Below are 72,089 nucleotides of genomic sequence, written 5' to 3'. Positions count from 1 at the left end.
CCAAACATAAATGTTGACTAACAAAAATTTAAAACTTCTAAAAAAAATTAAAACTTCTTATTGAGACCAAACACTACACATAAGGTTAAAATACAAGAGGCAGTCAGACTGAGAATGTATTTGCAGTATGAATAATTCTCAATGTTTTCAGCATTAAGAATACATCAATATATATAATCCTATAATCAATAAGAAAAATTAAATGGGATAAAAATAAACTTCATAAAATAGGGAAACTTAATGTCTAACAAACATAAACAAAGTTGCTAAATCGCTTTAATTATCAAAAATCCAATGTAAAAATGAGATACTACTTTTCTCAAAATATATTGGCCAACATTTTTAAAGCCTGACAAGATCGATTACTTATTGGGTTGTGTGGTAAAGCAGGAGCTCTCATTTTCTGAAAAGCCATTTGTCTGTATCTAAACTAAATACATGCATACCCATGAATTCTACTTCTAATTGTAAACACCAGAGAAAAGTCTTACATGTTCACCAAAAAAAGATATGTGCAAAGATGTTTGTCATGACATTTTTAATAGTAAAAAATCAGAAATAAGTTAATCTGATGTATACTGATAAGACTGAGCACTATGCAGCAGTTTGAAATGGATAATAACTCTGTGGGTCTCTGTGTACAATCAAGGAAAATTCTCAAACCATAGTGTTGAATGAAACAAGCCAGATGCAAAACACAGGGTGGGGCAAAATAGGTTTATACTTGTTTGTAAAAAATAATACAATAAATAATAATGCAAGGATAAATTCTGTGTTTTGTGTACTTGTAACTGTAAACCTGCTGTTGCCCCATCCTGTATTTTCAATAACATAATATTGAAGATGATACAAGCTAGTAAAGCAAAAGAATTTTGTTGTGTAGAAATCCACATTTTATAAAAGTACTTTTTAAAGTTCTTGGGTAGCACTGAAACCATAATAATAGTTGCCTCCAAAGAGCAAAGGGAAGAAAAGGAACCTGGGATTGGTGCTTCAAAGGGACTTGAGCTATCTCCATAATTTTGTTTTTCTTAGAAGAAATTGGGAAAAAATATGACCCGTGTTACAATACAGATAGTATGACTATTGATTCTTGAGATATTATTATTTAAATATTTTAATATCTCAAAATGAAAACAAAGCAAATAAAACAAACATACTGTGAAACCCTAAGGAAGCAGGTCAACATGGCAAATTTGGCTGTTGGTCACCACTGTGTCCACATGCAAAAGACCTCTTGCAATGAATTGTCCCTTCAAGCCCTGGGAATCTCTAAGACAGTGACCACACATCCTCACCACTAGTCTATCAGAACAAGCTTTCTCTGTTGTTTTTCTTTTTTGTTTTTAACCACTGTCCATGAGGCTATTTGAAGGAACTTCGCGGCTAATGAATGCTCTTCTTGGTCAAGGGTGCCACCTCTGATGTTGAAAAACAACACTGACCCTCAAAGTGCCTCACGGTGCTGGGTTCCTTTTCCACATTGATATTTGTTCCATGAACCCCAAAACAGCATAGCTTGAGTTCAGTCTTACAGCATATTTCAATAAAATTGCTGCTTAGTGGTTGCTAGGTCAGAGTTGCTCAAGAAACCAAATGAATGCAGTGAGCTAAGAAGCAAGGTTTATTAGTGGGGAATAAGAGGGAAAGTGGAGCTGACCAAGTGAGGTTAGGACTCATGGGGGAAAGTGGAGAAAATGCAGCCAACCTAGGGAGGTTGGGGAGCCAACCAAGGGAGGTTAAGCCTCACTTGGTTGTTCTTAGGTCAGGGTTTTTAAGCGCAAAAACCGGTGAAGGGTAACTGGTTGGGGTGTCAGAGTCTGATTGGCTACAGCTGGTTGCTGGGTGCCGTTTTTGCTGACCATTGTTCTTGATACATCTTGTCAGGTTCAAGTTAAAGCTGCATCCCGTTATGCAGGATAGGCTGACCCCAGACCCCAATCTTAGCCGGGCATCTGTTTGTCCTGGGTAGGGGCCTCAGGCAGTTTCCCAGGTAGCCATTTTCCCAGGCTACAGTTTCCCACAGTACAGTTTTCCGACCTGCTGACTTCCCATTTCTCCTAGGCCTACCTAGGTCTGTCAATGGTCTTTGAACAAGAGCACACACGTGTGTGTGTGCTTCCACACTGAATGAACACTTTTCAACATTAGTACAACCCAAATTTATACTTGTAAAACAATAGTTTTCTTCTGCGTAGGTTTTCTCATTCTTACATGAAGCAGTTTGGTTACTCGGAGTCATAGTATATTAATTATCTCCTTTTCATATCTTACTTTTCACGTGATCTCTGCTTTGCTTTTTCATACCTGGCATTTTCCAGTGATTTCCTAACACAAAAGAGCAAGCTGCCCTAAAAGTGTGTTAGTTATTTCACCTCTTGCAAATAGAAAATTATTTATAACTTTGAAATTATTATTCCTAGCCTCAGGTTTTCAAAACTATTTTTTAAAGATTATATTTATTTATTTTTAGAGAGAGAAAGGGAGGGAGAAAGAGTGGGAGAGAAATACCAGTGTGTGGTTGCCTTTCCAGGTTCCCCTACTGGGGACCTGGCGCACAACCTAAGCTCATGCCCTGAATGGGAATCAAATCCTGCGACCATTTGGACCACAGGATGGCACTCAATCCACTGAGCCACACCAGCCAGGTAAAGTTTTCAAAATCTTACAGCTAAAATTCTTCAAGCATTTAGGCACAAAATGCCATATAATCATCCTTCCCCCAACAGCCTCTTTTGCTCCGCCTCATGCACCCTGTGGCAGCGATCACCGCCTGTCTGCACATGCACAGTGTCCATTTCACTTGCAAGGAACAAAATCTTCCTGACTAGTAGGTGCATGAGGAGGACAGAGGGACAGGAGGAGTGATCTGATGTTGGCCACAATATGGGGAATTTCTTCATTAATTCAGTGAACATTTGTTAAGTGCCTGGTCTCACAGAGACCATGCTAAGTATGCAATTAATAAACAGAACATAGAACTTGATCTCAGAGAAGGGAGTGAAACCTGGGCAAATCAAGAGATCTAAAATGTTGGTGAGGGTTGGGAGAGGAAAATGGCAAAGGAGGACAAGAAAGTAGCTCAACTGAAATAGTTGGGGATGTGACATACTTACCAACTTGGAAGATTCAGAGACTGCCGTGGGAAAGGTAAATGTGAGCTCCACCCCTAGCTGTGGGCCCTTCCTTTCACAACAATCCTGAGGCCAAATGGCCCTTCCTTAATCCTTCTTCTATCTGCTGCTATTCAATGTGCAGATGCTCATCCTGGAAATGACATCAGTGACAATGCATTTGTTTCATCAGACAACCACACTAATTTGTTTTTCTTTTTCATACAAAGCAAGACCTGCGACACCTAAGAGTAAGTCCCATGTTTCTCTCAATTCCATTGTTATTGTTGATTTCTGAAGGTATCTAGAGGATATTTCATGCTCTGTTTTTAGTGAATGTACCATGACAAGATTTATATTTCTGTCTCTATGGTTTATTAAGTTTTCATATTTCCTCTTCTTTTAACTTCCTATTTCTCTATTCCTAATTTCGCACCAACTATCAACTATCAATGTCCATTTGGAAATTATAATTGAAACTAATTGGTACTAAATGTGACACTAAAATGATAAATAATATTTATTTAGTCCTTCCAATGTGCCAGGCAGCGCATGTGCATTATATCAGATAAGCATTGTTATTCCTATTATAAAGAGAAGGAAATAGCAAGACTAGGTAACTTGCTCATGATCCCACACTTACGAGTAGCAGGGGTTGGGATTCAGATTCAGGTCTGTTCACCTGAGTCTAAAGATAATCAGTGCCCTCTGACCCTGTCAGGTGATAAGAAATATGGCTACCCAGCCCTCAGATATTTATGCTTACGTGGAAAAGAGAAAAGTTTCTGAAATTAACCTAAAGAACAGTAATTAGCAAACAAGAATCATAATGATCATGATAAATCAACACAATCATTCCAAAGAAGTGATGGGAAAAAGAAGAATAAGAAGGAGACAATGAAATGTAAGTGACATTAAAATCTTACCAGTCAATGATTTTTGAAAGTTTGAACTAATGGAGAGAAAGCAAAAGGAAAGAGTAGCTTGAGTGCAATAATCTGAAGATATTTATGCTCCCAATATATTACGCTTATTCTAAATAGAGTTTCTTGGTCTCTCAAAGTCCTGTTTCTAAGACTTCCAGTATAAAGAGTTTGAGAAATACCTGTGTCCTTCATCCAGAAACCTCTCATTCATTTATTGATTTAATTTGTTTGTCACAGTGAAGTAAGAAGAGCCAAGTTCTGTACCTACCCATCCATTCTGGGGTTGGTTCCTGCATTGACTGTATCTTTTCATTAACTTGTATGATCTTGATATTCAAGTTTTTCAGCCTCTCTTATTTTTATATTGAATAACTTCATCTAAAGTTAACTGATGAATATTTTAGAAAGCAAGAAACCACATGGGTGAGAAATCAAATAATGAGATAGCTAAAGGTGACTGGGAATTAGAAATTATGCTTTTGAACACTTTTTGTAAATTGTCACCTATGGAAAAATAAGGTAGCTGTTAATATTTCTATTATTAGAGTTTATAAATGCTTTTGGTAGAAAATAAAAATGTAGGAGGTAAAAGAATAAAATTAAATCAGCAAAGTTAAATTAATTGAAATCTTATTTTTTAAAATACATTTACTGAGGACCTATCATGTGCCAGACACTGGGAATACAGCAAAGACAAAAACAAGATACTGCCCTGTCAGACTTTGTACATGAATTTAAAAATTCCTGACATGTTTCTCATCCACAGAAGTTGAGAATAGGGAGAAAAAGTAGTTTATTTCTCCCAGTTCTAGAAATGAAGCTGTTGCACCTGAAAAATGTTTAAAAGTACTTGAGAATATATGTCTGTCTTCACTCGCTGAATGATATCAATGAAAGCCACATACTCTGTATCCACTTTAATGACCCCTGTGATTCTAAGAAATTCCTTTCCTATTTGATGCACTCTGTTTTGCACTCACTATGGGTGTTTTCCTAAACATGGCTGTTTGCATTTCATGGGAAAGACTGACATTTATATTTTTACACCCTTTCCACAAAATTCTGCTAGAATATTTATGAATTTATACGAAGTATAGACTACAAAGATTACTGGAAAAAATAAACAATTAATTTTTTCCCTAGTAAAAATAAGTAAAATGTCATACTAAAAACAAGACTTTACATGTTTAAAAGTATTCATAGTAAGAACATAATAGACATTACATTTGCCTGAGAAGGGAGGCAGGCAAAGTGAAGTCTATCCCCATTTCTGATTGTGCTGGAACTGCTCGTGTTCATTGATCTTTGCCCACCTCATCCACATCTCCCCTCTCAGGTTATGAAATAATATCTGAAAAATGAAACTGATAAGCAGAAATAATTCAGAGTGGGATGAAAATCTCTTAGGATTGGCTCAATTGACTTCTCAACAAAAAATACATTATCAACAAAATATACATAAGATAGAGATGACAAAGAAAAGTGGGAAAACTCACAAAAGAGTAAGCAATGAGAGAAGGGAGTAGAATGAAAATGAAAGCAAAATTTAAAGGAAATGAGACTCTTCCAACTCTGTAATGTTTCAATTTCCAAGAGTAACTGGATGACAAAAGAAAAATAATTTACTTCTTTCCCATCCTGTCATAATCACTATGCCACTAGAGAGACTAAAATAACTTGTGTAAAAGGCTTTGGAACTTGTTCTTCCTTTCCATTCCAGAAATTCCTGTCTGGAAACAGTATCAGTGAGAATTCTATTATCAATGGCAATTCTGCTATCAGTGTCAACCCATACTAATAATTTGTGTTTGGATTTTAGCACATGTAGCAGTGCCTATCAGTAAATTCCTTTTCCTTTCATAAAGCCAGTACAAATTGGAAATCTCAAAATGAGGAGAATTTTTTTTCTAATTCTGACCAATTTCATTTAATGCTTTTACTTACACATATTTCCTTTCCCTTTTACTTATCAACCTGATGGGCTATTAATTATTCAATGGGAAGAATGAACATTAGACTAAAACACTAAGTTTAAAAGAAACAATTTTTTTCTAAAAAAATTTTCAAATATTTTTAATAACAAACTTTCCATTCTGCAAAAAAGAAAGATACATATGGCAGGATATAACAAATGTGGAGATACCAACAAGGAATAGAGGGAAAATCAGGAAGATATGTCAGGTGTGGGAAGAGAAAAGAGAATGTCTGCAATCAGCATTCAAATTTGTAATTGTTTAAAAATACTGTGCAGGATGACCTATGCATATATGTACTAGCTCTCTCCACCTTTCTGCTACATTGAAATATACTAAAGCCAACCCCATCAGACTGGGACTATTCCTTTACCACAAAAGAATTGCTAATCCCTCTGGTTCCTCCCTCTATGCAAGTCTTTCTTGGGGAGGCCTGGTGTCCACCAGAGAGCTCTTTGTTAACAATTTTGAAAGAGTAAGAAAGAAAATTATATTCTTTATCCAAAAACTCTGCTAATATGTTTTTATTTCATGCTGTTCTGCCAGTTACTCCAATACCTCTTGATAAGTTGTTATTCATCTAATTCCAGAGTCCTTCAGAATTTTTTCCTAATGAAAGACTTCACGTTTACATTTTCCAACCCCCTTTACTTCCTTATTATCTAGTACCTTAATTACTGAAGAATTTAGAAACCACACTCTGCCCACTGGATGGAAAAAAACAATTTTAAAGACAGAAAATTAAGTTTCTTGGGTAGTATTTTTACCGAATGAGAAAAAAATTTAAATATAATAAGCAATGTTGGCAATGCATTGCTAAAAATTGTACATTCATCCATCACTAGTCCTGCTTAAATTAGTCTAATCATTTAAAGAGCAATTTGCAGTGTGTTGCAAGATACATAAAATATAATATTCTTTAAATGTATAATTCCATTTCCAGAGGTATGCCCTAAAGAACAATTTAAATATAGAATTAAATCATTTGCATCATGTTAATTGGTTAAAAAAAAGATGGAATAGCAATATATTGCAGTGGTTAAGAAAGAAATGAGATAGACATAGGTTCAAATCCCAGCTAAAATACTTACCAGATATGTGGCTTTGTAAATTATTTAGTCTCTGTAAAAATTTCATTTGTGTTAATCTCCATTTGGTAATATCTCTAATCATTTCCCTGCAAATTTCATATTCTCATTCTCTTTATTTCACATTACTGAACCTACATGACCTGTGAGCAAAGAATAACATTTTTTATTTACTAGTGGTCCTGATTTATTCAATGGGACTAAGTTTTAGATAGTTCATGCTTTCAAAGGTTGCAAAATTTCTTTAAACATTTTCTTATGTCATATATTCTTCAAACATATACTAGATCATTTATTTGAGAGGCAACTCTTTTGATTTAACCAATTTATCTCTCAACTCTTATTTGATAGCATCTTTATTGCATTTCTTCCATTACCATTTATCCCGCTCTCCCTATACCAGCTTCTACCTCCATCCACTCCCCTAATCCCACAATCACCACACTGTTGTCCTTGTCCAAGAGTTCTTTCTCTTTCTTTTTCTTTTTTACTCAACCCTTCCACTTCCCCAATCCCCAACTCCAGAACTGTCAGTCTGCTCTCTATATAAGTCTGTCTCTATTTTTCTTGATAGTTCATTTTGTTCATTAGATTCCACATATGAGTGAAATCATATGGTAAGTGTTTTTCTCTGATTGGCTTGTTTCACTTAGCGTAATGTTCTCCAGGTCCATCTATGCTTTCATGAAGGGTAAGATTTTCTTTTTTAGGGCCAAGCAGTATTCCATGGTGTAAATGTACCATAGTTGTTTTATCCACTCATCTACTGATGGACAATTGGGCTGCCTCCAAATCTTGGCTATTGTACATAATGCCATAATGAATATAGGGGTGCATGTATTCTTTCAAATTAGTGTTTTGGGTTTCATAGGATATACTGCCAGAAATGGAATCACTGGATCACAAGCAGCAGCAGGTTGACAAAAGTCTCAAAGCACCCAAAGATCTGTCTTTTCTACGGTCTCCCTGTTAGGCTTAGTCACTGAAACAGCCTCCAGTTTTACTTCTCAGCAAGGCTTAAGCTCCACAGATAGGGTGAGAGGGATTCTTGTGGATGGGGCTATTGCTTTCCCTCCAGGCTGATGCCACATCAAGGGAAGTGGTTTGCCCAAGAAAGATGGCTTCTGCAGTATGAAGGTATGACTGAGCACAGATATCCTGGTGGCTGACCCTTCAGCTCTTTCTCCAGAGCTCAGACTCGCCCCTCATGAGGCTCTAATCTCCTCTGCCCTTCCTCTGCTGGAGCCCAGGGTTAGAGGCTGCAAACAAAAGTTTGTGCATTGGCCCTTTAAGAAGGTAGGCTGCACCTCTAGCCATCTCTCCCAGTGAACAGAAACCCTGTTGCTTTTTACAGCTAGATGTTATATGACTGCCTTTCCTGGTTCTGGTACTGTATGTTGGGGATACCAGTTTGGGGTTTTGACCCCAAACATTTTTTGGGAAAAGTTTTGTATGTTGGGAACACCATCTTCAGCGAAGATATTCCTCTGGAACTTCATCTGACATCTTTTGGGGCCCAGCCAGCCCTCTCCCGCCTCCACACTTCCTATCAGTTTTAGTGTGGCTTCTGTAAGTGTTTATAAGGCTTCTCTCTAGCTAGTCTTCAGTTGTTTATTCAGGATGTCATTTCTATAATTATGCTGTAATTTTAGTTTGGTCCTAGAGGAGGTCCTGTACTTGAACAATTAAAAAAATAAACTATAAGTCTTGAGTTTTAAAAAATTAAATAAAATAAGTTTTAAAGACTTAAGCTCAGATGCTTTTGAAATAAGGCAGGAATAAGTGAACTAAGTAATGGACCTAGAAAAATGATATAGTGGAAGATGAAGAATAAAACAAAGACATTATAAGATTACAGATTGAAATAGGCAGAAAAATAAGAGCTAATTTTAAATAAACATTATAGCTCTTTGAAGAGTTTTAATTGTCATAAAAGTTGAAAAGGAAGAGGGACTACAGGCAACTCCATTTTGCTGACTCTAAAAATATCTACCATGAAAGACTTAGGACTAGAAAAGAGGGTCAGGAAATTGAAAACTTAGAATTTCTCATTTGTCAATAATTGATCCCTGCTCTTCCCTATTCTACACTCCTGAAAGATGTGAAAGTAAGAACCCTTGTCTTACACAGGTTACATGTTTATACCTCATGTTTTTTAAACCAAATTTAGAATTCTGGTTAAATCCCAGAGATTATCAGAAAGAAAAAAATGTAGAAAATTATGAAAAAAGTTTTCAAACTTTTTATAATAATTATAAATAAACTTTCTGCACTAAAAAGAAAGAAAGCTGGCATGGTGTTAGAGTTTTGAAAGGGAGAGCACATGTTGAAAAACAGAAAAGAATGAACTGAATGAACCTTTAATTGGGAACCAGTCTCCTGAAAGTTTGTGACCCTTCCCCTGACTAAGAATGTTTAGAAAAAAAATTTTCATTAGAAAAAGTTAATTTTATTCATATACCTAATCACACAGACCTTCCAAAATGCCCTAGATATACAGGTTATTAAGGTAGAGTTAATGTTGAATTAATAAGGAATAGCATATTTTTATAAGATCTAATGGTTCCCAAAAGTCCTTTTTCTGATGTTTCAAGTGGATTTTCAATGAGAACTGAGTACATAATTCAGAAAAATTATAATATGTTTTCTTTTCTTATTTAGCGATTGGTCCAGCAGCAGCTGGTAAGTTTCAAATGTGATTTTCCGTTTCCTCTAGTCCTCTGTTTCACCTGGATTCCTTTGTTGGCACTGACACTTTTGACATCTGACAACACTAAACCTGGAAAGTCAAATTATTTTACATCTCTTTTCCTTCATGTTTTCCTGAATTTTTTTTAAGTTCAATCATTTGAAATCTCAGGGAGTGGGGAAACAGGTGGGTTAATTTTGGTTTTGGTTTTGGTTTTGGTTTTGGTTTAAATCAAAGGACCACAGAAAGAGGAATCAACACAGCAAGGACAGAGAAAAAAAAGTTGTTCATTTGTTTAGAGAATTAGGTTATGGACAAAAAAGCAATGGGAAACAATGATGGCAATATATGTTGGGGTCAGATCACAAGAAAGTCCATGGAAATAACATAGTAGGACATAAGTAGGAAATTTATATTTCAATCTGAAGTTATGGGGACACAAAATACAGTTTCAAAAGATAAAAGGGGGAAAAATAAAATTATAAGATATGAGTATAAGTTAGAGTATAAGGAGGGACAGACTGCACACTGCAAACAAGGAAAAAACTAACTAAAATAGAGTGGAAGATAAAAGAGTTGATTCTTGTCCTCTCCTTCATAAAGTTTATCATATCCAAACCTGGACCACCACTGTTTCTCAAACAAATAGGATTAACAGCAGTACTTTGGAAGACTTTTCAGACATCTTCTTCCTGAATGACTTGAATTGGGACTTGCCTTTAATAAATTTAGGCAAACAACAAAAATTTGTTTGTGTTTTCATTTTTTAAAAAACTATTGGTCTAAATGCACCAATCAAAAACCAAGAATTAGCAAAACTCTGATTAACAAAATCAAAGAACTAAATAAATGGAAAGATATTCCATGTTCATGGATAGGAAGACTCAATACTGTCATGATATCATTTCTTCCAAATTTAATATAGAGAGTCAATGCAATCTCAACAAAACTACAACAAAGTACCTTAAGGATATTGATACTGATTCTGGAATGCATGTAAAATGGCACAAGAGCCAGAATAGCCAGTACATATTGAAGAAGAGCAAAGTTGGAGGACTGATGTGGCCCAACTTCAAAACATACCTATAAAACTCCAGTAATCTTGACAGTGTAGTATTGGTGAAAGAATAGACAAGTAGATCACTGGAACAGAATAGATAGCCCAGAAATAGTCCCACATAAATACAGTCAACTGTTCTTCGACAAAGGAACAAAGACAATACAATGGAGCAAAGATAATATTTTCAACAAATGGTGCTGAAACAACTGGACATCCACTTGCAAAAAAATGAATCTAGACACAGACCTTACAGCCTTCACAAAAAAAAAAAAAATAACTCAAAATAGATCACAGACCTAAATATGACACCCACGATTATAACACCTCTAAAAGACAATATGAGAGAAAATCTGAAGAACTTGAGTATGACAATGACTTTTTAGATACAACATCAAGGACATGATTCATGAAAGAAATGATTGAAAAACTGGACTTGATTAAAATTAAAAACTTTGGCCAGCCAAGATGATGGCATAAGCAGACATGGCTTGCTTCTTCACACAACCACATCAAAATTACAACTAAAATATAGAACAACCATCACTCAGAACCATCAGAAATTGAATTGAATGTAAGTCTGACAACTACAGAGTTAAAGAAACCACATCCATCCAGACTGGTAGGAGGGGCACAGAGGTGAACTGTGCTGGTCTCTCACCCACATGTGGTGGATAAAAATTTGGGAGGGATATCTCAGAAGTTAGGAGTCCCAGCCCCATACCAAGCCCCACAGCCCAGGTTTCCAGTGCCAGGAAAATAAGTCCCCACAACTTCTGGTGGCAAAAACCAGTGGATATTCAGTTGGTGTAAGATACTTCTGGAGCCCCAAGAATATCTTCTTTAAAAACCCACATATGGACTCACCTACTCAGACTCACTCCTTTTGAGCTCTAGCACTGGAGTGGCAGCTTAAGGGCACCAGTGGCATACTGAGAGAGGCTGAAGTATCTGGCATCAAAGCAAGAAGAGACTATTGTCCCTTTTCTAAGCCACACCCCCTCAGAGCCACAGAGCCAGCAGGCTGGTGCCATATTTGAGACTCTATCAACCTGGTTAATGCTGTTTGAGCCGCCTTGGAGATCCCTAGAAACTCTACCCCACCCAACATATAGGCCCACCCAAGCTGCTTTTCCATATGAATGCCTGGTCTTGGCTCATGTTTCACACTTTCTAAATCCTATCAAACAAGCAACAGCTGGCCTCTGTGGGTTCCAGCCAGGCACTAGCAGCAGCCAGGCTAGTTTCACAGCATGTGCTTGCCTGGGTATCTCCAAGCCCAGCACAAGTAGCAGCCTTCTCAGATTGCTTTATAGCTCAGGGAGGGCAGCCCCAGGAAAAACACAAGTGGGGGCTGCCCTTGGCCTGCACTGTTGGAAGAAACCTCAGGGCCAGTGTATTCAGTGGACAACTACAAACCATGTTGGAGAATCACCACCCTGCCTCTGCACAACTGATCCTCCACAGAAGGCAGACGTTGGTGGTAAGTGGTCATAGCCAATCCTCCCAGCTGACTGGGCTAGGTAAATTCCTCTCATAAATCTTCCAAAAGAAACAAAGACTCAACTACAAAAGGAGGGTGTACTCAGCCCACACAAAGGGCGCACCTCGAGTACCCAGCTTGGGTGATAGGGGAGGTTGTGCCACTGGACCCCACAAGACACCTACTGCATTAGGCTATACTACCAAGACAAGGAGTCAAAACAGCTCTACCTGATACATAGAAAAAAAACACAAGGAGGCTGCCAAAATGAGGAGACAAAGAAACATGGCCTAAATGAGAGAACAGATCAAAACTCCAGAAAAAGGGCTAAATGAAATGGAGATAAGCAATCTATCAGATGCAGAATTCAAACACTGTATATAAGGATGGTCAAGGAAATTAGTGAGGACCTAAACAGCATAAAAAAGATCCAGTCAGAAATGAATTATATACTAATTGAAATAAAGAACAATTCACAGGGAAACAACAGTAGAGTGGATTAAGCCAAGAATCAAATCAATGATTTGGAACATAAGGAACCAAATAACAGCCAATCAGAACAAGAAGAAAATAGAATCCAAAAAAATGAGTATAGTGTAAGAAGCCTCTGGGACAACTTCAAGCATCCAACATTCACATCATAGGGGTGCCAGAAATAGAAGAGAAAGATCAAGAAATTGGAAATCGATTTGAAAAAAACAATGAAAGAAAAATTCCCTAATTTGGTGAGGGAAATAGACATGCAACTCCAGTAAGCACAGAGAATCCCAAACAAGATGGATGCAAAAAGGCCCACTCCAAGACACATCATAACTAAAATGCCAAAGGTTAAAAATAAGAAGAGAATCCTAAAAGCATGAGAAAAGCAGAGAGTTACCTACAAAGGAGTTCCCATAAGATTGTCAGCTGATTTCTCAAAAGAAACTTTGCAAGCAAGAAAGGGCTGGCAAGAAGTAGTCAAAGTGATGAAAAGCAAGGACCTAAATGAAGATTACTTTATCCAAATAAAACTGATTATGCTGTTACAGTTGTCCCAATATATTTTCTCCATAACCCCCTCTGCCCTGTACACCCCCTCCTGCATTACCGCCCCCCTTAGTTCATATCCATAGGTCATATAAGTTCTTCGGCTTCTCCATTTTTCCTATACTATTCTTAGCCTCCTCTTGTCTATTTTGTGCCTACCATTTATGCTTCTTATTCCTTGTACCTTTTCCTCCATTCTGCCCTTCCCCCTCCCCACTAATAACTCTCCACATGATCTCCATTTCTGTGATTCTGTTCCTGTTCTACTTGTTTGCTCACTTTTTGTTTTCGTTTTTTAGGTACAGTTGTTGATAGTTGTGAGTTTGCTGTCATTTTACTGGGCATATTTTTTATCTTCTTTTTCTTAAATAAGCATATAATAAGGGCTTGGTGATGATGAACTCCTTTAATTTGACCTTATCTGGGAAGCACTTTATCTGCCCTTCCATTCTAAATGATAGCTTTTCTGGATAGAGTAATCTTGGGTGTAGGTCCTTGCCTTTCATGACTTCAAATATTTCTTTCCAGCCCCTTCTTGCCTGTAAGTTTTCTTTTGAGAAATCAGCTGATAGTCTTATGGGCACTCCTTTGTAGATGACTCTCTCCTTTTCTCCTGCTGCTTTTAAGATTCTCTCCTGTGGGTTCCGGCCAAGATGGAGGCATAGGTAGAAACCCTTCGCTTCCTGGTACAACCAAAAGGAGGATAACAACCAATCTAAAAACAATAAACAACCAGAAGTGCCAGAAAATCAAACTGCATGGAACTCCAACAAGGAAGGAATTAAAGAAATATTCAACCAGACCTGTAGGAAAGAGAAAGGCAGCAGGGTGGGTGGAAGAGACCCACAGCAAGGAGGCAGACCATGCAGGTGGGATGGCTGAGAGGTCCCGCAGCAAGGTGGCAGACTGTATGAGTCAGGCAGGACTGGCTGAACAGGAAACTAAGACTCAAATCTAGCCATACACTACAGCAGGGGTTGGCACTATAGGAGAAACTCCCAGTCTCACACAAGAGTTTGTTGGAAAGTGGGGCTAGAGCAGAGCAAGCAAGCAGCATTGTTGTCTTTCTGACCCCTCCCCCAAAGACAGTACCACAACACAGCAAAGAGGGTTGCCCTGTCCTGGAGAATACCTAAGGCCCTACCCCCTTATAACAAGTGCACCAAGACAAAAAATATGGCCCAAATAAAATAACAGATCAAAGCTCCAGAAAAAGAACTGAGGGACAAGGAGATAGGCAACCTCTCAGATGCGGAGATCAAAACACTGGTAATCAGGATGCCCACAGAACTGATTGAGTTTGGTCGCAAAATGAAGGCTACCCAAAGTGAAATAAAAAAAAATATTCAGGGAACCAACAGTGATGGGAAGGCAACAGGGACTCAAATCAATGATTTGGAACAAAAGTAAGAAATAAACATCCAACTGGAACAGAATGAAGAAACAAGAATTCAAAAAATGAGGAGAGGATGAGGAAGGAACCTCTGGAACAATTTTAAACATTCCAATATCAAAATCATAGGGGTGCCAGAAGAAAAAGAACAAGAGCAAGAAGTTGAAAACTTACTTGAGCAAATAATGAAGGAAATTTTCCCCAATCTGATGAAGGAAATAGACTTCCAGGAGGTTCAGGAAGCCCAGAGAGTCCCAAAGAAATTGAACCCAAAGAAGAACACACTAAGGCACATCATGATTAAGTTACCCAAGATTAAAGATTAAGAAGGAATCTTAAAAGCAGCAAGAGGAAAGAAGAGAATTACCTACAAAGGAGTTCCCATAAGACTATCGGTTGGTTTCTCAAAAGAAACATTGCAGGCAAGAAGGGGCTGGAAAGAAATATTTGAAGTCATGAAAGGCAAGGACCTACACCCATGATTACTCTGTCCAGCAAAGCTTTCATTTAGAATGGATAGGCAGATAAGATAAAGCTAAAGGGGTTCATCATCACCAAGTCCTTATTATATGAAATGTTAAAGGGACTTATCTAAGAAATAGAAAAGGATCAGACCTCCAGACTTCTCTGAGGCCAACAGCCACCCAACCTGGGACCTGGGGCAACCAGCTTAGCGGACTACCATGGGCTCTGTGTCAAACCAGCAGTTTTCAGGTGGCTGTGCCAAGGCACCAGAGGAGGTGCCAGCAGATGCCTTCCCAGTATCAGAGGAGCAGTAGCTGCTGCACAGTGCCAGCATCTGTAAGTGGTTCTACGTGCTCATGGGGTTCAGCTTCCTGTCCATGATTTCCTGCACCAGGTTCTCACTTGACCCACCAGTGGATGTCTTTGTGCACCAGAGTAAGATGTACATGGAGGCTGGAATGGGAGTAAAAGGGAGAAAACTGTACTTGAACAATGATTAAAATAAACATAAATTAAAAAATGCACATGGAGGGCTTCTGAAGCCTGAAGGAGGATGAGGCAGTAGAGTTTACCTTTAAGAATTCCACCAAGGGCCTGTAATCTATTCGAGTTACCAGCCCTGGTGGGGTGTTCTGTATTGGACATGAGAGGCGGCCAAAAGGAAAGAACATGCAGAAGTGTAGATCAAAAGGAAACAGGTGCTACAACTGTGAAGATCTACACCATCATGCCAAGAAATGCAAGCTGCCACCCCAGCCCAAGAAGTGCCAATTCTGCCAGAATATCAGCCATATGGTGTCCTCATGTCCATTGAAGGCCCAGCAGGCCCCCAGCTCACAGGGAAAGCCAGCCTAGTTTCTGGATGAAGAAGAAATCCATGGCCCTGCCCTGCTCCCTGATGCCCAGAATTGAGCTACAATGGGTCAGAGGCTATCCTTTTGTGATCAGGAAGTTTCAAGGAGCAAGTATCAATCTGCAGAATGGAAAAAGTGGGGACAGGGTGGGTAAGGGGCAGCTGGCACTGCCATGTATCTCCAGCTGAGTTCCATAGGTTTACCCCCTCTTCTTTCTTGGTCAGAAGGCAAGGAAACTCCAACCAGGGGGAGGCAAAGGAACTATTTGCATGTGAGAGCTTTGGGGGAAATCCCCCATGCATACTTTATTGTAGTCTCCAGCTTCTGAAAGTAACCTGGATAGGGAAGTTGTTTTCATTTTAAAGAAGGATATGTAATAATATTTCTCCTGCTGAAGTGAAAAGATTAGCATGAGACCAGACTGATGAACCCAGCCCACAAATGACTGCATTCTGTGAGAGGGAATCTCTCAGGGGTACAGCAGAGTTTTTCCTTATCCCCTCCCCACTCTTGGAAGAGGGTGCTGAGAATTGCCCCAAGCAATGAGTTGTGACTATAGGCAAAAGGGATGGTTGGGGAACAGCTGCAGACCTGCTGCTCCTAAGTTCCCTCCCACCCCATTTCTGAGCCAATACAATTTTATTTGGTTCTTTGTACAATGTGCCTTGGGGCCCATTTTCTTCAGAATGGCAACTGCATTAGCTGTGTGCAAATGATGTATGTTGTGCATTTTAACTTTTTTTCATAATATAAATATGCTGGTTTTGTATTTTTGTGTATTTTAATCTAGGGCCCTCATTCCTACACTGTGTTCTCAGACACATGAGCAATCTCAGGGATAAGTGTTCAGTAGCTCTGGGTCTGCACAGCAGGAATACTTTTTGTTTTTATCATCAGGGAGGACAACTATTTGGAGTGAATAGCCTATTGAACTACCTCATTTTTGCCAGTTAGAGCCGGGTTCTCTGCCATAGTGTCCTCTTGAAACCCCTCCATCTTCAATGTTTTGTGGAAGACTAGATTTTAACTGAGTGGCCCCATTGGTTGATCTCCTTCTACTGGAAGATTGCAAAATGGTCTGAACAGAAATAAGTGATTGGTACAGAGGCTAGGAGAGGTGGGGCTAGGTGAAAGGCACAGAAGGGAAGCCAAGATTAGGTGAGGGTTGTCTATATATGTGTGACCAAGGATTCCTGTTCCAAACCTCTAACTCCAGGGTTTGGGACTCTCATTATACACCAGATCTATCCCTCACTAGATTGGGCTAGGCTTACCATGCACAGCAAGAGGGGTGTGTGTGTGTGTGTGTGTGTGTGTGTGTGTGTGTGTGTGTGTTTTAAAAACAAAAAACGAGTTGATAAAGATAGGTTTTAAAAACAATACCTCTCTACCCATTTTGAGCTGTCCAAGGATAGGTAAATGGAGCAGTGACTAAATTCTTCAACCTTTAAAAATTCTTTGCTTTTCCATTTGGCCTTCAGAGAGACCACAAGTGATGATTTCTTTGTGGCACCCAGAGCCAGTGCCCTGCTCTGCTGCAGCAATGACTAGTGTCATAGTAGCTGAAGGAGAAAAGCGGGTTTCATTTACATACTGTGAGGTCACTAAAACCTACCACACTGTGTTGAAATGGGGCAAATGCAATATAGGATGCATTGGGTTATGTGTGTCTGATCCTGGGTTCTTGCCTCCCTCAGTTGCTGCCTCCTCTAGTTATTGTATGTGTCTGGGCTTTGTAGGACTTCACAATAGCTGATTTGGTGATTGCTAGGTGGCCTAGTTTGTGCAAATGTGTTGACTGTTCTTTTGGGGTTTTATTGTTTATAAACTTCTTTTTGTATTGAGAAAAACAGCTAAAGTGTCTGACAAAAGGTTCTGCACGAGGCAACAAGGATCTGAAACATAAGCTTGGGGACCCCTTTTGAAGTGGCAGTCTTGAATCATCCTTTCTTTTGTTTCCTCTTCCCCTCTTTTCTATTTTGGACCAAATCCTCTGTCCTAAAAACTTGACTCCTACCCTGTCTCCTTTTTTATCTGTATCCCACCACAAAAGCCCACATACCCACACATATACATTCAATGTATGGAGTGTCACCCCATCTCTTATATAATTTGTGAAAAAATTCTGAAGAAGCTAAAAATATTTCATCCCTTTTTCCCAATACCCTGAGTCCAGACCATTCCTTGATATGTGATTCATGCCAAACACTTAGATTGCTGTATTTCAATCTCTAATCCTATGGTAGAGAAGCAATGAGGGGGCCTTTCATTTTGAATGTGGGGTTGGGAGACCAAGAAAGGGAAGAGGAATGTATTTACAAGTTGCTCAGGAACTTTTATGCAGGTGCAAAAAAACTTATGTCAAAGTAGCCATAAGATTGTTTAATAGGAGACAGATAAATGTAACTCATATTTACTGCTAGAAACCAAAGCTTTTGTGAAATTTTGAATTGATGGGGAAAGAGGGAGGGAGAGTAGGAAAGCATGTACCTGTCTGTTCTTTCCTCGATTCCTTCCCATTTCTGAGCTACAGGAGACTGAGCCCCCTTGGGCTTTGGTGACCTCCATTACTGGGGACTATTTATTTGATGGTTGGTTTTGCTGTGCTGGGTACTTCCACTTGCTATCTATCATTTTGTAAAACACATGCTGCTTCTCCTAATTTCCCTGGGAAAATAAAATGGAAAAATAAAGGCTTATTCACACTGAAAAAAAATCTATGAACAGTAAAATGACAACAAACCCATAACTATCAACAACTGAATCTTAAAAAAAGAAAAACAATGAAAACAAGAACTAAGCAAACAACTAGAACAGGAATAGAATCAGACAAATGCACATCACTTGGAGGGTTTTCAGTGGGGAAGGGGAGGGGAAGAATAGTGGGGAAAGGTACAGAGAATAAGAAGTATAATTGATAGGCATAAAATGGACAGGGAGAGGTTAAGAATGGCATCAGAAACAGAATTCAAAGAACATATACGTACAACCTATGGATATGAACTAAGGCAGGGGGAATGCTGGAGGGTTGGGAGTACAGGGCAAAAGGGAAATAAAGAGGGAAAATTGGGAAAACTGTAATAGCATAATCAATAAAATATACTTTAAAAAGATTCTCTCCTTATCTTCAATCTTGGGTAACTTAATTGTGATATGTCTTGGTGTGTTTCTTCTTGGATCCAGTTTCTTTGGGACTCTCTGGGCTTCCTGGACTTCCTGGAAGTCTATTTCCTTTGCCAGACTGGGAAAGTTTTCCTTCATTATTTTTTCAAATAAGTTTTCAATTTCTTGGTCCTCCTCTTGTCCTTCTGGCACGCCTATGATTCGGATGTTGAAACATTTAAAGTTGTCACAGAGGTTCCTCATCCTCTCCTCATTTTTTTGAATTCTTATTTCTTCATTCTGTTCCCATTGAACATTTATTTCTTACTTTTGATCCAAATCATTTATTTGAGTCTCAGTATCCTTCTTTTCACTGTTGGTTCCTTGTATATTTTCCTTTATTTCACTTTGTATAGCCTTCATTTGTTTCTTCATTTTGCAACCAAACTCAATAATTCTGTGAGCATCCTGATTACCAGTGTTTTGAACTCTGCATCTGAAAGGTTGCCTATCTCCTTGTCTCTCCGTTCTTTTTCTGGGGCTTTGATCTGTTCTTTAATTTGGGCCATATTTCTTTGTCTCAGTGGACCTGTTACATTGTAAGGGGCAGAGCCTTAGGTATTTCCCAAGGTGGGGCTGCATTGTGGCACTGTCTGTAGGGGAGGGGTCAGAGAGGGAACAATGATGCTTGCTTGGCTCCTGCCCTAATTTCTGTCACTTCCCTCGCTTCCCACAAGCAGATTGTGTCCTTTCAGGTGCTGTTTCCCAGGTGGGTGGGCTTGGGTATGTTCGAGGATTTCATGGGTTTCTCCAATGGACTCTCCTGTGAGGGTGGGAGTTTCTCTCACCACCACCACCCTCACAGATTTTTACAGCCAGAGGTTTTGAGTCTTTATTTTTCCTCACTAAAACCCTGGGTTGCACTGTTTGTCTCACTCCCCAGTTGTTCCTCCCAGCTTATCTGCATGTGAATGTGGGAAATCTCTTCTGCCAGGCACCACCTCGCCTGCCCCAGTCCACTATCTGCTGCCTTGCCGCTGATCCTCTCCACCCTGGCTTCCCATCTCTGCCCTTCCTACCATTCTGGGTGAAATGTTTCTCCTTTAACTCCTTGGTTGTCAGACTTCCATGATGCAGTTTGATTTTCTGGCAATTCTAGTTGCTTTTTGTTTTTAAATTGGTTGTTATCCTTTTGGTTCTGTGAGGAAGTGAAGTGTTTATACCTACACCACCAGCTTGGTTGGAACTCTCCCAATAAAATATATTTTTAAAAAATTAAAAACTTTTGCTCTGCAAAAGACACTGTGAAGCAAGTCAGAAGATAAGCCACAGACTGGGAGAAAATATTCGCCAAATACACATCTGCTAAAGGACTGTAATTCAAAACATACCGATAACTCTTATAATTCAACAATAAGAAAACAAATAACAAAAAAATGGACTGAAGACCTTAACAGAAGCCTCACCAAATAAGATATATGGATGGCAAAGAAGCATGTTAAAAGATGTTCTATATTATATATTTGTATCATCAAGGAAATACAAAATAAAATAAAAATTATATACTACCACACACCCACAGTATGGCTAAAACCCAGAACACTGACAATACCAAATGCTATTGAGAATGGGGAGCAACAGGAACTCTCATTTATTACTGGTGGGAATGAAAAATGGTACTGCTAGATGGTTTCTTACAAAACTAAACATACTCTTACCATGCAATCTAGTAATCATGTCCCTTGCTATTTACCCAAAGTCACTGAAAATGTATGTCCACACAAAACCTGCACAGAGATGTTTATAGCAGCTTTACTTATAACTGCCAAAACTCAGAAGCAACCAGAATGCCTTCAGTAGCTAAACGGATAAATAAACTGTGGTACATCCAGACAATGGAATATTATTCAGAACAAAAAAATATAAGTTCTCAAGTCATGAAAAGACAGGAATGAAGCCTAAACGCATACATGGTGAGGCAAAAGTAGGTTTACCCTGGTGAATACATGAAACACAGAGCTAATTAAGCTACTGTATTATAGTAATTGTAAACTGCATGTCTTTTTCCATACAGACAACTGTAAACCTACTTTTGGCCCACCCTAAATTACTAAGTAAAAGAAGCCAATCTGAAAAGCCTGCATACTGTATGACTCTAACTATGTGACATTCTCAAAAGGCAAAACGATGGAGATAGTAAAAAGAACAGTGGTTGCAGGGATGGGGTGGGATGGGGGTGAGGAGGAATGAATAGTCAGACCACAGATGCTTTTTAAGCCAGTGAAAATATTCTATATGATACTATAATGATGAATACATGACATTATATATTTGTCCAAACCCATGGAATGTACAACACCAAGAGTGAAGGATAATATAAAACTATGAACTTCAGATGATTTGGATGTGTCGATGTAGATTCATCAATGGTAACAAATGTACCACTCTGATGAGGGATGTTGATAATTGGAGAGGCTATGCTCATGTATGGGGGCAGGGAAATCTCTGTACCTGCCCCTTAATGTTACTATGAACCTAAAGTTGCTCTAAAAATAATGCCTTTTAAAAAAAATTAACAGAGCAGATTTTAAAATCTTGACCCAACTATAGGCTATCTATAAGGAACCCACTTCAAATTTAAAAATAAAAGTAAAAATATATAAAATAAAAACCATGAAAACATTAACTTAAAAAAAACATCAGTGGTTACATTAATACCATACAAACTATACCTCAGAGCAAAAAAATTCCCAGGGACATCACATAATGATTCAAAGAATGATCAATACAGCAAGGAGACACAGAAATCTCAAATGTGTATATCTCAAACAGAGCTTCAAAATTCATGAAAGAGAAAACTTACAGAACTAAAAAGAGAAACAGAAAAACTCACAATTATTGTTGGGAAATATAACATCCCATTCTCAACAATTGATAGAACTACTAGACAGAACATGAAAGAGATGAAATAATTAGCCATGCAAATATATGAAGGGAGAACATTTTAAGCAAAAAAAAAAGACAATAAGCAAACCACTCTGGGGTAGGAATATTTTCAGACTGCTTGAGGGAAAGTAAGGAAGCAAGTGAGGCTGAAGCAAAAAGAAAAATAAGATGAAGAGAAGCTATCAAAGAGTTATGAGGTGGGGGACATACCTTCTAGGGTCTTCCTTTGAAAGGTGCTGTGATGACTTTGACTTAAGCAAGGTATGGGGAGTCATTGGTGGATTTTAAACAGGGGAGTGACCTGATCTGACTACTGGATTAGGGTTGGTTAAAAGGCAAGGGTGAAAACAGAGAGATAACAGTAATTTGGATCACAGGAAGAGTCACAAAGGTGGTGAGAAGTGTTGGGTTCTTATAATGTACTGAAGGGTCTGCTATCCCACTCTTGCATTACCTCCTGCTACGGGTCTTGATAGTACCTTAGAAGAAAGAATTTGGGAAACAGAAGTAGGAAAGTAGTTACAAGTAAATTCCTAATTTATTTCTAGTACTTTAAGTTTCTCTAGGGCAGAGGTAGTCAATGGTTTCTGTAGCAGGCCAGATGATAATTATTTTAAGTTTTTCAAGTCATAAGGTCTTTGTCACATCTCTGCTGTTTCAGTACAAAAGCAGTCATAGACAATATGGAAAAAAAGAAAGAGCATGGATGTGTCCTTAAATAAGACATTATTTATAGATACTGAAATTTGAATTTCATATAATTCTCATGTATAACAAAATGTTATTCTTATTTCTTCAATCATTTAAAAGTGTAATATTCCTCCTTACCTCACAGGACATTCAAAAATAGGTTGGCAGTTTGGACTTGTCCCATGGTGTGTGTTTTGCCAACCCTGCTCTAGATTTTAAATACCCATTTTCATCCCTGGTAAACAGAATCCTGGATATTACATTTCTCACAATATTATGCTTTCTTATTACCTTGTTCTTTTTAACAGTAGGTGTACCAAGTAACATCAACATAGGAGATATATCCACATTTCAGCACCTGGCAACAAATGTACCTTAAGTATTTCATAAAACATAGTCAATTTCATCACACACTTAGTTATCACACAACTAAGAAGGACCATTATACATCCCCATCTTCTAAATTGTAATCTTGAAACTCTAGACAAAACTGCTGATGATTAGTGAAACATAAAGATAATTTAAAGTCACTAATCACAGTGACATCAGCATCATGACAGGGTAAGTTGTTTCTTTTTCCTCTCTCCTTTGATTTACAACGAATTAGACATCATAACCAAATTTAGGTGATTCTGCACATTATAACAGGACACCTGGGAGTTTCTACCCACTTGTATATCTGAAATGGAGCAGATAGGACCTCTGTGGGGGCAGAAAATTTCAAGGAAGTCCTTGAGCCTGCCCAATCCCCACTCCCTGCGAACAAGAAAAATGGAGCCCAAAGAGTGCAAAACTGGGCAGATACCCACAGCCAAGAGTTTGTGGAGGTCCAGGCTGCTTGACAAGGGGATCCAGCATTCCAGTGGAGTGGGATAGAGATTTGTTTTGAAGCAGAGCAGATAGAGGAACTAACTCACTTAGTGGACCCCACTTCATCAGAACCACAGTGCAAGGCACTGGGCTTTTGGCAGTGCAGAGGAGTTGGAAAGTGGTGGGTGAGCAACTGGCTGCCCCAGTTGTGGAGGTTGCAGCTGGAGATTTCTCTATAGCCGTACCTGGATATCTGAAGAGAAACCTCCATGAATTGGGGGAATGAGAAGAAAAGGAAAGAGGCAGACCAAAATACAAAGAATACTAAAGGAGCACATTTACTGTTGCCTGCTTCAGATTTCAGCAGACCACTGAGAGTACCCCAGTCAAGGATCTCTACCAACCTATGGACACTCCCCAGAGCCACAGAGGCACTGTGTCACACCTCCCCCAACTCTGCCTGGAGGAGAAAACACACATGAGTTATAGTGTCATCTTCTAGAATACAGAAAACAAGGGGTTTTAATTATCAGCCTAAATTCTAAAAAACAAAGTAAATATAAATTCTTAACTATAGATGTGTCTGCTACTTCAAGTGCTAAAGAAGAAGAACATATCATTAAAGACTATGTAAAATAAAGTAAATAAGTATCAGAAAAATAATAATTTTCCAGCAACCAAACTCTAAGGCACAGAATATTATGATCTAACTCATAAAGAATTTAAATACCTATTATGAAGAAATTCAATGAACTACAAGAAAACTGAAAAAAAATTCCATGAACTCAGAAATAAACTCAAGGAACAGAAGAAGTTATTTATCTAAGAAACTAAAATTATAAAAAAGAATCAAAGAAATTCTAGAGTTGAGAAATTCATAAATGAGATACAGGATGCAATAGAGTACATACATAACAGAGCAGACCAGATGGAAGAAAGAATAAATTACTTGGAGGACAGGAATATAGAAATAATTCAGTTACAAAAGGATAGCAAGCTTACATTTTTTTTTAAAGTGAAGAAATTCCACCAAAGCTATCAGATTCTATCAGAAAGGCAAATATAAGAATAATTGGTATACCAGAAGAAGACAGGGAGAAAGGGCAGAGAGCTTAAAGAAATAAGAACTGAGAACTACCCAAACATTGGGGAGGAAATGGACATACAAGTCCATGTTGGAAAAACATGTTTCCAAGACACGTTATAATTAAGCTGTTAAAAAATCAATAATAAAGGAATAATCTCGAAGACAGCAAGGGGGAAAAAAAGAAAGTAACTTACAAAGTAACCGCCATTAAACTATCAGCAGATTTCTCAGCAGAAACTCTACAAACCAGAGAATATTATTATACTAAATGAAATAAGCCAGTCAGTGAAAGACAACTACCATATGATTTCACTTTTAAATGGAATCTAATGAACAAAATAAACTAACAAAATAGAAACAGAGGCATAGATACATGGAACAGACTGACAGCTGTCGGGGGTGGGGGTGGGGAGCCTGGATGAAAGAAGATGAAGGGATCAGCCAAAGAACATATAAGCATAACCCATAGACACAGATGATGGTATGGAAATTGCCTGAGGGTGGGGCTGGGCAAAGGGGCAAAAGTAGGGACAACTGTAATAGCATAAACAATAAAGTACAATAAAAATAGAAACTCTATAAACCAGGAGAAATGATATACTCAAAGGGTTAAAAGATAAAGGTTGCCAGCCAAGAATACCTTCCAGCAGTTATCCTTCAAATATGAATGAAAAATAAAAGCTTTCTCAGAAAAGCAAAAGCTGAAGGAGTTTACCATCACTAAACCTGCCTTACAAGAAGTGCTGAGAGGAGCTCTTCAAGCTGAAATGAAAATAAGCTAATCAGCAACATAAAAACATATGAAAATATGCAATGCTTTGATAAAAATGAAAAACAAACAGACATAATTAGAAAACAGGAACTCTATATTAGAATGGTGGGTTAACCATTTAACTATAGTGTAAAAGTTAAAAGAACATTAAAATAACTACAGTATAATTTGTGAACAAATTCACAGTATAAAAAGAAATAAACTATAATATCAACAATATAAAAAAGGAGGAGTAATAAGTGTAGTTTTTATAAGTGAGTGAAAATAAGTTGCTATCAGCATAAAACGAACTGCTTTGTGTATGATATATGATTTATGTAAGCCTCATGGTAACCACAAGATAAACATCTAGAGTAGATTGACAGAAACAACAAGAGGAAAACTGAAAAATCTACAAATACGTGGACCCTAAACAATAACTCTGCTGAACAACCAGTAAGTCAAACAATAAATCAATAGAAAACAGAAAAAAGAAGACACGGACATTATCACCATGGTAAACCACCAACTAACAAAGATAGGCAGGAAGACATAGAAAGAGAAATAATAGTGATATGGAAAAATCTGAAGGCAAACAAAAAGATGGCAGTAATAAGTCCTTACAAATCAATAATCATTGTACATGTAAATGGATTTTAAAAAGCAATACTCAACTTCCTGCTAAGATGGAGGCATAGGTAGACACACTGAGCCTCCTTGCACAACCAAGATAGAGACAATAACAATTTAGAAACAGAATAACAACCAAAACTGATCTGAATGGAAGTCAGACAACCAAGAAAATAGAAACATTCATCCAGACCGGTAGGAGGGGCAGAGTCAGGCAGCTGGGCATGGGTCACAGCACAGAGAGCAGAGAGTGTTAGGACCAGGTGTGTGAGGCATCCGGAGCACGCAAGAGCAGTAGGTGGACCCTGAATGCGCAAGTGGCAGCTGGCAGACCCTGGCCAAGGGGTGGCAACTGGCAGACTCAGCAAGGCAGCGATTGTGAAGCAAGGCACTGTGAGAAACCCAGGATCATAGAGCTGGGAAATAGAGCCTTGGGGCACTGATTGAGGACACTTGTGGGGACTGAGAAGCAGAGAGGGACACCAAGCCTCTCAGGAGAGGTCCTTGGAGGGTCCCACAGCAGACACAAGCCCACCCACATAGGAATTGGCACCAGAGGGACCCAGTTTGCTCAGGGGAAGCAGTGGAAGGGACTGAAGTCCCATGGAGAGTGGAGCAAACACCATTGTTCCCTCTCAGACCCTGCCCCCACATACAACATCACATCCCAGTGACTGGGGTACCCTGCCCTGGTGAACACATAAGGCTCCGCCCCTCATACGTAACAGGTACAACCAGACCAAAGGGAAGAAAAACAAAAAAGATGGCTCAAACAGAATTGAAAGCCCCAGAGCCAATTTTTTTAAGTGATCAAGAGATAGCCAACCTATCAGATGCACAGTTCAAAGCACTGGTGATCAGGATGCTCACAGAATTGGTCGATTTTGGTCGCAAATTAGATGAAAAAATGAAGGCTACAATAAGTGAAATGAAGAAAAATGCACAGGGAACCAATAGTGATGGAATGAAAGCTGGGTCTCACATCAATGGAGTGGACCAGAATGAAGAAAAAAACAAACAACCAGAAAAGAATAAAGAAATAAGAATTCAAAAAAATGAGGAGAAGCTTAGGAACCTCCAGGACATCTTTAAACAATCCAACATCCGAATTATAGGGGTACCAGAGGGAGAAGAGGAAGAACAACCAGTGGAAAACTTATTTGAACAAATAATAAAGGAGAACTTCCCCATTCTGGCAAAGGAAATAGACCTCTAGGAAGTCCAGGAAGCTCAGAGAGTCAGTCCCAAAGAAGTTGGATCCAAGGAGGAACACACCAAGGTACATCATAATTACATTAACTGAGGTAAAAATGAAGGAGAGAATCCTAGAAGCAGCAAGAGACAAAGAGACAGTAACCTACAAAGGAGTTCCCATCAGACTGACAGCTGATTTCTCAAAAGAGACCTTACAGGCAAGAAGGGGCTGGGAAGAAGTGTTCCAAGTCATGAAAGGCAAGGGCCTACATCCCAGATTGCTCTATCCAGCAAAGCTTTTATTTAGCATGGAAGGGCAGATAAAGTGCTTCTCAGATAAGGTCAAGTTAAAGGAGTTCATCATCACCAAGCCCTTATTATATGAAATGTTAAAGGGACTTATCTAAGAAAAAAAAGATAAAAAAACATGTACAGTAAAATGACAGCAAACTCACAATTATTAACAACCACACCTAAAACAAAAACCAAAAAACAAACTAAGCAAACAACTAGAACAGGAGCAGAACCACAGAAATGGAGATCACATGGAGGGTTAGCAACAGGGGGGTGGGAGGAGGAGAGAGGGGGAAAAGGTATGCAGAATAAGTAGCATAGATGGTAGGTAGAAAATAGACAGGGGGAGGACAAGAATAGTATGGGAAATGTAGAAGCTAAAGAACTTATGACACATGGACATGAACTAAAGTGGGGAATGTGGGTGGGAGAGGGTGTGCAGGGTGGAGGGGAATGAAGGGGGGAAATGGGACAACTGTAATAGCATAATCAATAAAATATATTTTTTAAAAAAGCAATACTCAACTATATGCTGCACTCATTTCAGCTCTCTAAAAACACTAGTGGCTCAAAGTGAAGGGTTGGAAGAAGATATCCAACTCAAGTAGAAACCAAAAGAAAGTGGAGATAACCATACTATGTCACATAAAATAGACTTTAAGCCTAAAACAATAACAAGAGACAAAGAAGGTCATTATCTTGATAAAAGGGTCAATGCACCAAGAAAATATAACATTCATAAAATTTATGCACTCACTAACATCTGGAAGGAAAAATAGACAGGACAATAATATTAGGGGCCTTCAGTACTACACTGTCAGTAATGGATAGAATATCTAGACACAAATCAACAATGAAAAATGGAAATTGAATCAAATGGACTTAACAGACATTTTAAAACATTTCTTCAAACAGTAGCAGAATACACATTCTTCTCAAGTGTACGCAGAAAATTCTCCAGGAAAGATTATATGTTAAGACATAAACAAATTTTAGCAAATTTAAGAAATTTAAAATATACCAAATATCTTTTTTGACATTAATAGTATGAAACTAGATATTAACAAGAGGAAAGCTGAAAAATCTACAAATATGTGGACCCTAAACAATATACTGCTGAACAACCAATAAGTCAAACAACAAATCAATAGAAAAATAATTATCTTGAAACAAATGAAAGTAGAATACAACACAACAAAACTTGTGGGAGCAGGGGAATTCCAGCCAAAATGGAGGTGTCGGTGGATACACTTTGCCTCCTCGCACAATTGAAAGAAGGACAACAACAAATTTTTTTAAAAATAACCAGAACTGCCAGAAAATCAAACTGTATGGAAGCCCAACAACAAAGGAGTTGAAGAAACATTCACCCAGACTAGTAGGAGAAGACTCGTGGCAAGGCAGTGACTGGCTGAGTGGTCAGTCCCACATTTGCATGCAGATAAACCAGGAGGAACAACTGGGGAGCAAGACAGACTGCACAACCCACGGTTCCAGTGTGGGGAAATAAGCCTCAAAACCTCAGACTGAAAAAACCTGTGGGGGTTGAAGTGGCGGGAGAAACTCCCAGCCTCACAGGATAGTTCACTGGAGAGACTCACAGGGTCCTAGAATGTACACAAACCCACCCACCTGGGAATCAGCACCAGAAAGGCCCAATTTGCTTGTGAGTAGCAGGGGAAGTGACTGAAAGCTGGCCAAGTGCCGAGCAAGAGGCATTGTTCCCTCTTTGACCCCTCCCCCACATACAGCACCACAACAGAGTGACAGTGTATTGCCCCATCCTGGCAAATACCTAAGGCTCCACCCCTTTGTCAGGTGCACCTGACAGAGAAATACCACCCAAATGAAAGAAAATATCAAAGGTCCAAAAATAGAACTAAGTGATGAGGAGATAGCCAACCTATCAGATGTAGAGTTCAAAACACTGGTAATCAGGATGCTCAGACAAATGGTTGAGTATGGTTGCAAAGCAGAGGAAAAAAGTGAAGGATATGCAAAGTGAAATAAAAGAAAATGCACAGGGAACCAACAGTGAATGGAAAGAAACCAAGGTGCAAATCAACAATTTGGAACAAAAATAAGAAATAAATGTTAAATGAGAACAGAATGAAGAAACAAGAATTCAAAAAAAAAAAGTGGAGAGACTGAGGAACCTGCAGAACAACTTTAAACATTTCAACATCTGAACCATAGGCATGCTACAATGAGAAGAGGAAGAGCAAGAAATTGAAAACTTACTTGAAAAAATAAAGAAGGAAAACTTCCCTAATCTGGCAAAGGAAATAGACTTCTAGGAAGTACAAGAAGCTCAGAGAGTCCCAAAGAAGTTGGATCCAAGGAAGAACACCAAGGCACATCATAATTACATTAGCCAAGATTAAAGATAAGGAGAGAATCTTAAAAGCAGCAAGAGAAAAGGAGAGAATCACCTACAAAGGAGTTCCCATAAGACTCTCAGCCAATTTCTTAAAGGGGACCTTACAGGCAAGAAGAGGCTGAAAATAACTATTCAAAGTAAGGCACAGACCTACATCTAAGAATGCTCTATCCAGCAAAGCTGTCATTTAGAATGGAAGGGCAGATAAAGTCAAGTTAAAGGTCAAGGCTCAGCTAAGGTCAAGTTAAAGGAGTTAATCATCACCAAGCCCTTATATGAAATGTTAGAGGGATTTATCTAAGAAAAAGAAGATGATCAAAAAAATGAACAATAAAATGACACCAAACTCACAACTATCAACAACTGAACCTAAAAAAACAAAAGCAAACTAAGCAAACAACTAGAACAGGAAAAGAATCACAAAAATGGAGATTGCATGGAGGGTTATCAGTGGCGAGGGGGAGGGGGAAGAATGGGGGGAAAAGTACAGGGAATAAGAAGCATAAATGGTAGGTACAAAATAGACAGGGGGAAATTAAGAATAGTATAGGAAGTGGAGAAGCCAAAGAACTTATATGTATGACCCATGGACATGAACTAAGGTGAGGGAATGCTGGTGGGAGGGGAGTGCAGGGCAGAGGGGAATAAAGGGGCAGGAAAAAATGGGACAACTGTAATAGCATAACCAATAAAATATATTTAAAAAACTTGTGGGAGCAACTCTGAGAGGAAAATTTATGGTGGAAAATGCACATATGGAAAAATTTTAAAAACCTCAAGTAAACAATGTAACTACACCACTAGAAAGTAGGGGAAAAAACAAGTTACCATATTTTTCGGACTATAAAATGCACTTTTTCCCCAAAACTTGGGGAGAAATGGGGGTGCGTCTTATAGTCTGAATGTATCTTACCTGGCTTGATGAGGGGGCAGCGGGGGAGCCAGGTCACAGGAGGCAGGAGGAGGGTCGCCACTGCAGGGAGCCGGCAGTGGCAGGAGTGGGGTGATGCTGTGGGCCCTGGGCTGAGAGGAGCAGGTGTCCCAGCAGTGTGAAACAAGGGAGGCAGGAACAGAGCCCCCACTGTGGCATACTATACTGCTAGGAAAGAGGGTACAGGTGGTGCAGGCACATTAGGGGAAGAAAGTCTGTGGCGCCCATACGTGCCTCCATCACGTAACTGGTGTGCCCTATTAACATTAACATAGGCAAATTCCACTGCAGGGCCACCTGTCAATGTGGCCTGCAGCTGTTGCAAAACTACAACTCCCATCATGCTTGGACAGGTTGGGATGATGGGAGCTGTAATTTGGCAACAGCTGCAGAGCCACACAGGTTGTGCAAAACTGCTGTCCCCATACAAGAGTATTGCACAACCTGTGGTCCTCCAGCAGCAGATCTCCCCATAACAGTGTATCATCTACTGATGTTCTCAGCTACAGTGCCCCCATAACTATGAAGGACACAGTGCTGATAGTTCTGTCATTACTCTATTTGGTTGTAGAAAGATACCATAGTGTACCATAGTCTCCTGCCGAATCTACCATAATTGTGGAAAAATGTCAAAGCAGAAAAGGATTTCATATAAACTCCCTTTTAAACAGGAGGTGGTGAAGTATGCCAAAGAACATGGGAACAGAGCAGCAGAGAGACATTATAGGCCACCTCCAAATGAAAAAATGATACAGGAATGGAGGAAACAGGAGGATCAACTGCAAAAACATGGACAAAACAAAACAGTGTTTTCGTGGGCATGCTACAAAATGGCCACAGTTAGAAGTGGCTATGACAGAGTGGATCACACATCACAGGAACAATGGCTTTTCAGTGTCTACAGAAATGATCATATATGAGGCCAAACGTCTTGCTGCCGAGAAAGGCATTGAGGACTTCACTGGATCACTATCATGGTGTCACAGATTTATGAAGAGATGTGGCCTTGCTATGCACACCAAAACTAGGATTACACACACACAAAAAAATGCCTATAGAATATGAATCCAAGATTGTGTCTTTTCACAAATTTGTACTGGATGCAAGAAAGAAAAATGGATTTGAAATAAGCCAGATCGGGACATGGATGAAATTCCATTAACCTTTGATGTTCCATCAAACAAGACTGTTGATGTGAAAGGTGCCAAGACCATAAATGTGAAAACCTCAGGGAATGACAAAACCTATTACATGGTTGTGTTGTCCTGCTGTGCAGATGGCACCAAACTGCCACCTATGCTGATTTTCAAGAGAAAAAAAAAAAACATGCCAAAAGAGGCAATCCCAAGAGGAGTTATTGTTCATGTTCATGACAAAGGATGAATGGATGAAGATGGCATGAAGATATGAATGGAAAAAGTGTGGTCCAAATGTCCTGGAGGGCTTCTGAAAAAACCTGCAATGTGCTTGACCAGTTTAGGACACATATCACTGAAGCCACAAAAAAAGAGATTTAAAGAAGAAAAAACCCATCTAGCCATAATTCCTGGGGGGCTTACAGCCAGTTGCAACCTTTGGGCATTTCCATCAATAAGCCATTTTAAGTTTTCATGAGAGAAGAGTGGAACAAATGGATGGCTGCTGAAAATCATGATCTGACACCAGCTGGATGAATGAAAAGGCCCACCATTACCCCAGTTTGTGACTGGGTGAAAATTTCATGGCAGTCAGTTAAGGATGAAACAGTTGTGAGGTCCTTCAAAAAATGTGGCATCATCAATGCCCTAGATGACTCTGAAGATGACATCCTCTATGAACAGAGTGAAGACAGTGATACTAGTGATTCTGAGGAACTGAGCTTCATAAATGTGGACAGTAGTGACAAGGAATTCTTGGGGTTCCCTGATGATTAGAGGAGTTTCCATACTTAAAGCTTAAGGTCAATAATAATGGTTGTTAATGCTGCTGTTGAGTTCTGTTTATATTTACATTGGTGAAATGTTATGTTATTTATGTTATTAAATATTTTACCACATTTTTTGCTTTAAATTTTTTTTCCTATTTTCCTCTAAAAGCTAGGTGCGTCTTATGGTCTGAAAAAAGGGGAAGTCCAAAGTTAGGATTATAAAGGATCCTCTATTTGAAAGAGAGACAAAAAAAACAAAACAGATTGGATCAACAAAACTAAGAGCTGTGTTTTAAAAAATTAACAAACCTTCATCTACATTAAATAAAGAGAGAAGACAAAACTAGAAAAGAAGAGACATTACAACTCATACTACAGAAATACATAGGACAATTAAACACGCCCCCCTCCAAAAAAATTAGATAACCCTGAAAACATTTCCAGAAACATAAAATCTACCAAGACTAAATCAGGAAAAAATCTGAACAGATGAAAAATGAGTAAAAGTATTGAATCAGTAATCTAAAATCCCCAGTACAGAGAACTTCAGGACTAGATCGCTTCACTTGTAAATTCTACCCAACGTTGAAAGAATTAATGCCAGTCCCTCACAGCTCTTCCAAAAATTTGAAGAGTAAACACTTTCAAATTCATTTTGTGAAGTCAGACTTACCCTGACAACAAAGCCAAACCAGGACACTATAAGAACAGAAAACTATAGGCTAATATCCCTGATGAATAAGATGTTAAAATTTTAAGTAAAATATTAGCATACTGCATACAAGAACACATTAAAATAATTATACAACATGATCAAGTGGAATTTATCCCTTGGATGCAAGTTTGGTTTGACATACACAGTTCAATAAATGTAATACATAATTTTATAGGATAAAAATCATATGGTCATCTCAATAAATGCAGAAAAAGCATTTGACAAAATACAACATCATTTAATGAGTTTTTAAAAAACCTAAACAGTTTAGTTATACAAAAAATATACCTGACCATAGTAAAGGTTATATACGACATACCCCACAGCTAAGATTATATGCAACACAAAGTATTAGAGCTTTTCCTCTATGATCAGGAACAAGACAATGTTACCCACTCTCACCACTCTAATTCAATAGTACTGAAAGTCCTAGCTAGAGCAATTATGCAAGACAAAGAAGTAAAAGTCACCCATATCAGAAAGGAAGAAGTAAAACTGTTGCTATATACAGATAGCATGATTTTGTGCATAGAAAATCCTAAAGAGTCAACCAAAAAAAAAATACTATTGGAACTAAGCAACAATTTCAATAAATTACAGAATATAAAATCAACATATGAAAATCATTTGCATTTTGATATATTAATAACAAAATATCTGAAAAAGAAATAGAAAAATTATCCCATTCACAATAGCAACAAAAAACAGTAAAACACCTAGCAATGAATTTAATTAAGTATGTGAAAGATCTATACAATGAAAACTACAAGACTTTGCTAAAAGAAATCAAAGAAGACACAATGAAAAGACATCCCATGTCAATAGATTGGAAGAATTTGTATTGTTAAAATGTCCATACTCCCCAAAGCCATCTATGTATTTTACACAATAACATAAAAATACCAGTTAGAATGGCATTTCAAAGAAATAGAAAAAAAACAGTCCTAAAATTTGTATGGAATCACCAAAGAACCTGAATAATCAAAGTAATCGAGAGGAAAAAGAGCAAAGCCAAAAAGATATCACACTTCCTGATTTCAAACTAAACTACAAGCTATAAGAATCAACATAGTATTGTACTGACATGAAATCAGACACACAGAGAGAGTAGAGTAGAGAGCCCAGAATTAAACCTCCACATATATGGTCAATTAATATTGGAGAAGGGAGTCAAAAACACCCAATGAGAAAAGGATAGTCTCTTCAACAAAAAGGTGCTGGGAAAACTGGATAAATACATGCAGTTTTCAATACATAAAATTGAAACCTATCTTAAACCACTCACAAAAGTTAACTCAAAATGGATCAAAGACCAGATAGCAAAAAGATCCTAGAAGAAAATGTAGGGGAGAAGCTCCTCAGCATTGATCTTGGCATTGATTTTCTGGATACGATATCAAAAGCAAAAATAAATAAGTGGGACTACATCAAACTTGAGCTTCTACACAGCAAAAGAAACAATTAAGAAACTGAAAAGGCAACCTTCAGAATGAGAAAATTTTTTTACAAACTAACTTCAGGTAAGGGGTTAATATCCAAAACATATAAATAACTCATACAACTCAATAAGAAAAAAACAATTCAATTAGAAAATGGGCAGAGGACCTGAAGAAAAATTTCCCCAAAGATATCCAAGTGGACAACAGGTACATGAAAAGATGCTCAACATCACTATCAGGACAAGGCATATCAAACCACAATGAGAGATCACATCACACCAATTAGAATGGCTATTGTCAAGAGCACAGAGATAACATGTGTTGGAGAGGACATGCAGAAATAGGGAACCCTTGTGCACTGTTGGTTCAGCCACTATGGAAAACAATACTGAGGTACCTTAAAAATTAAAAATAGAACTACTGGAATCTTTACAACCTGGACCCAGCAAAATGGCTGCCATCAAGAAGGGTGCTGAGAAGAAGGGTCATTCTGCCATCAGGAGGTCATGACCAGAGAATACATCATTAACATTCACAAGCACATTCATGGAGTGGGTTTCAAGAAGTGTGACACTTGGGCACTTAAAGAGATCCAGAAATTTCCTATGAAGGATATAGGAACCGCTGGTGTGTGCATTGATACCAGGTTCAATAAACAGTCTCCATCAAAGAAATAAAAAATATCCCTTATTTATCTGGGTGCAGTTGTCCAGAAAATGTAATGAGGATGAAGATTCACCAAACAAGCTACATACATTGGTTACCTAAGCACAAATCTGCCACCACTTTCAAAAATTTACAAACAGGCAACATGAATGAGAACTAAGAGCTGATTGCCAAATAAACTTACAAAACTGCAAAAAAAAAAAAAAAAAACCTACTACACGAACCAAAGCATCGCGGGTTCGATTCCCAGTCAGGGCACATGCCTGGGTTGCAGGCCATGGCCCCCAGCAACTGCACATTGATGTTTCTCTCTCTCTCTCTCCCTCTGTTCCCTCTCTAAAAATAAATAAATAAAATCTTAAAAAAAAAAACCTATACTACAGCAATTTAATTCTGAGTATATACCAAAAGAAATGAAAACAGGATATCAAAGAGATGTGTGCACTCCCTTGCTTCTTACAGCATTATTCACAATAGTGAAAATGGAAACAACCTAAATGTCAATATTAGCTGATGAATTATTCAATCATTGGTGGCATAGATAAACAATGAATATTATTCAGCCATCAGAAAGGAGGACACCCGCAATTTGTGACAACATAAGTGGATCTTAAGAATATTATACTAAGTGAACAAGTCAGACAGAGGAAGACAAGTACTGTATGGTATCACTTATATGTGGATCTAAAAAGTCAGACTTGTAAAAACAGAAAGTAAAATGGTAATTCCAAGGGCTTGGGGGTGTGAGATAGGACAGACGTTGTTCAAGGGTAGAAACTTGCAGTGAGTCATAAATAAGCCCTAGATGTTTATTTTAATGCACAGTACAGAAAATATAGACAACAATATTCTACTTTCTAAGGGACTAGAACATATGATTCCAATCACAAAAAAAGGATTATTATGTAACATGATATAGGCGCCGATTATCCCTACAACATGTAAATGTATCAAGTTAACATTTTATACACCTTAAATTTGCAACTATATTTCAATAAAAAATATAAATAAAGCAGCTAATCACAAATTCTTTTTAAATTACAACAGGCTAAGAAAAGGGGGAAGAGAAGTGGGAGTTTGCCACATTTAAGGAAATGGAACTTAGTTGTTCATGACACAGGAATATTCCACCCAGTGCAGAGGCTTGGGGGTTGGAAAAGAAAGGAAAGTCTGATACCTACTTACATGTATGTCTTTGTCTATTTCAGTTGACACTTCTGGAAAAATCGGTAAGTTGGGATCATTTCCTACCTTACCTCTATCTGTATCTAGGACCTTTCAGTATTTGTACCCATTTTTTTTTTGTATTCCACATTCTTCTAACTTCTTAGTCAATTATTTCTTAAATATTTCTTAAATGATATTCTCATACTTTGACTCTCACTTACTTTCCTTTTATAACAAAATATAATGGTCTTGTATTCGATTCTCATTTTTCACTACCAAAGAAGACTGGTGGTGTATACTTCCAGGAAGTCTGCCACAAGACAGCCTGTTTTCCTGGGGCTATATAATCTAGCAATGGATAATTTTTACTAAAAAAAAGGAAAATCTCCTAAAACTGATATAAAGAATAGGTGTCACACAAGGTAATGACTTTGATAACTGACCAAAAATACACATTTTCAAACAGATCTGAAGGACAGGGGGTTAAAAAAAACTGACTTGTGAAAAAACAGTGAAAGTAGGAAATTGCAATGGGAAAGTAGGAAATTGGTAAAGCAGGTTATTTATTCAAGGATTCAATCCCACACATTTATTAAATGGCATCCTAAAGACCAGTTTCTCTGTGGAGCTAGATGTAGAGTTTGGGCCAGACCAGCACTACTGAGGCTGAAATAGAGGATTTTTTATTCCCTGGTAGTCCTGTTTCTGCATTCACCTACCAAGAGTATTGCTGGCTGGGTTCTCCTTGAGTTAAAAAATTTCCACTGATCTTTCTTTTGTTTTTTATCTTTAGCATTATCTCCTATGGGTGAGTTCCTTATCTGTTCTCTACTGTGATATTGTTGATCGTTATTTTCTGGCCTGTTTCTTCTCCCAAAATAGATACTTGTACTTCTAAGGTCATATTAAAAGTCCCTATTCTCCAGAATCAAGCAATGCTTTAAGTAACTATTTTTGGAAAGATTGCTGCAGAGGAGGTGGAGTTCATACAAAAGAGTGCCATAATCCTTGGCTGGCGTAGCTCAGTGGATTGAGCGCGGGCTGCGAACCAAAGTGCAGCAGGTTCGATTCCCAGTCAGGGTACATGCCTGGGTTGCAGGCTATGACCCCCAGCAACCGCACATTGATGTTTCTCTCTCTCTCTATCTCCCTCCCTTCCCTCTCTAAAAATAAATAAATAAAATCTTTAAAAAAAAAAAGAGTGCCATAATCTCTGGCCTTCTGGACTCTGAAAGAGTCTCCTCACTGCAAAATGTAATGAAAAAAGGAAATATTGGTTTCTAAATTCCATTAGTTCCTTGTTGGTAATTTAGAAATTTTTTTGTTTTAAGTAAGGGCCTACTGTAACATATTAATAGAAAAAAAACTAATTAAGAACAAAATCTTATCTATTGTGTTTTAAATAACTTGACCTTTGAGGGATAGTAGGTATTGAACACCTACTATATACTGTGCATTGTGCTAGTTATTTTCAAAAACAATTATCTCTTATTCTTACAATAGCCCAGCCTGGATTATTATCCTCTACTTCATGGATTATGAAACTGGCTCAGACCTTTACCCCAAGTTAAAGAGTAGGTAAACAGCAGTGTCAGGATGTAAACAAAGGGCTTCCTGCCTCTGGAGTAAACACAACTTCCACCCCAATATATTATAACCTATACTGGACCACAAATGCCTTTTTTGTGATTACTCCTGAAATCTTATCTATAAATCTAATATTTGTGAATGTAAATATGCATCTACTAGTGAAGCTGTAAATTAAATGTACACAAAAGTTTCAAAATAAAAGACATTCCATTTAAATTGATGTTTGGCTTTTAACTGTTTCCTAAATTCAAATTTCTCTCTTGAATATTATTTAATGCATTATACAGCTCTTCAGGAAAATTATATGAAAAAATAGAATAGTAGTTTTTAAAACTCTGCATATAATCATAAGAAGGAAAAAGGACTTAAATGTAATGAGATACACTTCAAACATCTCCAATATTCTAACCATTGACAAACACAAAATATGTTCTATATTTTGTGTTTTTTTATTGTTGTTTGACTACAGTTGTCCCACATTTTTTCCCTGTTGCTCTCCTCTGCCCCACTCATAAGACAAATAAATACCTTATGATCTCACCAATAAGTGAAACTGAGTCAACAAAACAAACAAGTAAAATAGAACCAGAAACATGGAAATACATTCTATATTTAATCACCTTTAAGCTGCACTCTTCTTTCTCAATTTCCACTAGAATGGGGTGGGTTTGTGATTGGGGGATAGGAGGTGAAGTTGGAAAAGAATTATTTTCTTTTGATTTACAGAACAAGAAACAACATGCATTCAGAGCAGTCGTGATATGTTTGCTCCCTCACATGCTCCCTACACTTTCCTTAAAGAGAAAGAGGGCAATGAGAAGGGCTTGCCAGCCAAGTCCCTTCCTGGAGGGGATTACTTCTTAATAAATACGGTTTTTCATAATTACAAAAAAAATCAGTTTAACCTTTTAATTTTTTGTTTTGAAAGATATATTTTGATTGACAATATTCCAAACATATTCTTCCCAGTTAATATTTTTAGTAAAGGAAGGTTAAGGTTTAATTCATTGTTCAAAGAAAGATTTAAAACAAATCAGCCCATCGGGCTTCATCATCTCTAGGTTGGGTCCCTTATTTTCTCATCTCCATATTCAGCTAATAAGTATATGATCTTTTTAAATGTTGATTCGTGGCCTGAGAGCTATCATGATTCATCACTCGAATGCTTAACAGATCTTGTACAATCTAGATTTGATTGTACTCTCCATGACAGTCACTAGATTAAGAATATAATATGATTAGTCTCCTAATAAAGCTCATGATCTATTTTCTACATTAGTTAAATATTATATAATTAGAATTATTAAACATGATAGTTCTTTCTTGATATTTTTCAGCTTTAACAAAACTTACCCAATTAAAAAATATCTCTTCAATTTTAACTTTTTAATCAGCCTGAATACATTATGACAATCACCAAGGTCTTGATTAAACCTTTCAATTTTATTAGAATTTTGTTCTATAAGCTACCACCTGCAATAAATGTACATGTAGCCAAAGTTTACAAATATATATATATTAGTGAGTACATGAGGTCCAAGAGAAAGACAAGGTTTATGCACCATCTAGAAATCTAGAAGAAGGAAATCTAGAAGAAGGAAAAGAGGAACTTAGAATTTGGTAGAATAATGATTTGTGCCTCACTTCCGTAATGCAAAGTTGAAATAAAAGTGAATCTCACTTTATCAGATAGCTAGATTCCTGAAAAATAAATCCCAGAAAATCTAATTTTTGTCGATTAAGTTAAAGGTAGAAAATATAGGGCAAAATACTAAAACAATTAGGACATGACAATACTATTAGAAGTGACTAGATATATTTTTTTTTAGTGTGGTGAGGAAAAGAATAAAATTCTTTTAAAATTCTATAGCATTAGAAAACGTGTAGCTAACATAAACTGTTTCATCAAATCCTAGAATATTTAATTTTGATTGACAAAATCTATACTATTTAGGAGGTAAATTAAGGTTAAAATGGATCATGTAGTAGTATACACAGTAGTAAAGATTAAACAAATTACCTCATGAGATGGTGAAACTAAAAATTATTCATATATTAAGAAAAATCAGTTTGTTTAGAAGTACATTTCATAGAGTTCATAAAGTTAGAAGCTTCAGTGGAAAAACATACTTCTCTACTGTATGCCACACCTCAAACAAAATAAGAGTCCACTGTTAGTGCGGACAGATATCAAGATATTCTGGGTTGTTTTTCTCAATACAGAAGTGGTTGGGATATATTATCACTGATTGTTATTAGAAAAATGGAAATGACTTTGCCTAGAATAAAATGTCAGTACCCTTATCTTACTGGACAAGACTAATGAGGAAAATACACAAAAAGCTTCAAAAAGCATTAATGCAGGGTTTCTAATGTAATTTGTATTTTGGTGTCAAAAGTTTAAAATACCAAAGAGAAAACACTGAACTAGGACATCCATTTAGATCTATAGTTACCTTCAGATCTATTACAGGTGTGTCCTACTTTTTACAACTGATAAAATATAGTTATGTGTATAACAATTTTTCAAACAAACTCTGAATGTACCAAAAAGTTTTTAATATTAAAAAGTCAAGTAATTAATTATTATGCAAGAAGTCTTTCTGTAATACAAATTAATCATTCCTCTAAATTATTTGTTTGAAACAGAATAATTTGTCTTACATTCACAGAGGGATTTTGCCTGTACTACTTCATTTGGTTGCAGTAATAGCCAATATTCATTGACAGCTTACTATGTTCCATGTGCTGTACTGAGTGCTTTACTTACATGATATTATTTAACCCTCATAACACTTCTGTGAAGTAGCTACTACTATTGCTCCCATGTTACAAATAACAAAGTAAAGTTTGCCCAGGGGCACCCAGCTAGTTAAGTGTGGAGCCAAGGTTTGAACCGGTCTCTCTCTAGAGGCCATCCTCCTTAAACTATCTGTCCAGAATACATAAATAACTCTAAAAAGTGGGCATAGCAGACTATGTATAAGGAGCATTTGGAGATTAACTAATTTACCCAAATAAACCCTGTTAACAGAAATACTAAATCCAGGTGTTCTTATTCAGCTTTTAAATTTAGGATTCTTTCTACTATATTAATATTAAATGTTATATTTTTAAAATTTTTTTAACTATTGTTCAATTACAGTTGTCCCCATTTTTCTACCATTGCTCTCTCTTGCCCTACCCACCCCACACTTCCCACATTCAATCCTCCCACCCTCCCCATGCATTGTCTTTGTACAGGTGTCCTTTATACATGTTCTTTGACTTGATCCTTCTCCTTCTTTCCCCTGTTATCCCCCTCCCCTCCAGTCACTGTCAGTTTGTTTTTCACTCCATGTTTCTGGTTCTATTTTGCTTGCTTATTTGTTTTGTTGATTAGGTTCCATTTATATATATATATATATATATATATATTTTTTTTTTTTTAAAGCAAGACATAACTTGGCTCCATAGTACAAATCCACACAATTCTCCTTGGTAGCACAGATATTCTTTTTTTTTTCTTAATTCAAAGAATCAGATCACTAAAAAGTAATAATGATAAAATAAAAATTTGGAAATAGCAGAAGCTAGCCCTGGATTGTGTGGCTCAGTGGTTTGAGCACCGGTCTTCGAATTAAAGTGTCGGTCGGTTCCTGGTCAGGGCAGTTGCCTGGGTTGCAGGCCAGGTCCGCAGTTGGAGGCATGAAAGAGGCAACCAGTCAATGTTTCTCTGCACATAGATGTTTCTCTCCCTCTCTTTCTCCTTTCTTTCCCCTCTCTCTAAAATTATGAATAAAATCTTTTTAAAAATAAAAATAGGAGAAGCTAGCTAACAAATTCAAATTTATTAGGTAACACAGAAATAAGACATAGCAGAACAGATGTACCTATACAAGACAAAAGGGACCTGAAATTTTTATAAAGTAAGTTAGCAGATATTGCAAGAAACAGTCTGGTAGTGGTTAAAGCTGAACTCTGGAGTCTATCAGGTTCAAATCCAAGTTTCACCACCTGCTATTATGACCATATTCACATTTATTTAAACTTTCTGTGCCTCAGTTTTTTCATCTGTAAAATGGGGAGGAAAACAGTACTTACCCTATATGGTCATTATGAGGATTAAACGAGTTAATACATGTAAATTGCTCAGAATAGCGAGTACCTGATGTGTGGTAAGCACTTAATAAATATCAGCTAGAACTATTACTTCTTCTGTATAATGAGATGTGCTTTTATTCAATATGAAAAATATATTTTGAGCTTTCTTTTTCTATTTTAAGAAACAATATTTCTTCTTTCCACAATTTTTTCTAAAAATAAGTTTTATTTCCTTTCAGAATACATCCTTCTCTAGCTATTAAGCATTATTCATTAGCTATAACATACTGAACAAATGTCACCTCATTTATACTACATTTTACCTTTTCTTTCATTAATCATCCAATTTATTGAAAAAAATCTGGAATGTTATCAATACTTAATATAATTTTATGTGTAGTGTTCCACCATTTTATATTTTCAGCAAAAACTAAAGTCTATAAATTTTAAGGCAAAAAAAAAAAAGAAACCAGTATCTGGGGGAAAGTAGAAATAAAGAGAAAGTACTTATCTGAATTGTGCACTTCTGCTGTGTGTTCAGTTATATTTCCAGGTTACATGGATGGAGAACTTGCAAAAATATCAGGTCCCAGAGCCCCGATTCTAAAACGTGGAGGCACTTCAAAGCCTAAGGGTAGCCAAGAAGAAAACAAGGAAGCACTAAAGAAGGAAATCTTATTCACAGATTCTGATAAGTCATTGATGCATGCAGCAAAAGGCATTGAGTTGGAGAAAGACAAGATGGGAATGAAGGCCAAGGTAAAGGAGAGTGACATGGAAATGCCAAAAAGACAGGAAGCTCAAGTAGAAGAGAGTGAGTCCAAAATACCACAAGGACAAGAACCTCAAGTAAAGGACAGTGAGGCTGGAAAACCACAAGGACAAGAATCTCAAGTAAAAGAGAGTGAGTCCAAAATACCACAAGGACAAGAACCTCAAGTAAAGGACAGTGAGGCTGGAAAACCACAAGGACAAGAATCTCAAGTAAAAGAGAGTGAGCCCAAAATACCACAAGGACAAGAACCTCAAGTAAAGGACAGTGAGGCTGGAAAACCACAAGGACAAGAATCTCAAGTAAAAGAGGGTGAATCCAAAATACCACAAGGACAGGAACCTCAAGTAAAGGACAGTGAGGCTGGAAAACCACAAGGACAAGAATCTCAAGTAGAAAACAAGAATTCTGAAGATAAAGGAAACCAGGACAAAGAAAAGGGAGATGCAGGAAAGAATGAAGATGCAAAAGAAAATGAAGCCAAAAAGAAGACAAGTGGTGGAAAAAAAGTCAAAGCTAAAGGAAAGAAAGAACCACAAGCCAAGGGTAAAAAAACAGAAGCTTCAAAAGAGGGGCAAGGCAAGGAAAAGAAAGAAGTACAACAAAAAGAGAAAGAGTAAAGACAAATAAAAGCCCATAAGACAAATGATTGTTATGGTTCCCATCCTCCAGATACAAGTAATATCCCAAGCACTGCTTAACTGGATTGTAATTATAGAATTCTTTTAATCTCTACATCTGCAGAGTTTCTACTTTTTAGAAGTTTCACCATTTTTAGATCTCTCAGCCACAAACCTCAGTTTCCATCCATCTGTGTTATAAGTTGATATTTATATTACTTAGTCAAAATGACTGGAAACTTTCTAAAATAAAACATTTTGATTAAATAGAAGTATAATAAATTTTTAACAAACATCATATCTCTGTAATATATAACTTTTCATGGTGGGCCAACAACTTTTTCATGATAGGCCTAATGTTCTAGCAATAAGGAGTATACAGAAAAATTATAAATCAGAGTCCCTGGAATCAAATAGTTTGTAACATACAGGGGTCCAGCACAAATAATGTCCTTATTTATTACATAAAAATCTTTTATTACAAAATCATAAGCATGTAATACTGTAACATAACAATATCACACTCACACATACCATATGACATTTTAAGTGAATTGTTCCAATTGCTATCCATCTCATGCGAGACATTCACATAACCTACCAACCATACTCAGTGGTGCTACTTCTGCCAGACCCTGTATATAGTGATATGACAATTTTTGAAAAAATAAAATGTAAGTGTCAAAATGTAGTTTAGATGGACAGAGTATAATAAAAGTTAGCAACCTCTTGGAATAAGAAGGTAAAGGGGTTACCTTCATGGGGAAGGGAATGGTGATATGTGACATGTCTCAAAGATGGATAAGATGTCACTATGCTCATGATGTAGAAAGAGCAGAAGAAAGGCAAAGGGAGTGAGGACTGCTGTGCTGTGCTCTAGGGGAAATGTGGAACTGAATTGTTGCAGCAGGCTCATGAGAAGTATTCTGGGGTATAATTTTGAAAAGGCGGGTTAGAAGAAGATTCTGAAAGGATTTGAAAAACAAACCTGGAATTTGTATTATATTCATCAGGCAACTGGAAGCTTTCTGGGGTATTTGTGAAAGAGAATAAAGTGAATATGGTTGCATTACTAAAAACATTAATTTTGTGATTGTGCAAAATAGATTAAAAAGGAGAAACTTCATAAGTAGTAAATATAGTTAGGAGGTGCTTGGAACAGTAAGTGATGGAAAGAGAATAAATAGAAGGATTAGATAAATTTTTCAATGAAGAATCACTACTACATAATGACTTACTACATAAGATAAGGGAAAGAAAAATTGCTGACTCAACTTTTGAAACTGGGTGACAGAAAATCAATAACAAACTAGGAACTAGTTTGTGGGACAGGGAAGGAACAACAAATTGTTGAGTTTGAAGGGACAAATAATAATACTTATTTGGGAGAGATCTGGAGTCAGTCCAATAGAGGTAACAAATGAAGCCATAAGAGGAAGGAACTCCCCAAAGGAGCAAGTACAGAGCTAGCAGAAGCGGAGATAGTACAGGTGCAAGAACTAAACCTGTGTTATATAATAGGTTGAAGAAAATTAACTAAGATAGGAAGATACAGGGAAAACCTGTATAATGAATGAGTTTCAAAAACAAATGGTGATTAGAGGATAGCCAAGACTTCAAGAAGAATAAGGACTGAAAGAGACCATTATAGTTGCTATTGGAAATAGCTGATTAATTTGTAAAGAGCACTTTTCAAAGATTCGTTGTAGCTAGGACAGACTCCTAGGTAGCTAGAAGGGAAGTTTATGCAGGCAGAAAATAGAAACACAGATAAGCAGTTGCAAAATGTGTTTTCCAATAAAGTCAATTTTAGTATGCTTTAAAAGCATAGAATTTTATTTTTATACTACTCACTCAGTGTTGGATTAGCCCATACTCTGAACATTATATTCGGTTCTGTCATGGGATGTTGATAAACTAGAGTACCTTTAGAACAGGCAGATTATAATGGTAAGGGGACCCAAATCATCCCAAGAGAGCAGGAAGTTCCAATTTCACCTGCAGGAGAAAAACATACAAGGAGACAATAAGAATTATTTTCAAATATATGAAGTTTCATCATGGATTATAATACTTAGTGTGGCCACAAGGAAATAACACCCATGAATGAAATGTTCAAGGTAACGCCTTTTTGTCTCAACATAAGGGGAAGTGGGATGTCTGGGGGAATTGAAGACTGTATGATCTTTGGCCTGGAATGTTGCAAAGGAGATTCTTAGAAATCAACTGAGTAGATGGAATAAATTTTTCTTTTTTTTTATTGTTATTCAATTATAGTTGTCCCTATTTTTCCCCCAATACTCTCCCCTGCCCGGCCCTGCCCTGCCTACCCCGATCTCCTACATTCAACCCTCCACCCTCACTGTTGTCTTTGTCCGTGGGTCCTTTATACATTTTCCTTGACTTGACCCTTCCCTTTCTTTCCCCTGTTACCCTCCCATCTGGTCACTATCAATTTGTTCTTTATTTCCATGTCTCTGCTTCTAATTTACTTGCTTTTTTGTTCTGTTGAGTAGGTTCCACTTATAAGTGAGATAACATGGTATTTGTCTTTCACCTCCTGGCTGATTTCACTTAGCATAATATTTTCCCATTTCATCCATGCTGTCACAAAGGGTATGAGTGCAGGTAGTTTTTGTTTTGGGGTTTTTTAATTGATTTTAAGAGAGAGGGGGAAATGAATTTTTTAAACATTGATTTGTTTTATTTATTTATGCATTCATTGGTTGCTTTTTGTATGTGCCTTGACTGGGGATCAAACCCATAACATTGGTGTATAGGGACAATGCTCTAACCAACTGGGCTACCTGATCACATCCTGGAATAGATTATCTTAATGGTTCCTTCCAAATATGAGTCTATAACTCAGAGTATAAAATTGTTTTGGATTACCTAGATGTCTTCCAAGGAACATTTTCAAACTAATCAAATATGCTAGAGTTGTTTAGAGAGGTTTGACAGAGAGAGAGAGAGAGAGAAAGAGAGACAGAGAGAGACAGCTCATACTCTAGTCCCTGCCCAAAGTGTAAAATCTTTCATAAATGGGTCATTCTACCTAAACTCAAGCTGAATTGAGCAATTCCACAGCTTCTGGCACAATCCAAACCACTGTGTAAATTCCTACCATGTGCTCATAACCCAGCCACAAGTGTAGAAGCCTAACTTAATTTTAGAAGTCACCAAGGCCTCAGGCTTTCTTCTTTTTTGGGTGGGGGGGGGGGGGGCGGAGGATAGGCTTTCAATGAACCACATAGATTTAGAAAAACTAAATTCAAAAAAACCATTTAATCCATTTACATTTAAGGTTATTATTGATAGGTACTTATTCATTGTCATTTTACCCCCTTTGCACCTGTGTTCCTCTCTTTCTCTTTTTCTTCCTCTTCTTTAAGCAGTCCCTTTAGTATATCTTGCAATGCTGGTTTGGTGGAGGTATATTTTTTAGTCTTCTTTTGTCTGAGAAACTTCTTATTTCACCCTCCATTTTAATTAGAGCTTTCCTGGGTAGAGTAGTCTTGGTTTCAAGCCTTTGCTTTTCATTGCTTGGAATATTTCTCCCTATTCCCTTCTGGCTTGTAGTGTTTCTGTTGAGATATCAGCTGCTGGTCTTATCAGGACTCCCTTGCATGTTACTTCCTATTTCTCCCTTGCTGCCTTTAAGATTCTATCTTTGTCTTTGAAATTTGGCATTTTAATTATGCTGTGTCTTGGAATAGTCCTCTTTGAGTTCATCTTGATTAGGACCCTCTGTGCTTCCTGAACTTGCATGGCTTTTTCCCTCTCCAGGTTAGGGAAGCTTTCTGTCATTATTTTTTCTTTTTCTTCTTTTTTTAATATATTTTATTGATTATGCTGTTACAGTTGTCCCATTTCCCCACTTCACCCCCCTCCACCCTGTACACCCTCTCCCACCCACTTCCCCCGCCTTTAGTTCATGTCCATGTGTCACACTTATAAGTTCTTTAGCTTCTACATTTCTCATACTATTCTTGCCCTCCCCCTGTCTATTTTCTACCTACCATCTATGCTACTTATTCTCTGTACCTTTTCCCCCTCTCTCCTCCTCCCACTCCCCTGTTGCCAGCCCTCCATGTGATCTCCATTTCTGTGGTTCTGTTCCTGTTCTAGTTGTTTGCTTAGTTTCTTTTGGTTTTGCTTTAGGTGTGGTCATTAATAATTGTGAGTTTGCTGTCTTACTATACATTTTTTTTATCTTCTTTTCTTAGATAAGTCCCTTTAACATTTCATAAAATAAGGGCTTGGTGATGATGAACTCCTTTAACTTGACCTTATCTGAGAAGCACTTTATCTGCCCTTCCATTCTAAATGAAAGCTTTGCTGGATAGAGTAATCTGGGATATAGGTCCTTGTCTTTCATGACTTGGGATACTTCTTTCCAGCCCCTTCTTGCTTGTAAGGTCTCTTTTGAGAAATCAGCTGACAGTCTGATGGGAACTCCTTTGTAGGTGACTGTCCCCTTATCTCTTGCTGCTTCTAGGATTCTCTCTTCATTTTTACCTTGGATAATGTAATTATGATGTGCCTTGGTGTGTTTCTTCTTGGGTCCAACTTCTTTGGGACTCTGAGTTTCCTGGACTTCCTGGAAATCTATTTCCTTTGCCAGAATGGGGAAGTTCTCCTTTATTATTTGTTCAAATATGTTTTCAATCTGTTGCTCTTCCTCTTACCCTGCTGGTACCCCTATAATTCGGGTGTTGGATTGTTTAAAGATGTCCTGGAGGTTCCTAAGCTTCTCCTCATTGTTGTTGTTGTTGTTGTTTTTGGAATTCTTATTTCTCCATTCTTTCCTGTTTGTTTCTTTTTTCCTTCTGGTCCCCTCTATTGTTTTGAGTCCCAGTTTCCTTCCCATCACTATTGGTTCCCTGCACATTTTCCTTCATTTCTTTTATGGTAACCTGCATTTGTTCATCTAATTTGTGACCAAAATCAGCCAATTCTGTGAGCTTCCTGATCACCAGTGTTTTGAACTGTGCATCTGATAGGTTAGCTATCTCTTGGTTGCTCAGAAGGATGAGTTCTGGGGCACTGATTTGTTCTTCTGTTTGAGCCACCTCTCTCTCTCTTTTTTTTTGGGGGGTGGGGGGGGGGTCTGGTCACTCCTGTTACCGTGAAGGGCAGAGCCTTAGGTGTTCACCAGGGCTGGGCACCCCAGTTGCTAGATTGTGATGTTGTATGTGAGGGTGGGGTCGAGAGGGAATAATGGCAGTAGCTCTGTTCTCCGTGGGACCTCAGTCCCTTCCCTGGGATCCTGGGTTGTGTGCTCTGCCCTGCTCTACACTTGTGCCTCACTGGGTCTGCCAGCTGCCACTTGCATACTCAGGGTCCACCTGCTGCGATCTTGTGCACCCCAGATGCCTTACGCACTCCCAGTTGTCTTACGTGCCCAATTCTCCCTGTTCTCCGCGCCAAGACCCATGCCTGGCTGCTCGTCTCCACCCCTCCTACCGGTCTAGATAAATGGGTCTATTTCAACTTCTTGGCTGTCCGACTTCCATTCAGATAAATTTTCTATCAGTTCTAGGTGTTATTCTACCTCTAAATTGTTGTTGTTCCAATCTTGGTTGTGCATGGAGGTACGGTGTGTCCACCTATGCCTCCATCTTGGCCAGAAGTCTCTCTTTCTGTCATTATTTTTTCAAACAGGCTTTCTATCCCTTGCTCCTTCTCTTCTCCTTCTGGTATTCCTATGATTCAAATGTTGTTGCATATCATGTGTTCCTGAAATTCCCTTAAGTTTTCTTTTTTTTTTTTTTTTTAGTTTTTTTGCTCCATCTAGGTATTTTTTTTTCTGCCTTGTCTTCCAGCTCATTAATTTGGTCCTCTACTTCATCCAGTCAGCTTGTAATTCATTCTAGTGTATTTTTTAATTTTAGATATTATATTCTTTTCTTCCTGGTTCTTGTTTATAGTTTCTGTTTCTTTTTTCATGCTGTTGTAGTTACCATTCAGTTCTCTGTAGTTGACACTGAGTTCCTTGAGCATTCTTATAACCACTCTTTTGAATTCTATATCTGATCATTTTCTTGCCTCCATTTATTTCATTTAGCTCTTTTACTGGGGAATCTTCTATTCCCTTTGCTTGTGGGTTCTTTCTTTGTCTCCCCATTTTAGATGACTCTTTTTGTTTGTTTCTGCCATTCCAGATGCTCTGCTTTTCCAGCTGTCTTTGTAGATGACCTTCTGTGGTAGGGGTTCTGTGGGACTCAGTGGTGCAGTCTCTTTGATCTCCTTGTCTGGATGCTCTAGGGTTTCCCTTTCCTTTGTTTGGGTGGGCTCTCTTATTGTACTTGGGCTTTACCTGTTGGTGGCTCCTTTGTTGGTGGGTTCTCCCCTCTAGCATGTTTACTGGTATTCACAACTCCCAAGTTGTCTTGTGTATTATTGTTCCAGTGTTGGTTAACAAAGCAGTATTACCAGACAACCAAACCTATAACAGCAAAAATAACAACTCTGCCACATCAGCAATCTCAACTGCAATTGAACTAAAAGTAATAAAGGTGAAGAGAGATTGCAGATATTATAAGATCTGACAAATGGAATATGAGATGACTAAAACAAGGGAAAATGGTGTGTGTTAAGAGGGAGGATAATTGATGAGAATTGGGATAGAACTGAGGTGAAGAAATGGAGAGAACAAAATTTACCACTTAAGTAAAACATAAAAAGATGATGGGAACAATGGGGTAAGAAGGAAGCATATGCTATGAGGTTTAAAGTAAAACTGAAAGCGTACTGGACCAATGGGAGCAAAACTGCAGAAAAACCACAACTGGCTCAATAACAATGACCACCAAATGAAGTTTAACCAAAGGTAGAATGAGGATAAAAATGTTGAAGAGAAGTGAAAAGTGATTATGAGATGACTACAGTAAAGAAAAATGATTTTGAGAGAATGGGGAAGCCTACTAATAAAAGTAAAAAGTAAAGCCCAGTTTGAGAGAAAATGAAAAAAGGAGGAGAGAGAAAACAATGAAGTAAAATTCCTCACTCAACTGATCAGGGACAGGGAAAAGGTGAAATGGAGTAAGACAGCAGGAGAGTATTCAATGGGATTTAAAGTACAAATAAGTACTGAACAAGTAGGAGTTCCTTTGGAGAAGTACAGCAATGACTGTGATATTCCATCCAACTGGCCACTGTTTATAAAAGGGGTAAAAGAAATAAGACTCTTATTAGAAGGGAAAAAGAATGTGAGCTGACTTAAGAAAGAAGAGCACTTATACAAGGTTAGATGGAAGAGAAATAGTGAGAGTAAGGGATAGAAACTTGGCATAGTGTGAGAGAAAATAAAGTTAACCACAACAGTAATAAAGCTCAGGAAGATGGTGAGATGGATTAAGACCAGGGGTGAGTGTTGTGTGGGATTTGGAATAACAGCAGTATGATAAGAAATGTATAATCTGAATAAAAAGAATAAAAAGTAAATGACCAAGATTATTTGGAATATGAGTGAAGTGAAAGAAGAAATATTAAAATGCTATATGAAAAGGAGAATTTAAAAAAACAAACCAAACAATAAAAACAAATAAAACAAAATAAACTATTTAGATAGAAATAAGAGAAATTTTTTAAAAGCATGCAAGTTCTGAAGGAGCAAAGTGAAATCTGTCCCAGCTGTTGGTGTTTGCCTTCTGACTTCTTTCTGGATCCACCTCCACTTTTCTCACAGCTCCAGATCTTATTGTCTTACTCTTAAGAAAAGAGAAAAAGAGCCTCCTGCTGACTTTAAACCTAACACGCCAGTTTTGCAGGTCTTCCCAGACCCTGCAGGCAGAGGGGGGCTGGGCTGTTTTTTTTTTCTTTCCTGTGGTTCTGCAAGGATGGGGGCTCAGTCTGGGCTACAATAATCACAGGTGCCAGGTTTCCAGCCCAGGCCCTCAGGGCACTTGTGCTGCCCTCACTCTCAACTCTGTATATTTACACCAGGCCAGTGCCAATAGTCCACCTTGTTTTGTAACCCTTTGATCAGTCCATGAGGTGCACTAAGTAGGAGCAAATTGCACTCACATGCCTCCCACTTTGCTGGCCTGGCCACCACACATGCAGTCCCTACATAGCAGCTCAGTTCTCCTTTTGAGAAAAGTCCCGTTGGGTGCCTTCTGCTACTCCTAACAAGCACCCAGGTTTCCACCCAGTCCAACTCTCTGAGCAGTCCAGAGTCTGGGTCATGGCCAGTCATAGCTTTTCTCTTCTCCCAGCTTCAGGTGTCACCCAGCTCCTCAATTTTTCTGGTTCTGTCGCAGCCAGTGACTGCTGCCCCAGACAGGATGCACCATGGGCTGTGTGTCACTTACTGTCTTTTTATCCCCCCAGCGACTTTTTCATCCAGGTATCTCCTGACACAGTTCTGGGACTTTCCTGCTCTAGGAGGGGAGGGAGCCTCTAGGTTTCTATCACTGGCCTGGCTCTCCTCCAATGCTCCCTCAGCAGCCATGGTCTCCAGTGCAAGGCCCAGGGACCTTCCCCTCTGCCTCTGTAGAAACTCTTTATCCATTCTCTAGTCTTTCTTCCACAACCCATCCCATGGGTTTTTCATTTTCCTTTACTGTTGCTATGTGATTATGCATGTTTCTTTGAAAGAATTGTCTTAATCGAACTTTGAAGGACTTAATGCTCATTTCTTTTCTTTATTCATTATGCTCGTAGGTTATTTATTAATGATGCTTTAAAAACAGTAATTTTCTATAATTAACAAAGAGTGCAAGGAGAGGAAATTTTTCCTTTGGAATGTTTTAATGATTTATTGACAACAAAAGGTCATTCGGTACTGAAATAAAAAGTCAAAACTAGAAACAGCAGCAAGGAACAGGGAAAAGGAAAGAGACATAGGAAAATAAGAAGAAAAAGAGATGGGCTGTATTGTGTAACACAACAATTGATGAGAAAGACTCAATGTGATGGCCTGAGTGGGAGCGTAAAGGCCAGGCATGAGAAAAAGCCTTCCCCAACCTATCTGCAGCCTGCCCACTGGGGATAGAGAATGTGCTTCTCAGAGCTACACTTAACTCAAAGTACTGTATTCTTACCCCAAGACATTTTCTGAATGACTTACAGGGTATGGATAATTCATGTCAGTTTTATTTCTGTTGTTTCCCTGCAAAGATTATATGATTATTAAACTAAAAAAAAGTCCAATGTATTGCTTTTATCCACTTTTCATCCCCCTTTGGTAAGTTCCTTGTCTCCTTTTCAATTTCATTTCTATAAATGTTTCATGTGATCAGCTCTGAATCTTTTCATGTAGAGCTGGGCAAGACCTTGGGATTCATGCATTCATTGTATGTTGCTTCCACACATCTCTTGCTTTATTGCTGTGTATGGCTCCTAGGCTTCTCACCTTAATAGAAAGTTCAAGAAACGGCTTATCCACATATCCCTAACCCACCTATACATGTCCATCTAATTGGTGTCATTTTAAAACCAGACATTCTCAAACCGAAAATGGGTCAGTTATTAGGGTTTCATAGTCAAAGTAGGACATAGCAGCACCCCCTCTGTGCTCCCTTTTCTCTCATTTATCTTTCCAAAGTTGGTATTTTCCCTAGGAAAGAATGTGGGTGAGACTGACATAATACTAGCAATCCCTATAAAAACATGGCTTAACTATTCTGCATCCCCAACTTTGATTGTTTAATCAACAGAGAAAGTCATTAGAGTTGAATAACATTGAATAAACTCCTGTTGACCCAGTTCATTAAAATCCAGGATAGCTCACTCTACCTCAAAGTCATTAGATCAGTAGCAGAGGATCACTTCTCATTGGTTTATTTATTCCTAATTCCCGGGGATGGGGATGATGGTGAGTAGGTAAGGGGAAAAAATTTACTGGACTGTTTGACTAAGGAAACAAAGCACACACTAGGAATCAAAACAAGGTATATGCTAAGAATGCAGTTTTTTATAATCAAGTCTTTTTATTTTTTTTAATTTCAACTATACTTGACATTCAATATTATGTTTGTGTCAGGTGTGCAGTACAGTGGTAGACATTTATTTAACTTGCAAAGTGATTCTCCAATAAGTCTAGTATCTACTTGGCACTATACAATGTTATTAAAATATTATTGACAATATTATCTATGCTATACTTTGCATCCCTGTGACTATTTTTTAGCTGCCAGCTTATACTTCATAATCTCTTCACCTTTCTCATCCATTCCCCTAAACCCCTCCCTTCCAGAACAATTTGTTTTTTTTCTCTGCATCTATGAGCTGGTTTCTATTTTGATTGTTCATTTATTTTGCTTTCTCAGATTGCATACATAAATGAGATCATGTGGTATTTGTCTTTCTCTGTCTGACTTATTTCACTTAGCATAATACCCTCTAGGTCCACCCATATTGTCATAAATGGTAAGATTTCATTCTTTTCATGGCCAAGTAATATTCCATTGTGTATATATACATCTTTATACATTTGTCTATCAATGGGCACTTAGGTTACTTTCATATATTGGCTATTGCAAATAATGCTTCAGTGAACATAGGAATGCATATATCTTTTCATGTTACTGTTTGGATTTCTTTGGCTAAGAAAATGGGGATTGCTGGGTCATATGGTAGTTCTATTTTTAATTTTTTGAATCTCTTGTCTGACATAATTATTAGTATCCAGACTTTTATTTTTCATATTCATTTGCATGAAATATCTTTTTCCATCCCTTTACTTCAGTCTGTGTGTCCTTTGATCTGAAGTAGGTCTCTTGTAGGCAGCATAAGTATGAGTTTTGTTTTCTTATCCATTCAGCCACCTTGTCTTTTGATTGAATCATTTAATCATTTATATTTAAAGTTATTATTGATAGGTATGTTGTTACTGCCATTTTTATTATTCATTTTTTATCTTTATTTTTGTTCCTCTTAAAGTCCATTGAACATATCTTATAATACTGATCTGGTGGTGATGAACTCCTTTAGCTTTTCCTTGTCTGGGAAGCTCTTTATTTCTCTTTCAATTTTAAATGATAGCTTTGCTCATTAGAGTAATCTTGATTGTAGGATTTGCTTTTCCTCACTTTCAATATTTCATGTCAAGCCCTTCTGGCCTGCAAGGTTTCTGTTGAGAAATCAGCTGACACTCTTATGGGAGTTTCTTTGTAGGTAACTCTTTCTCTTGCTGCTTTTAAGATTCTCCCTTTGTCTTTGACTTGTGGAATTTTAAGTATGATGTGTCTTAGTGTGGGTTTCTTTAGGTTCATCTTCCTTGGAATTCTCTGAGCTTCCTGGACTTGTGTGTCTATTTCCTTTGACAGGTTATGAAAGTTTTCTGTCATTATATCTTCAAATAGGTTTTCAACCTCTTGTTCTTTGTCTTCTTCTGGGACCTCTACAATGTGAATTTGTAGTGCTTCATGTTGTCCCAGAGGTCCTTTAAACCATCCTGATTTTTTATGCTATTTTTTTTGTTTTCGCTGCTCCAGTTGGATGTTTTCTGCTAACTTGTCTTCCAAATTGCTGATTCCATCCTCTGCTTCATCTAATCTGATGTTGATTTCCTCTAATTTATTCTTCATCTCAGTTGTTGTATTCCTCATTTATCACTGGTCCTTTTTATGGTTTCTATCTCTTTGTGTAAGTTCTCACTGAATTCATTTATTCTTCCCCTAAGTTCATTGAGCATCTTTATAACCAGTGTTTTGAACTCTGTATCTGAAAGATTGTTTGCCTCTATTTTGTTCAGTTCTTTTTCTGTAGTTTTGTCCCAATGAAGTTTCTTTGTCTCTTCATTTTGATTGTCTTTCTATGTTTGTTTCTATGTATCAAGTATATCTTCTTTGTCCCACAGTCTTGGTAGGGTGACTTTATGTAGTAGGTGTCCTACAGGGCCCAGTGGCACAGAATCCCAGGTCACCTGAGCCAGATGCTCCAGGAGTGTCCCTTTGTGAGGACTGTGTGTGCTCTTTTGTTGTAGTTGAGTCTTGATTGCTGTTTGCATGGTAGTGGGTGGGATTTACCCTCAGGCTGACTGGCAGTGAGGAATGGCAGTGACTACAGCAGATGAGCTGCTATACAGAGGCTGATCACATGAAGCAGGATTTGTTTGGCAGGGCTCCTGTGCCTGCTGAGTCTTCCCTTTGGGTATGTTGTTTATGGAGCTGTTTGGGTGGTTCTCTGGTGTGATCTGAAGCCAGCCACCAGGTGTTTGGTTCTGAAATGTCATGGGAGGGCTCCAGTATCAACCAAGGTCAGCCACTGCCTGTGTCCAGTCAGGGGTCACCTTGTAGGAGCTACAAAGTGATCAATGATTGTAAGCTGACTGTGTTTGGTTTGGGGGTACCTTGAAGAGGCTATGCTAGGAACTAAGGCCAGCTGCCACTAGTCCTGGGCTTGGAGCCACTTGGCAAGAGGTACAGGGCACACCAAAGCTGGCTGATGCACTTTTGGGGGTTGTGACCCTTTGGGAGATTTCAGAAAAGTATGCAACATGGGCAAAATATGGCCATTCATGTGGAAATGCTGCTGAAAGAGGTTCAGGTAGGTGTGCTAGTTGGTCAGGTTCAGAGAATCATCTGGGTAGGGCATGTGGTGTTAGCCATGTTAATGGATTTGATGCCCATTGAGCCTGAAGGCTGGATGAGTGGAGGGCTCAACAAAGAAACAATGGCACCTGCTAGTGCTTTTGCCTGGGAGAGGCCTGCCCCTTCAGCATTCACCCTAAAGCCAGACATTTCAGTTCTTCCTTGTATATCCCTGATACCTTTCAAGCTGCTGTCCCTTTGCTGGAGCTCAGGGCACATGTTTGTGAGCCAGTAAGTCTGTACTCAGGCACTCTAAGAGGATGCCTGGGTCTACAGAAACACTCTCTCTCACCCAGGCAGAATCCCTACTGGTTGTCATAGTGATTCATATCACATGTACTCTGACAACAAAGCCACATGTTGTGGAGACTCCTCTCCATGGTACTGGTGCTCCAGGCTGATGAGCCTGGTTTGAGGCTGGCATTCCTTGCTCCTCAGATGGGACCTCCACAACCATGATGTCCCTCCCAATTCTTAACCACCACACATAGGTACAGGATCAACCTGTTTTGCACTTCTGCCCCTCCTACCAGTCTCAATGTAGATTAATCTTTTTTTTTAGATTTTATTTATTTATTTTTTAGAGAGGGAAGGAAGGGAGGGGAGAGAGAGAGAGAGAGAGAGAGAGAGAGAGAGAGAAAGAGAGACATCAATGTGCAGTTGCTGGGGGTTCTGGCCTGCAACCCAGGAATATACCCTGGCTGGGAATCAAACCTGGGACACTTTGGTTCCCAGCCCACACTCAATCCACTGAGCTATGCCAGCCAGGGCTTGGATTAATCTTTATATTTTTAGTTTGGAAGTTTTTTTCAGCTTGTCTTCAGGTGGTTTGAAAAGAGTGATCATTCTATAACTTGGTTGTAACTTTGATGTGGTCATGGGAAGAGGTGAGTGCAGTGTTTATTTACTCAACTATCTTGACCAGAAGTTCCCAGGCCCTGTAACCAAGTTTTATTAACTAATTTATTACAAATGAAACAAAGTTATCCCAGTTAGTAAGCTAGTCCTTGCCTATAAACATTTCTCATTTTTTCCAAGTGATATATCAAAATTGTAACTTTAGAAAATCCCATAGGATTACTGACAAACATTTCAAAAAATAAGAGTTACAGACAGCTAAATAAAAGATATAAGTCCTGGAATTGATTATAAGTCAAAACCCTTCTTACCTTATCATGGTTGCTTTTTTATTCATCTGTTTTCCCAGCAGACATTACACAGGAACCACATCCACTTTATTCACCATTGAATTCCCCACATCCAGGAAGCTGCCTGATTCATATCACATGTCCTCTAACAACAAAGATAGTAGCCTCCATTAACTGATAACCTACTAGGTGTCAAGCATTCTATTTATCATATCTTTCTTAAAATGATTCTTTGGTATAAGTAATGTTATTATCTCTAAATTTCAGATAAGGAAACTGAGCACATATACATAGGTTTAAATTGTTCATTGTAGTTTTTCTTATAATAATAAAAATTTTATAAGCAATCAAATTTCCAATAATATGGGAATGAGTAAATAAGTTACAATGAGTCCATACCATGGAATTTTGTATATTCAGCAACAAGTTATGTATTTGAAATTTTTTTAATTATAGGGGGAAATGTCCACAATGACAATGTGACCTTGGGAAATTTACTTAATCTTTCTAAGATTCAAATGATCTGAAGACTCTCAAAGGTTAAAATTAGTCCATTTGGGGATAGGGATTTGTGAGATAAAATGAAATTAGTATAAAACAGAAATATAAATAGGTTTACTTTTTTTTTTGAAGTCCTATTATATTCTAGTCACTCTACTGGGTTCTGGGAAACAACTTCTGAGTCTCATAGAAACCCTGTAACGGACAGTGATGCATACATCATATAACACAGCTCTGAGTGAGAGGTGCTTTCACAGCAGACATGCACTTACATTACTAGAGTACAGAAACTAAGCCAGTTTATTGAGATAGAGGAGGGTATGGGCACAGAGAAGAACAGGTAAAGAATACATAGGGGTGGCATTTGAGTTGAGCCTCACATAAAAACTTCATGTGAAAAAGAATGGGGTAAAACTCTTTCAAGCACAGAAAACTTTCCGTATAAAAACAGCAAGGTGTATGGTGGTTTCTAAAAACATAAGCAATTCCAAGCATCCATCCTAAAAATAGAGAATAATACTGTTATGGTCAGTTAATAATGTACTTTCTAAGTCATGCACAAGCCTAATTCTGCATATAATGTCTATATATAATGTCTGCATGCAGACGTATATAATTCTAAAGACAATAGTTTACATCAGCAAAATAGTGGAATAAGAGGTTCCCAGCTCACTTCCTTAACACAAATGACTACCTGGAAGCCACCCATGAATAAAAAGTGTCTTTGTGGAGCTTTGGGATCCATATAGGAGGTTGCAAAATCCTGGTAAATCACAAAATTGAGGAAAGCTGCTGCTTTGAAAAAGCAGACCCAGTACCTGGTAGCAGTCTTGCCAAACATGGTTCTATCTACAGATCAAAAGCGGTCCCAACCCTCCAAACAGATCCAGGACTTCTTTGTTGTGGCCCAGCATTCATCCCCATCTTCCGAGAGACCTGAGGGGAATCACACCAGCCCACACTGGTATGAACTGCACACCTGCCACATATCTGACTGAAGATTGCAAAGCTACCCTGTGATCTGAATTTAGCCCTGCTCTACCACTAGTCAGGAGTCAGTCCTGCCTGCACAAGGATCCAAGAGGCACCACGCCCATTTATACTGCCAGTAACAGCCTCACTGACCTTGGTCCTGACTGGATCCTGAAGCATCCCTGTGACTCAGACTCGGACTTAGCAATGTTCTTAACCCGACCTTCCCAGACACCCAGGAACCCCATTCAGGGTTCTGGTATCAGGACTGCCACCCTCAGTTCCAGCTGTGGACTGAAACATCTGTAGGACTCAGTTCCAGCCCCACTTTGCCACAATCCAGTGGATGATCTGACCGACCAGGCAAGGTACAGGATGTCCAAGCCTCTGGTTGCAGGCTACAGAACTTGATACTGACTAGAGGCCCTGAGGCATCCCTGTGACCTTACCCAACCCTGCTCTACTGTTGATCTGGAGGCAATGTTTCCAACACAGGTACCTATCCAAAGACCCAGTTCAACCCAAACCCATCAACATTCCAAGTATCAGGCATGCTGCTAGCAGATGCAGAAATGGCCCTGTGACTTGTCTGCAGTCCTACCCCAATACAGTTCTAGAAGCAGTCCCATCTATCTGGAGATCCAGGAGAGACCATACCCACTCATATTCCCACATTAGGCCTGTTGACTACAAACCCAATTGTAGACATGGCAACAGTCATGTGACTCAGCTCTATTACCACTTAACTGAGAGAACAGAGGCAGTCCCATCACTCTGAAAACATGGTAGAAGATCTTTACCAGCTAAAACTTGTCTAAAAAGACAGACTAACATGTTGGCTCCTTCAAATGCATAGTAATCAATGCAAGGTGACATGAATCACAAAAAATCAAGCAAACATGACTCATCAAAGAAAACTAGTAAAGCTGCAGTAACCACCCAATGATAAAGATCTGTAGATTGCTTGAAATCCATTCAAAATAATTGTCATCATAAGGTGGCTGAATGGATAAGAAAACAAGACCAGTACATATGCAGCCTACAAGAGACTTACTTCAGATTGAAAGACACACACGGAGTAAGAGTAAAGGGATAGAAACAGGTATATCATGCAAATGAAAATTTTTTAAATTGGAGGTATCAATACTTATATCAACAAAGTATCTTTAACACAAAAAAGGTGATTCTAAAAGATTTCATAATGATAAAAGGATCAATCCAACAATAGAACATAACCCTGGAAAATATTTGTGAACCCAATATAAGAGCACCTAAATATATAAAGCAATATTGATGGACATGAAGGGAGAACCTGACAAAATACAGTCAGAATAGAGGACTTTAACACCCCATTGATATCAACGTGTATGTCAGCCAGAGAGAAAAAACAAGGAAATAGTAGTCTTAAATGAAACATTAGACAAGATGGGTTCAATTAATATTTTTAGAACATTTCAGCCCAAAACAGCAGAATATTCATTTTTTTCAAGCTCACACGAAACATTCTCCATGATAGATCACATGTTAGACCACAAAACAAATTTCAACAAATTTAATAAGAATTAAAATTATATCAAACATCTTCTCCAACACAATGCTATGAAACTAGAGTTCAATTACAAAAAGAAAACTTGAAAACATATAAACACATGGAGGCTAAATAACATGTTACTGGTTAGTGAATAGATTAGGAATGAGATAAAGGAAGAAATCAAAAGATATCTTTAGACAAACAAAAAGAGAACACAACATCTCAAAATCTAGGACACAGCAAAAACAATTCTAAGAGGGAAGTTCATAGCAATACAGATCTATCTCAAGAAATAAAAAAAAATGTCAAGTAAACAACCACCATTATAGCTTTAAGAAAAAAACTAGAAAAACAACAACAAACAAATCCCAAAGTGAGCATAAGGAAAAAAATAATAAAGATTAGCCATGGATGGTGTGGCTCAATGAATTGAGTACAGCCTGTGATCAAAGGGTTGACAGTTCAAGTCCCAGTCACGGCACATGCCTAGGTTGCAGGCCAAGTCCCTAGTAGGGAGTATGTGAGAGACAACCACACATTGATGTTTCTCTCCTTCTCTTTCTTCCTCCTCTTCTCTCTAAAAATAAATAAGATTTTGTTCAAAATAATAAAGATCAGAGAATAAATAAATGAAAGAGTCTTAAAACAATACAAAAGATCAAAGAAACCAAAAGCTGGTTTGTTGAAGTAAACAGAGACTTCTGATTCAAGATGATAGCATAGGTAAACAAGACTTGCCTCCTCACACAACCACATAAAATTATGAATAAATTATATACAACATCATCACTCAGACCTGTCAGAAATCAAGTTGAATGAAAGTCTGCCAACTATGGAATTAAACAAACCACATCCATCCAGACTGGTAAGAAGTGTAGAGATGCGGAATGGCTGGTCCTACATCCATGTGTGGTAGATAAAAATTTCAGAGGGATATCTCTGAACAGGGAGTCCCAGCCCCACACCAGGTCCCTCAGCCCAGAGTTCAAGTGCCAGGAAGATAAGTCCCCATAACTTCTGGCTGCAAAAATCAGCAAGGGTGAGTCTGTGGAATAAACTTCTGAAGTCTCAAGCAGTTCTTCTTAAAGAACCCAAACAGACTTACTCAGATGCTCTCCCTCTGAGCTCCTGCACTGAGGTAGCAGCTTGAAAAGCACCAGTACCATACAGGGAGGAACTGAAGTGTCTGGCATCAAGGCAAGAGCTGGGGGACAGCTTTCTTCCACACAGAAAGGTGGGTAGAGGCCATTGTCCCTTTTCTGAACCATACCCACATCGAACGACAAAGCCAGCAGGTGGTTACCATAACTAAGACTCCATCAACCTGGCTAACACTGTTTGCCCTGCCCTGGAGATGCCCTGAGACCCTGTCCCACACAACTTAGGAGCCCACCCAAGCTGCTAACAGGGACTTATCCATATGAATGTCTAGCCTTGGCTCATGCTTCACCACTTCCTAAATCCTCTCAAAGAAGCAACAGCCAGCCTCAGTGAGCCCCCAAACCCCATACCTCTTGCTAAGTAGTCCCAGATACAGCACTAGCAGCAGCCAGCCTAGAACACAAATTGGCTTTGTCTGGAAATCTCCAAGCCCAACATGATCAGCAGCCATCTCAGATTGCTTTATAGCCCAAACAGTGTGGCCCTGGGCAGAACACAGGTGGGGGCTGACCTTGGCCTATATCACCCAGGAAACCCCAGAACATGAGCACCTAATGGACAACTACAGACCATATTGGAACACCACCACCCTGCTCCTGCACAGCTGATCCTCCATGGAGGGTGGAAGTTGGTGGTCAGTGGTACAGCCAGTCCTTTCAGCTGACTGGACTGATAAACACTCCCATTGACTGAAAACAGCAATCAAGGCTCCACTACAACAGAAGAGTGTATGCAGCCCACACAAAGGGCACACCTCAAAGTACCCAGCTCAGGTGATAGGGGAGGTTGTGCTTCTGGACCCTACAGGACACCTACTACATTAGGCCACACTATCAAGAGAGGGAGTCATAGCAACTCTACCTAATCCATAGAAACAAATACAGAGAGGCTGCCAAAATAGAGACAAAGAAACATGGGCCAAATGAAAGAACAGATCAAAACTTCAGAAAAAGAACTCAAACAAAGGGAGATAAGCAATCTATCAGATGCAGAGTTCAAAACACTGGTTATTAGGATGCTCAAGGAACTTAGGGAGGATCTCAACAGTGTAAAAAAAGATCCTGTCAGAAACTAATTTAAATAAAGAACAATTTATAGGGAAACAACAATAGAGTGGATGAAGCTGAGAATCAAATCAATGATTTGGAACATGAGGAAGCAAAAATGGAGAAAAAAGGAATCCAAAAAATGGGAATTGTGTAAGCAGCCTCTGGGACAACTTCAAGTGTTCAGCATTCACATCACAGGGGTGTCAGAAGGCAATAGATAGAGCAAGAAATTGGAAATCGATTTGACAAAATAATGAAAAAAAGCTTCCCTAATTTGGTGAGTGACAGAGACATGCTAGCCCAGGAAGCACAGAGAGTCCCTAACAAGATAGATGCAAATGGGCCCACACCAAGACTCATCATAATTAAATTGCCAACAGTTAAAGATAAAAAGAATTTTAAAAGCTGCAAAAGAAAACCAGCTAGTTATGTACAAGGGATCTCCTATCAGACTATCATCTGATTTCTCAACAGAAACATTTCAGGCCAAAAGGGAGTGGCATGAAATATTCAAGGTAATGAAAAGCAAAGGCCTATAACCAAGCCTACTTTTCCCAGAAAGGCTATCATTTAAAATTAAAGGAGAAATAAAGAAATTCCCAGACAAAAAAAAAATCTAAAGAAGTTTGTTGACACCATACCAGTATTCCAACAAATGTTAAAGGGCTTGCTTTAAGGAGAGAAAAAAAATTGTTAAAAATAAAATGTCAATAAATATGTACCTATCAATAATCGCTTTAAATGTAAATGGTTTAAATGCTCCATTTAAAGACATAGGGTAGGGGAATGGATAAGAAAACAAGACCCATATATATGATGTTTCTAAGAGACCCATCTTCAAATGAAAGATACACAGAGACTAAAATAAAGGGATGGAAAAAGATATTTTACTCAAATAGAAAGGATGAAAAGATGGGGTAGCGACACTTATATCTGAAAAAATAGACTTTAAAACCAAGGGTATAGTTAGAGACAAAAAAGGTCACTACATAGTGATAAAGGGAACAATCCAACAAGACAATATAACCCTAGTAAACATGTACGGACCCAACACAGGAGCACCTAAATATGTGAAGAAAATTTTGATGGACATTAAAGGAGAGATCAATAGAAATACAGTCATAGTAGGGGATTTTAAAACCCCATTGACTTCAATGGACACATCTTCCAGACAGAAAATCAGCAAGGATACAGTGGCTTTAAATGACACACTTGATCAAATGGATTTAATTAATATCTACAGAGTATTTCATCCCAAAGCAGCAGAATACACATTCTTTTCAAGTGCACATGGAACAATTTCTAGGATAGACCACATGTTAGGAAAAAAAACCACGTCTCAATAAATTTAAGAAGATTGAAATCATATCAAGCATCTTCTCTGACCATAATGCCATGAATCTATAAATCAAGACAAGAAGAAAATGTCAAAGTACACAAAGACATGGAAGCTAAATAACACATTGTTAAACAATGAATGGGCTGAAAACGAGATCAAGAACAAAATCAAAAGATACCTTGAAACAAATGAAAATGAGAACACAATAATGCAAAATCTCTAGGACACTTGGAAAGCAATCCTAAGAAGGAAATTCATAGCATTACAGGTCTGTCTCAAGAAACAAGAATAAGCTCAAATAAACAACATAAATTTACACTTAAAGGAACCTGAGAAAGAACAAAAGACAAAGTGCAAAGTGAATAGAAGAAAGGGAATAATAAAGATCAGAGTAGGGCAAAAAGAAAATAGAGTCTTAAAAAAACATACAAAAGATCAATGAATCCAGAAGCTTTGTCTTTGGAAAGATAAACAAGATTGACAAACATTTAACCATACACATCAAGAAAAAAAGAGAGGAACCAAATAAATAAAAGCAGAATGAAAGAGGAGAAATAACAACCTACATTGAAGAAATACAAAGGATTGTAGTATCACTTACATGTGGAAGATAAGAAAGCTGAATTTGTAAAAACAGAGTAGAATAGTAGTTACCAGGGGCTAACACATGGGAGAAATGGGGAGATATTTGAGGGTACAAATTTATACTTAGTAAATAAATAACTCCTGGAGGTCTAATGCACAACATAGTGATTATAGCAATACTGTATCATAAACTTCAAGTTGTTAAGAGACTAGATCTTAATTGTTCCCACCACACACACAAAAAAAAATGATAATTATGGATGTGATAAAGGTGTTAGCTAACACCACAGTGGCCATTATATTGCAATATATAAATACATTAAATTAATACCTAAGTTTACAATGTTACATGTCAATTACAATATTCATTTTTAAATTGTTTTCTAAAAATAATAAATGAGTCTTCAACTAGGGCAATCATTTCTTTTATGAAATTATGAAAAGTTTATAATTATAATAAAATTTGCTATAGTAAGATTTGCTTTTATATAGCTATTGAATAAATGAAAGCTACCAAATGCCTCCATATCAGGACAGATGCCTGAGACAGAGATTGCCTCACTTAAATGCCTTCTTCAGATACTCATTTTACTACCAGCTTGATTTTACATTTTTCCTTAGAGTATATACAGAACTCAGTCTTGCAAACACACTGCAAATATTTCTAGATAGACAATATAGTTACTGAATTTCCTACACTTAATTACCTTGTAGGTACACTCTTTCCTTCTCAAAAACATAAACCTAAAACATTATGACATATTTACTATGCAAAATAATATAGCACCATTAAAATTGTTTACATAGGGTTTGTAATTATATGGAAAAATACTCATAATGTTGAATAAAACTTAGTAAAAAGTTGTTTAGAATGTAATTATACAATACTTAGGTCACCACTATGTAAAGAAAATAAAACTAGCCCTGGCCAGTTTCCTCAGTTGATTAGAGGATACACCAAGGTTGTGGGTTTGACCCCTGGTCATGGCACATATAAGAAGTAGAATGCATAAATGAATGGAACAACAAACTGATGTTTCTCTCTCTCTCTCTCAAAATAAATAAATAATTTCTTCAAAAAATAAAGTTAAAAATAAAATCTAAGTATCTAGTCATAAAATAAATAAATAATGGTGGATCTTGAGTAGTAGGACTATGAATGATTTTTTTTGTCCTTGGACCTTTCCAATTTTCTTTACAATTAATATCTTTAACCATGATTTAAGTGAAACAATCCAGTCAAAGAAAGAAAGATACCATATGATTTCACTCATGTGTGGAATCTAATGAACAAGCTAAACTAACAAGCAAAACAGAGACAGACTCGTGGATAGAAAGCAGGCTAACACCTGTGGTGCAGAGAGGGTCAAGGAGGGAGGGGGTTGGAGGATAAAGAGCGTGAGTAAAAAAGACAAAAGACTCATGGACATGGACTACAGTGTAGTGATTGCAGAGGCAAGGAGGAGGTAGAAGCTGGATTTCAGGAGGTGGAAGACAGTATAAGGGGGATAAATGGTAATGGAAAAAATACAATAAAAGTAAACTATTAACAAATACATTTAAAAAACATTTATTAAGTAATTAATATATGTCATACTATGTTTTCAGTATGCTTTAACATATGTGTTATATCTGAGTCTCAGAAAGATGGTTTTCCACAAGTTGCCAAATTGGTAAGGGATAAACTAATAGTTTAAATCAGGGGGATTTTTTGTTGGGTTTTGTTTTTTTTTTACATGTTTGGTGATGTTTATTAACCCAACCTCTCAGGGGTTTGCCACACAGCTAGTGCTCTAACTGAAGGGGTGGTTTCTTTGTTTGTTTATTTGTTTGTTTGTTTTTATTGCTGTTCAAGCACAGTTGTTAGTTCTTTTGATTTCAGATTTTGTTCTCTTTCAATACCAGCCAGCTTTCTAGGAAACACAAGTCCAAAATTTGAAAGTTTTAGAAAGTGTTTAATATTACTCAGCATACTCCATTATTAAGATGTCTCCTATCAAGACTAGGCTTATTTAAAAGTTATTATTAGGTTATTTCTGTGCATTATAAAACAAATTTTTACTTTGTAAACTAACCTCATACAGTGCTCTCTTGATAAGCAAGATTATTTCCCAAGAACTATATAAAATATAGAAGCTGTAATTTAAGTTTGATTAATTCAACTATATCTATTTTGTTTACTTCTATATGAAAAAAAATCACCATAAACAAACTTGAAGAGCAAATAGAAATTTTGAAAACAAAACTACACTGACAAAAATGTTATATTCAATATATAATAATCTTTGCAAGGAAGAGAAATAAAGGAAAACATACTGGTAAGATATCAGAAAACAAATGCTAAAGATCCAAAAATACTAGTTAATTTAAAAAATACAAATAGGAAACTGACTTCCAGCCAAGATGGAGTCATAGGTAGACACACTGTGCATCCTCGCACAACCAAAAGGAAGACAACAACAATTTAAAAACAAAAAACAACCAGAACTGACAGAAAAATCGAACTGTATGAAAGTCCAACAACCAAGGAGTTAAAGAAGACACATTCATCCAGACCAGTAGGAGGGGTGGAGACAGGAAGCTAAGCAGAAAGGACTCCAGGCAAGGCGGTGGCTGACAGACACAGTGAGGCACTCCCAGTGGAGTGGGACACAGAAGGCTGCAGATGGCCAGCAAAGCAGCAGCAGGCAGACCGGGCGAGGCAGCAAATTGTGGACTGGGCAGTCCCACATTCTCATGTAGATAAACCGGGAGGAACAACTGGGGAGCAGGATGGACTACAAAACCCACTGCCCCAGTGTAGGGAAATAAAGCCTCAAACCACCAATTGAAAACACCTGTGGGGGTTGAGGCAGCAGGAGAAACTCCCAGCCTCACAGGAGAATTGTTGGAGAGACTTGCAGGGTCCTAGAATGTACACAAACCCACCCACATGGGAATCAGCACCAGAAGGGCCCAATTTGCTTGTGGGAAGTGGGGGAAGTGACTGAAAGTCAGCAGAGAGCGGAGCAAGCTCCATTGTTCCCTCTCAGACCCCTTCCCCATGCACAGTGTCACAACACAGTGACATGGGTTACCCTGCCCAGGGAAACAGCTAAGGCTCTGCCCCTCACTACATAACAGGCACAACACACACACAAAAAATGGTCCAAATAAAAGAACAGATCAAAGCTCCAGAACAAAATACAACTAAGTGATGAAGAGATGGCCAACTTATCAAATGCATGGTTCAAAACACTGGTAATCAGGATGCTTACAGAATTGGTTGAATTTGGTTGCAAGTTAGATGAAACAATGAAGGCTATGCTAAGTGAAATAAAGGAAAATGTACAGGGAATCCATAGTGATGGGAAGGAAACTTGGGACTCAAATCAATGGTGTGGACCAGAAGGAAGAAAGAAACATCCAACCAGAAAAGAATGAAGAAATGAGAATTCAAAAAGATGAGGAGAAGCTTAGGAACCTCCAGGACATCTGTAATGTTCCAACATTTGAATTATAGGCACACCAGAAGGAGAAGAGGAAGAGCAACAAAGTGAAAATGTTATTTGAACAAATAATAAAGGAGAACTTCCCCAATCTGGCAAAGGAGATAGACTTCCAAGAAGCCCAGGAAGGTCAGGAAGCTCAGAGAGTTCCAAAGAAGTTGGACCCAAGAAGGAACACACTAAGGCACATCATAATTACATTACCCAAGATTAAAATGAAGGAGAGAATCCTAGAAGCAGCAAGAGATAAGGAGACAGTTACCTACAAAGGAGTTCCCATTAGACTGTCAGCTGATTTCTCAAAAGAGACCTTACAGGCAAGAAGGGGCTAGATAGAAGTATTCTAAGTCATGAAAGGCAAGGTCCTACATTTAAGATTGCTCAATCCAGCAAAGCTTTCATTTAGAATGGAAGGCCAGATAAAGTGCTTCCCTGATAAGGTAAAACTAGAGGAGTCCATCATTACCAAGCCCTTATTATATGAAATATTAAAGGGATTTATCTAAAAAAGAAAATTAAAAATATGAACAGTAAAGTGACAGCAAACTCGCAATCATTAACAATCACACCTTAAACAAAAACAAAAGCAAACTAGAACAGGAGCAGAAACACAGAAATGGAGATCACATGGAGGGTTATCAATGGGGAGTGGTGGGGGAGAGGGGGAAAAGGTACAGACAATAAGTAGCATAGATGGTGGTAGAAAATAGACAGGGGGAGGGTAAGAATAGTATAGGAAATGTAGAAGCCAAAGAACGTATATGTATGAACCATGGACATGAAGTAAAGAGGGGGGAATGTGGGTGGGAGAGGGTGTGCAGCACAGAGGGGAGTGAAGAGGGGAATATGGGATGACTGTAATAGCATAATCAATACAATAAAAAATAAATAAAAGAAATACAAATAAAGAGGAACTTTTTATTTTAATCAGTTTGCAAAAGATTGGAAAGATTTGTAGAATATTGTTTTTAGAGTGTGGCCATATTTCTAATTCTATGACCTACTGGGTAGTAAGGTAATTTGGTTTAACTTTTCAAGACTGCATTTGGCAATATGTTTTGAAATGCAAAATGTTCACATCCTTGGACTAAGAAGTTGTACTTCTAGAAATCTTTTCTAAGGAAAAATAGTAGCTTTTGTACTAGGTGGTTTATTACAGCATTATTTACAATAATTAAAATTTGAGAGTAATACAACAGGAGGTCTCTTTTAATAAATGTATGATTAGTTAAATGAAATATTATACAAATATTTAAACTGTAATACCAATAAATATTATTGGCACAGGACCGTGAAATATTTTAAAATTAAAAGATCACTGTAGTAATTACATTTTAAAGTAAAATTTACTCTTGTACTGCAAATTGTTAACTTCAAATGTATCTGTCATATACTCTTTCAGCAATTTTAAAAGCACATTATTGTACTTTATCTCATTTTACCCTCACATAAATAACTCTATGAGGTAAATATGACTGGTATTACTAACTTCATTATACATATTAAAAAGTTAAAATGCAAAAATACTAAGAGTCTTTGGCAAAGGCCATATAATAAGCCATGGAACTCAAATATTTTTTCACTTCTTATCCAATGATGTCTCCACTATTCAGTTAACAAGCCTTCTCAAAGGAAGAAACAAGACTATTTCACAGCACTCACATTCCAAGCTGAGAGCCCTGTGGAGGATCTCTATAGGGACTCTCCCCTATTTCTCTACCCCCAACATCACCTGTCCAGTTTCACAAACGATGAACTGCATTATGTTTATTCCCACAATATCCAAGCTGAGGTGTATTACAGTTCCCCAAATGTTAACTTTCTTTTGAGAATATACTACAGATGGGCGATAGGGGGATAAGGGTGTCCAGTACAGATAATGCAATATCCCAACACAAAACACCCACCTAACTTCCAGCCAAAGGGAAGAGCCAATTAGAGAGTAATTGTCATCCACAGGTGGGTAGAACCAATTGAATAATCTGCATATCCAGTTTCTGGTATCTAGGACTCTTATCACATAACACTATGATACATAACATGAGCTCTCATTAAACTTTTGACCCATTCCCAATTCAGGGAGGACTCTAACTCTCATTACATGCTTAAATTATATTTTGTATCCAATTTCATTATCTCCTGGTATGTTTTCTCTAGATTAAATAAGGAAAAGGGCATTAAAACATGATAGAAGCAAACATTCAAGATCAATTAATTTAGCTCTTAATAATTTTTTCAGTAAAAGTTCTCCTTTTCAGTTTATATCTCTGTTCATTTTAATCATATACTCCAGCTATTTTCCACTTAGCAATTACCAATTCCTTTGTGTTGTATTTTTGCCTTTTCTCAGTTTACTTCCTGAAGATTCCATATTTCAAGGGCCTTTTATCTAATCCTTTGTATATACAGCTTCACAAATTTTATATTATTTCACAAACAAATTTATTGCCTCAAACAATGCATAGTAAAAGCATCTGATGAAAAATGACAGCATAAAAGTTAACTTCTGAACTATGTACATTTATCATATGCTTTATTATATTTTCAGATAATTTGAAAGAAGGTTCAAAGACAAAGGCAAAAACTGTCACTATAGAAGCAAGGAAAACTACACCAAAACAGGATAATCATTTGAAAATTTGGGCAGTCCCATCACAAAATAGTCAAACTGGTCCTAAATACCTGCACAAGGGAAAACTAAGTGACCCTGAGAAAACCTATGAAAAGAGACAAAAACAGAAAACTGAAGTGAAAGTTAAAGAACTTCCTGAGAAAACTCAGATGAAGAAAGAGAAGAGAGAAAAAAAAGACAAAAGGAAAGATATTGAGAAGGACATGGACATAGAAAAGAAAACAGATAAAGTCCAATCAAAGAAAGGAAATGGTGAAAATGATGAAGGTGAAAAAAGGGAACAAAGAGTAAACATGAAAAAAAGGGGAGATGATGAGACGGAGGACAAAGACCAAAAGGGAGATAAAGACAAGAAGGAGGACAAGAACATAAAAGAGAAAATATACAAGGAGAAGAGAAAGGACAAAAATGAAGATAATATCAAAAAGGGAGATGAGGACAGGACAAGGGACAAGGACAAGAAGGGAGATGACAATGTAAGGGACAAGGCCTTGAAGGGAGATGACAATGCAGGGGACAAGGGCAAGAAGGGAGATGACAATGCAGGGGACAAGGGCAAGAAAGGAGATGACAATGCAGGGGACAAGGACAAAAAGGGAGATGAGGACAGGACAGGAGACAAGGACAAGAAGGGAGATGACAATGTAAGGGACAAGGCCTTGAAGGGAGATGACAATGCAGGGGACAAGGACAAAAAGGGAGATGAGGACAGGGCAGGGGACAAGGACAAGAAGGGAGATGACAATGTAAGGGACAAGGCCTTGAAGGGAGATGAGGACAGGACAGGGGACAAGGACAAGAAGGAAGATGACAATGCAGGGGACAAGGCCTTGAAGGGAGATGACAATGCAGGGGACAAGGACAAAAAGGGAGATGAGGACAGGGCAGGGGACAAGGACAAGAAGGAAGATGACAATGCAGGGGACAAGGCCTTGAAGGGAAGATGACAATGCAGGGGACAAGGACAAAAAGGGAGATGAGGACAGGGCAGGGGACAAGGACAAGAAGGGAGATGACAATGTAAGGGACAAGGCCTTGAAGGGAGATGAGGACAGGACAGGGGACAAGGACAAGAAAGGAAGTGAGGACAAAAAGGAGAGCAAGGACACAGAAGGAGATTCTATGGGAAAAAAATGATCAAGTAAAGGAGAATAAGAAGAAGAAGAAGGAGAAGAAGAATATAGACCAAAGCGGAGATGCTGAGGGGGTGGGGAAAGGACAATGAAAAGGGTCACATTAAAGAAAAATAGGACCAGATTTTATAAACTAACAAAATAGAATTGAATAATTTTATTGCAACAAAT

General features: G+C 38.0%; 1 protein-coding gene and 1 pseudogene across 1 annotated transcript; both read left to right on the top strand.

The window, feature by feature from the left end:
* Positions 1-15,431: 15,431 nt before the first annotated feature.
* Positions 15,432-16,125, top strand: LOC123810495 (annotated as a pseudogene).
* Positions 16,126-42,515: 26,390 nt separating this feature from the next.
* Positions 42,516-71,732, top strand: TSBP1 (testis expressed basic protein 1). The gene is made up of 3 exons (XM_045825917.1): positions 42,516-42,522; positions 43,002-43,766; positions 71,299-71,732. Exons 1-3 carry the CDS (start codon positions 42,516-42,518, stop codon positions 71,730-71,732), a joined length of 1,206 nt encoding a protein of 401 aa, XP_045681873.1.
* The last annotated feature ends 357 nt before the right edge of the window (positions 71,733-72,089 follow it).

Source organism: Phyllostomus hastatus, unplaced genomic scaffold, assembly GCF_019186645.2.
Source record: "Phyllostomus hastatus isolate PE091 unplaced genomic scaffold, TTU_PhHast_1.1 phas_scaffold_60, whole genome shotgun sequence".
Classification (NCBI taxonomy): Eukaryota; Metazoa; Chordata; class Mammalia; order Chiroptera; family Phyllostomidae; genus Phyllostomus; species Phyllostomus hastatus.
This window is presented reverse-complemented; position numbering and strand designations above follow the sequence as displayed.

Bases quoted from the DNA above. Each gene is read 5' to 3' on its own strand.
- TSBP1 (XM_045825917.1), top strand. The intron at 43,767-71,298 runs GTAAAAAAACAG...ATGACAATGCAG, and splicing joins GAAAGAACCACAAGCCAAGG to GGGACAAGGGCAAGAAGGGA.